Raw genomic sequence first — 72,089 nt, 5'->3', positions numbered from 1 at the left:
GTCTCCCAGACCCCTTCGCGAAGTTCACCAACCCCTTGGAGCGTGACTTCATCAGGGCCCGCTACAAGTGGGACAAGGAGAAAAAGGTTTTTTACACGGACCAGATCACGAGGAAATTGATTAGACTACTGGAGAAGCAACACCAGCTTGCAGCCGAAAGCCCTACTTCTCTGATGAGGCCCAAGTGGGACACCCCTCTCAGCCGAGCCTTGAACGAACTTAAGGGACTCCCTTTGGGCCAGCGGCCGCAATATGGTCGTGTGCACGGCGCTGGAGACGGTGCCACGTGGAAGGTGTTTTACAACGAGGGCTCGGAGGCCAAGAAGCAGAAAAAGAAGTTTAGTCAGGCGGACATCGACGCGAAGGTGAAGCTTGCGGTCGAGAAAAAAGCAGCTGAGGATGCGAAAAAAGCAGCCGAGGACAAATATGAGTTGCTACAGCAGGCAGTCAATGCACCTGTAACTGCCTGCAGAAATGATTTCGCTACTAACTTGGTTCCAGTTATCATCAACTGGATGAAGGAAAATCCAGACAAGACGGTACATGATTTCCCGTTGCCCAGTTTCGTCGGGAGCAACTCCATGAACAACAACACCATCGCACCATCACTTGCCCACGCAACCGGGCCTCCTCTCGCAGCCGCTCCCGCTCATAGCAGCCCGTCCTTAGTCTCTGGCGTGCTCGGTGGGCCTTCGTCTTTGGCTGAGCTCGACGCCATCACGGTAATTACATGTCGCACCAACACATATATATATATATATATTATTCCATTTTTGTTGCCTTTCGGATGTTTTACGCCACAGACATATGTGTTTGCAGGCGAAAGAAACCCCGTGCACCATACTCTACTTGATCAAAGGCCAGAAGGTGGATGTGGGAAAGGGGATGATAATGGACCCCTTGCAACCCACGTTCCACAACCAGCCGATCCCCGCTGGGCACTTCAGGGTTAGCTTGTCCAGTGTGAAATCGGGGCACGAGGATTTGCCTCCTCCAGTACAGCATGTGGGAGCGGACGACAAGACCCCGCCGCGGATTGGAAGCTGCAAGGGTTGGGTGCTGCTATGGCCGAAGAATCTTATTCGTCTGGAGCCGGCCGAGAGCACACCAATAACCACACATCAACAAGCATGTGCAGAGACCACCACCCCACCTACGCAATTACCAGCTCCTGTAGTGCCGGGTGAGAGCAGCGAACGACATGATGAAGGGGGTGCAATAGTACTGGCTGATGTAATTTGTCCTGTAGAATAGAGAATGGATGATGAGACGGAGGTCGACCCTATGGATTTCCTCAATACAAACGCGTATGACTGTGACATAGAATTGATGAGTCAACCATATGACGAATCGCGCTATCGGCTTGTCGGCGTTCTGGGAACGGGGGTCCCCAGACTTGCCTGCCTGCGGCCTGCGGCGTGGCTCAAATGGGGGCCCAGCGCGGCCCATCTTCACCAACACAAACCCAAGACCCTCGCGAGGGGCCAAGCCTCGCGGGGCGGACGACGCGGAGCTTCCTCAGGCGCGGCCTCATCAGGATGGCTCACGAGGAGGCGGAGGGATCAAGGCGGGGTACCTCACGAGGTGCCCCGGACGCAAGCCATGACGATCGGGGGCGCCAGGCGGGTGCCAGCCCGCGCAGTGTCCTCCCTTCCTCTTTGGTGCAAAGGGGGCAAGCGCGGTCGCGGAGTACCGAGGCATCAGGCAAAGGTTGCCGTTTCGGTGCAACGAGACCAAGACCAGGAGGACTACGAGACGGAGGTCACCGTGGAGCCCAAGACGGCGTCATCACCAGAGCTTTGCGCAGGCGAAGACTACCTTTGTCAGGATATCTAATACTAGATGTCCCCCTTCAAATTAGCCCGCCATTGTTGGCTCCCTTCCCGCTCGATATTTGGGAAGAGGACCAGGGCCTCTATAAATAGGACCAGCCACCCACAGAGCAAAGGGAGCCGGGGGGTTGGAAGGATAGAGAAGATCAGAAAGAGAGAGAGAAAGGTGACTGAGCTCCTCCCAGCAGTTCATCGCCCCAGCCAAGAACACACCCTCGGGAGGCTGTTCTACCTTGTATTGTTCATCATCATCAGCCCAAGAGGCAATCCACCACACCACACACTGGAGTACGGTATTACACCACAACGGTGGCCCGAACCAGTATAAGCCCTGCGTCTCTCGTGTTGTTCTTTCCTTAGTTTAGATCCTAGCAAGGCGGAGGAGTGCAGGTAGGTAGGAGGTGAAATCTCCATGCGCACCCCAGTGTTCGAACCTCAAGGGTCTGCCGGAACCCAAAATCCGACATTTGGCTCGCCAGGTAGGGGTGCGCCGGGATTCGTCTTCCACCACCCCGTTCTCCTCCGACCATCACGCCCATGTCCGACGCTCGTCGGGCCCGCGTCGAGCGCCGGGCCGCGCTCGCTACCTGCGTCGCCCAGACGGCCCCTGTCGGCGGGCGTCCTCGCCGTTCCCCGTCACCTGCCGTCAATACCGCCACCGGCCCGGTGGGGGACGAGCAGCAAGCATCATCCCAACATCCGTCCGTGCGGCAAGACGGCCGCACCGCGACTCCCTCGCTCACCCCAGATGGTTCTTCGTCCCACGCGCTCCGCGCGCCCATGGAGGCTCGGGCTGCACTCATCGCAGCGAACAAGCTCCTGCGCTACCGTCCCGTCGACGATGTCTACAAAGAATGGCTCGACCGCGTCTCCGAGCTCGTCCGCGCCGCAGGGGGCTCTCCTGCGCCGTCCGTTCCGCTGCACCGCACCCCGCCCTGCGCGGGCAATGAAGCTCCGGCGGTGCCCCGGCCGCCTCCTTCTCAGGAAGGCGCCATGGCTCCAAGGCGCGTGGCCCCTGGGCGGAACCTGCTCCGTCAAGCGCCAGCGCGGCAAGAGCAGAGCTGTCAAGAAGTCCCTCGCCCGCAAGAAGCTGCCCGGGCGCTCCCTGCTCCAGCATGTCGCGACCATGCTCCTGCTCCCGCGCGTCAAGACCCCGCGCTGCTCCCAGCTGCAGCGCATGGGGACATGCAAGACCAAGCTCCCCATCATCCAAGGCCTCCCGTGGCCACGGCAGGCTGCCGCGCCTTCACCGCCGAGCTACGCAGTGTCGCGTGGCCCAGCAAGTTCAAGCCAGACTTGCCTCCTCGCTACGACGGCACGGCTGACCCTGCGGAGTTCCTCCAACTCTACAAGCTGGGCACCGAAGGTGCCAACGGAGACGAGAAGGTCATGGCGAACTGGTTCCCCATGGCACTCAAGGACGGGGCCCGCACCTGGCTCCAGGCACAATCTCCTCCTGGGACGAGATGCACACCCGCTTCATCGCCAACTTCCAAGGCACTCGCGATCGGCCACCCGCCGTGAGCGACATGCGCTGCATCAAGCAACAGCCCGGGGAGACCCTGCAGAAGTACATCCAGCGCTTCAACAACGCGTGCCTCAAGATTCCCAAGGTGACTGAGGAGGCCATCATCTCGGCCTTCTCCGACAGCGTGCGCGACGTCAAGATGAAGGAGGAGCTGGCGATGCATGAAGACCTGTGCACTTCCTTGGAACTGTTCAACCTGGCAACCTAGTGCGCCAGGGCCGAGGAAGGGCGTCTCTCCCTCCTCGAGCTGCCTGCCGTAGACCTAGAAGAGAAGAAGCCCAAGGCCAAGGATGTGAAGCGCAAGGGGGCTGCCGTGCTCGCGGCAGAACCAGACACCAAGCGGGGCAGAGATCATCCCGAACCTTCCAAGGGCAGCCGGTACTGTGTGTACCACAACCTCCACACCCACAACACCAACGAATGTCAAGAGCTCCGAGCCGTGCGAGAAGGAAGGATCGGCCGTCGCCCTGACCGCAGTGACCGGGGCTATGGCCGAGGAGGAGGAAGGAACGCAGGACGCTGGGAAGACCATGGCCCGCGCCAAGGGTGGCGCGATCAACCTCGCGAGGAACGCTGGCAAGACCCACCTCGCGAGGGAGGCTGGAGGGATCAGCCTCGCGAGGATCGCCCGCAAGGCAACGCAGGCCTCCCACCGCTGCCGCTGTAGCCAAGGAGAAACGAGGACCGCCACCAAGACGAGGGGGCTGGGGGCTTCCAGGAGCCACGCGCGATCGCCTGCATCCTGGGCGGGGCACAAGCCCCAGCCTCTCAGCGCATCTTCAAGCAGTTCGCCCGCGAAGTGAACACAGTCCTCCCCAGGCTCGAAGCCACGCGCCCTCTCAGGTGGTCGGCATGTGCCATCACGTTCAGCTCAGCAGATCAGCTCAAGTGTGCGGCTACAACCGGAGTTCTCCCGATGGTTTGTTCCCCAATCATCAGCAACGTGGTGGTCACCAAGACCCTCATTGATGGCGGTGCGGGGCTCAACGTCCTGTCCGTGGAAACATTCAACAACCTCCAAGTGCCCTACAGCCAGCTTCAGCTAACCAAGCCTTTCTCCGGTGTCACCGATGGCTCCACGGTCCCGATTGGGCAGGTCCGCCTCCCTGTCACCTTCGGGGCACGCGACAACTACCGCACCGAGCTCATCGACTTCGACGTCGCTCACATTCGCCTGCCGTACAACGCCATCCTTGGGTACCCAGCGCTGGCCAAGTTCATGGCCGTAACTCACCATGGCTACAACGTCCTCAAGATGCCAGGAAGCGGCGGAGTCATCACGGTGTCGTGTGAAGAGAAGGACGTGGTGTGTTCCCTGGAACGAGCCTTTCAGGCCGCGTCACTCGAAGACCCGGATCGTGGAAGCAGGAGGCCTCTCGAGACCGCCCCTAAGAAGAAGAAATCGTCTGGCCCGACCACTCAGGAGGCAGGCCCCTCTGGGCCCGCGCCTGCCCAGGGGGAACCTCCTTCCATCGCATAGGAAAGCGCGCCCAGCGCCCTCCTCAGGCAGGGCTCGGGGGCTCTCCCCTGGAGGGCCACCGACCTAGCTAGGGTCATGAGGGAGGCGCTTGGGCACCACCTGGAGGCGTGTTTCGAAGCACGTTTCCCTCAAGAAGGAGCAAGGCAAGGAGACCCTGACCCTCAGGAGTTCGTCAGCGAGGCCATTCAGGAGCTACAGGAGTCAAGAGTCATGAAAGGCGTCCGCCGCCTACCAGTAGTGGCTCCCCATCCAGGCGAGGATGGTGGGCTGCGCGTCTGCATCGACATACCAGGGCTCAACCGAGTCGCTTCTCTGGAGCGCCTCTGGCCCTCGTGAGTGGGGCGCTGCGGAGGCCCACCCCACAGCTACGTTCGCATGCCTTACGGCTTGCCGAACGCGGCTGACATGTACCAGCGCCTCATGAGGGGCATCACGGAGGCACGAGAGGCCAGGCGTTCCACAGCCCTAGCAGGGATGGAGATGGCCCGTGAGGAGCCGCCAGCGCCTCCGGAGCCTCCCGAGGCCCCTGGGCCTGGGGGCTCGTGAGGATCGGCTCCCGCAGCCCACCGAGCTTGCTACATCAACGCTCCTTCGTCCTCAACATCATCAGGTGACATCTTTCGAGTTTTATTTCCAGCTGGGAGCGCCCCCCCAGGGTTGCATTATTCCCAGGCCGCGTGGGTCCGTCCCTGCGGCGTGTATCCCTTTTTTATTCCATGTTGTTAGCTTACCTTGTTGGGGGCGCCCCTCGGGCTGCATGATCCCCAAGCCGCTCGGGCCAGGCCCAGCGGCATGTATCCCGTTTGCGTTTATTTCCGATTATGCGTTAGACCCACCATGCTTGATTATTTGATGCCGGTCCATGGCACCTCTTCTCCTCCATGCCGACCACTTGCACGTTAAAGGGGGGTACCTGAGCATCGCGACTCAGGGCTCTTACTGGCTCTCCAGCCCTCACCCTCTGGCCTTGTCCATGGCATCGTGACCTGGCATACCAGCGACGGCTGAGACCAGCTCGAGGGCCGGGACCCGAGGACGTAGAGTGCCGACATCTAACCAAATTTGCAGGGACACATCACAAGATAAGGCCCAGTGCCAGGCGCAACCCGCCTAGAGGTAGGGCCCCGTGAGTCCCGCGCTAGCTCACGGGTGCCCAGATACACCTCGCCAGGCCCTACCGTGCCAGCCACGTGTCAGGGCAAGGCTGTACACGCCCCGGGGGCTCCTCCCGGAGGGGGGCCCCTCCCACGTACCAGTGGAAGCACCATGCTCCGCGCTGGCTGACAACACTGCCGAGGAGCGGCTATGCCCGTACACATATGGTAGCGCTATGCTCCGCGCTGGTGATAAACAACTGAGGGTGGCCCCCAGGCCGCACCAACCTCAGGGAGCCCAGAGCTCAGTGTCTAGCCTCATCGTAACGCCTTCCCTCGGGAGTTCTGCGCGAGGGGGCTGGGCATGGGGGCTGCGCCTGGGTCACACCCAGACGCACGCCACCCAGCCAGGTCCCCCCGGGCCTGGTTCGTCGCGCGTCTCTCCCCGAGCGGAGCCAAGGTACGAAGGCCGTTTGAGCGTCAAGGGGGACTCCTGAGCATCGCGACTCAGGAGCCTAACTGGTCACGTAGCCCCTCACTCTGTGGCCCTGTCCTGGTTTCCGGTCGGGACCAACGCTGAGTGAGGTACGCGCGCGGCCGGGCTCTGCATACGTAGAACGGTAGATCCACCCGCATCACACCTCCCTACTTGTTGTTCGTGCACCAAGGGGGACTCCTGAGCATCGCGACTCAGGAGCCTAACTTGTCACGTGGCCCCTCACTCCTTGGCCCCGTCCTGGTTTCCGGTCGGGACCAACGCTGGGTGAGGCATGCGCGGGGCCGGGCTCTGTCGGCGTAGAACATAAGCAAGTAGGAAGGAAAGGCGCAAATTTCAAGGAATTCAAAAGCAAATATTACAGTCCACACTGTTATCTCAATGCCAAACGCAAGTTTAAACGCCTCCTCGAGGCATGATACATGTGCAGGAATTAAAGGCAGGACAGGAGCCGCGACGGAGTCACTTGTCGGCGATGGAGCAGCGCGGATTGGGTACGCCTCACAGAGCGGTGGGGTCGGCAGCGCCTTGCTTCGGCTTGGTGCTGAAGGCCCGGAACTTCCACAACAGGGCCTCTGCGCGACCCTTCACGGCCTCGGCAGCCGCAGTGGCACGCTCGCCGCTCACTGGCTCCAGCAGGCTGTCAAGGTCGACACCGGGATCGCGAAGGTAGATGTGGGTGAGGACCCGCGTCATTGTTGCAGAAGACAGGACACGCACCTCGGCCTCGGCCGCGGGGCCAAGGCCAAGGGCGACATCTTTAAGAGCGTGAACCAGGAAGGGAAGCAGCTTGGCGGGGACGTCCTCGGCACCAGCCAGTGGGCTCTCCAGGCCGCTGTCGTAAAGCATGCTCAGTGAGGAGCGAGCCCTCGCCTCCATCTCCGCGAAGGCCACGCGGTCCTCGGCAAGAACCAGGGCCTCGTCGTCCAGCTTGGCCTTCCTCGCCCCCAACTCCTGCTCCAGCGCGCCTAGGCGGCCGCGGCGTTTCTTGAGCTTGACCTCCCTCTCCTTGAGAGCCGCCTCGCGAGACTTCACGCCTTCTTCCTGCTCTTGGCGAAGGCGGACCTCGTTCGCGAGCTGGTCCCGCAAACCTTGCAGTTCGCCCTCCAGCGCCTTGCAACGGCCACGGATGTCGACCACCTCCCCCAGGGCTGCATCATGAGCAGCCTTCGCCTCAAGGACGGTCTGCTTCTCCTCGTCGCATGCCGTCAAGGCCTGGACTAGCGCCGCCCGAATCGAAGCGTCAGAGCGAACCCATCCTGAAGCCAGCTCCAAGCGCCCGGCCACCAAGCGGGGGTCGGCGCCAAGAAGATCCTGACGCAGTCGGTCCAGCTCAGCAACAGCATGATCCAGAACGGCAGAAGGAGTCGGAGAGACAGCAGCCGGTGGAGTAGGGGGAGAAGACGGCAGTGCGGCCACAGCATCCTGAGGCGGAGTCTGCCGCGCCCCGACAGCTGAAGTGGCGGCGGCAGGCAAGAGCACCTCGGGAGCCACTTGGGCCGTGGGGGCTGAGCTCGCCCCAGCTGGCTCAGCCAGGCCTCGCGAGGACGACCGGGCAGGAGAAGCCTGTGCGTCGCTGTCACCCTCCTTCGCGGGCAGAAGCGCTGCCATGGATGGAACCTCAGGAGCCCCCTTCAGCTTCTTTGCGGCGGACGCCAGCCTACCCAAGAGATGCGGACATAAAGCCTCAGAAGCAGAGCAAGAGATAAAGACAAGAATCAAATGCTTACGGGTCGTCGCTAGTGAGCTCAAGCGGCCTCCGGCCAAATTTGAAGCCTGAATGCCGGCTGGAAGGGTCAACCTCGGGAAGCTTGGAGGCGGAAGGCGCATCTGCGGTCCGCCCCGGGGCTGGGGCAGACCCGCGGGAGATCAGCCCGGTCCTGTCCTTCTTCGTGATCGGGGGCGAGCTCCCGCCGTCCTGCTCGTCGTTGTCCTCATCGTCATCCTCGTCGTCATCGCTCGGAGAGATGCGGAGAACGCGGGACCTGCGCCGAGGGAGGGGAGCCCCCGACTCTCCGTCAGTCGCCTCGGAGTCAGGCCCCTTTCCCCGCTCCCCTCCTTCCTCCTCTTCGCTGGAGTCGTCGGAGGGCACATTCACCGATTCCTCAGGAGTTTCCACGGGCACGGGCCCATCCCCGTTGAAGACGGGCATGGACTCCACTACCTGCTCCCAGTCGTCGCGGAGGAACAAGGGCGTAGGAGCGCCCGCCAACCTCGCCACATCGCCCCCGACCAGAGATTGGAGGACCGCAGCCAGATCTCCGTCGGCTAAGGCCGCGGGGCTCGGACGGGGCCTCCACATCGGAAGTGAGTACTGCCAAAGCGGGGCCAGCTGGTGCTCCAGGAATTCCCTCAGCAGCAACGCGCCAGTCAGCTTCGCCGCTGCCATGTTGGCCGGCCTCAGATCCGCGTCCATCTTCTCCAACATCAGCTTCGCGCGGGGGTCCGTGAGCTCCGCTCGACCCCAATCGCTGGAGCTCGTGGGCTGCTCCGTGGGCAAGATCAGCCGAGGGTGGATGCGCCCAGCATCCACCAAGACCCACTTGCTCTTGAAGTCCTCAATCCTTTTCCCGGGGTTTGAAATGGCAATGGCGCCACCGTACGCGATGAAGCTCGCGCACGCGGAAGCAGTACCACGAGAGGTCCGGAGGTAGAAGTAGTGGCGCAGCAAGTCCACTGAGGGCTGCACCCTTACGTGAGCCTCGCAGTAATAGGCGAAGATTGCCAGGAGAAGGACGGAGTTGGGGTGGAGATGCAGGGCTTGTAGCTTATAGTGGCGGAGGACAGAGAAGAAGAACTCGGAGAAGGGAGGCACCAGGCCAGCAGCAATGGCACTTACGAAGAGCGGATAGAAGGTGCTCCCTTGACCCTCAGGGATGGCGGAGCCGGCTTTAAACACCTTCGCCCCGTTGATGCCCCGCGCCGTCGCCATCCGGCGCAACCGGGCAAGGCTCGCCTCCGACACGTTCGACGGGTCCAGGGCAGACGAGTACCAAGCTACGGCCGGGGGCTGACGAGGCGCCATGGGTTCCTAGGTCACACGGTCGGAGTGGATCTGGAAATTTTGGAGGAAGGAGAGGCACAGGAAAGGGGGTCTGAGCAGCAACCGGGGTAAGCAAGAAGCAAAGCCTAGGTGGAGGCCGCTCCTTTATCAACTCGCGCGGTTGCTAGGGCGCCCACGTCCAATCAACCGCCACGCGGCGCCCAAGGCCGCAGGCTGTTAGGGCCCGCGGCGCTTCGCTCTTGCCCTTCCGCCTCCCTGCACGGCCAAGTCCGGGTGCGCCTTGGGCCCGGGGGCTACTGTCGGCGTTCTGGGAACGGGGGTCCCCAGACTTGCCTGCCTGCGGCCTGCGGCGTGGCTCAAAGGGGGGCCCAGCGCGGCCCATCTTCACCAACACAAACCCAAGACCCTCGTGAGGGGCCAAGCCTCGCGGGGCGGACGACACGGAGCTTCCTCAGGTGCGGCCTCGTCAGGCTGGCTCACGAGGAGGCGGAGGGATCAAGGCGGGGTACCTCACGAGGTGCCCGTGACGCAAGCCATGACGATCGGGGGCGCCAGGCGGGTGCCAGCCCGCGCAGTGTCCTCCCTTCCTCTTTGGTGCAAAGGGGGCAAGCACAGTCGCGGAGTACCGAGGCATCAGGCAAAGGTTGACATTTCGGTGCAACGAGACCAAGACCAGGAGGACTACGAGACGGAGGTCACCGTGGAGCCCAAGACGGCGTCATCACCAGAGCTTTGCGCAGGCGAAGACTACCTTTGTCAGGATAGCTGATACTAGCTGTCCCCCTTCAAATTAGCCCGCCATTGTTGGCTCCCTTCCCGCTCGATATTTGGGAAGAGGACCAGGGCCTCTATAAATAGGACCAGCCACCCACAGAGCAAAGGGAGCCCGGGGGTTGGAAGGATAGAGAAGATCAGAAAGAGAGAGAGAAAGGTGACTGAGCTCTTCCCAGGAGTTCATCGCCCCAGCCAAGAACACACCCTCGGGAGGCTGTTCTACCTTGTATTGTTCATCATCATCAGCCCAAGAGGCAATCCACCACACCACACACTGGAGTAGGGTATTACACCACAACGGTGGCCCGAACCAGTATAAACCCTGCGTCTCTCGTGTTGTTCTTTCCTTAGTTTAGATCCTAGCAAGGCGGAGGAGTGCAGGTAGGTAGGAGGCGAAATCTCCGCGCGCACCCCAGTGTTCGAACCTCAAGGGTCTGCCGGAACCCGAAACCGACACAGCTTGCTAATGAGGATATGGATGATATGCCCAGGCAGGAAGGTCGTAGCAGGGATTGCAAAAAGTCTCTCTTCATGAAATCCTCACAGGACAAGCCTGAAGATGCCGCCTCAACACAGGCTCAACTAGCCGGGCGCGAGGGTCGTACAGTACTTAGCCTAGGGACACTGGGGTAGGGGTTAAGGAAGGGTCTAGAAGGTGTGCCCAAGAAAAAGGAGGGAAAGAGATCGGGGAAGATAGCTGCCTCCAAACAAGCCAGAGCACATAGCAGCCAGAGGATGCATTCTGAAGAGAGTGTACCCATGAAAGGTGTGGCCATGTTCCATCTCACGGGTGAGCTGATGCTACCACCGAAACCGCTGGAGGCACTATCAGGGGATCTCAGGAGACTGCACGACCATGTGCTGTCGACTAAGAAAAGCCTACTAGCCTCAAAGGATCCAGGATATCCGACATACGCGGCTCGTGTTCCTGAGGGGAAGTGCTACGTCGAGACACGGCCCACGGAGGTGTTCTTCCTGCGGTTTGACCATATCTTTGAGATGTTTCTGACAAGGCGGCTCAATTTTACAATCGTCCGCCTTTTTGCGCTAAATATGAGCTTCGTCATGAAGAGTGAAGAAGTCTAGCAAATCTGTGTGGCGGATCCATACTACATGCACGAGTCTTTCTTGAGTCTCGGCGACTTTGAGCATGAAACTGCTAGGGATTACCTCCAAAACTTCATGGTACAGAATAAGGACCGGGAATTTGTCCTCGTGCCTTATCATCCAAAGTAAGTCAATTCCGGACAACCCTTTCGTACATTTCAATCATTCCTTCTCTCTCATATGGGGAATAATTTGAGGTGTCTTTTCCCCGCAGCAATGGGCGCACCATCCTTATCGTTCTTTACCCGCAAGTCTCCCAGGCCATGTATTTTGACCCTTCCAGAGACTACGAGAAAAAAAGACTACACCCACATAATGAATATTCTAGATGATGCTCTCCAAGGCTTCAGCATTAGAGGTGGCCACATGCAGATCAGGAAACAAAGGAACAAGAAGATGGGTTTCGCGCATAAAACTAACTTCTCCTGCATCCATGTCCCAAAACCAAGCAAGAAGGATGGATTCTACATCATCCATCTCATGATTCAGTTCAACACGGATCACCAAAAGCTTCGCATGAAAGCAGAAATGATGATCATATCCACAGGTGGCTAGAATCTCATGGAGAAGCGGATTATAAACTTAGAGATGACTTCTTTCGCATCCAAAGTGACATTGCGACGATCATCATGAAAGAAGTCGTCGATGAGAAGGGGATGTTGCACCACGGCCCTATATCGCGAGCTGACGTCCGAACTCGCATAGGCATGCAACGTCTAGACCTCACACCATTCAAGAAGCTAGGGTCCATCCTCGATGATATGGAAGGATGGAACTTCTAGTGATTTATGATGCCGATGATGATGATATGTGTCGGTTGAACTTGTATACTTTTTGTAGCGATGAAACTTTGTGATGTCCACGGTCCCTCCCGAACTTGTGTAACGCTACTTTGTTAGTTTGCGTATGATGACCTGCGTACCTCTAGTTAATTGATTTGCATACTGTATGTTGCATCTAGTTGCTAACCCTTTCTTTTTCGGTGTTGCTCTAGTATATTTTGTTGCATATATATGATTGTACATCCTCTTCATGAACATGCATCTCTAACAGGTACCTAGTTTCTTGATGGCGAGATGGAAGTGCTATGTCGTGTACAAAGGGAAGGTTCCGGGGGTGTACAACGAGTGGCATGAGTGTCAGGTGCAAGTGAATGGGTTCTCGGGCGCCAGCCATAAAGGCTTCAAAAACATACAAGAACGAGAAGCTAGTTACTTGAGGTTCACGCTAGCGCGAGAGAGGACTCGTAACCGCCACCTCATGTGCTGCATAGTTCCGCTCTCACTCATAGTGATAGCTCTTCTCGCGTATACCTTTGTTTAGATGGATGACGTTGTAGTTGCAAGTATTCGAGACTTGCATGTATCGCTATTTTCAAGATGATGACAATATACCACTTTGTGTGGGATGATGATTATGATGAGACTATTTGTATGTATATGCTATGATTACATTTGTGGTCTCGCAGGCATTTGTATGTGTATCATGATGACATTTGTATGTGCTAAAGATTCTTCTATAAAGCCTGTTCAAATACAAAACAAATATGCCCAAAAAAACAAAAAACTACTAAAATTAGTAGTAGCGAGTGGAGAAAAGTTAGCAGCAGCGTGGTAGTAGCAGTAGCGCGCACATGAGAAGCGCGCTATAGCTATTAGCAGTAGCGAGCTTCCATTAAGCGTGCTGCTGCTACACTTGTGTAGCAGTAGCGCTGGTGAGCACGCGCTACTGCTACGTGTTAGCTGTAGCGCCTTATTAGTAGCGCCGGTCCCCGCGCTACTGATACACCTAAAACCCGCGCTGCTGCTAGCCTTTTCCCTAGTAGTGCTAGCAAGTCGTTCCTCGAGAAAATCACTAAGTGGCATAGTAGTATCAGGCATAGAAGTAGTTTCATCATAAGTATCATGTATAGCAGAAGTAGCATCATCAATAACATGTGACATATCAGAACGAGTAGCAGAAGTAGGTTTAGGTGTCACAAGCTTACTCATAACAGAAGGTGAATCAAGTGCAGAGCTAGATGGCAGTTCCTTACCTCCCCTCGTAGTTGAGGGATAAATTGTTGTCTTAGCGTCTTTCAAATTCTTCATAGTGTCCAGCAGATATAAATCCCAAGTGACTCAAAGAATAGAGCTATGCTCCCCGGCAACGGCGCCAGAAATTAGTCTTGATAACCCACAAGTATAGGGGATCGCAATAGCTTTCGAGGGTAGAGTATTCAACCCAAATTTATTGATTCGACACAAGGGGAGCCAAAGAATATTCTCAAGTATTAGCAGCTGAGTTGTCAATTCAACCACACCTGGAAACTTAGTATCTACAGCAAAGTGTTTAGTAGAAAAGTAATATGATAGTGATGGTAATGGTAACAAAAGAGTAATGAAAGCAAAGTAATATTTTTGGTATTATGTAGTGATTGTAACAATAGCAACGGGAAAGTAAATAAGCGTAAACCAGTATATGGAAAGCTCGTAGGCATCGGATCAATGATGGATAATTATGTCGGATGCGGTTCATCATGTAACAGTCATAACATAGGGTGACACAGAACTAGCTCCAATTCGTCAATGTAATGTAGGCATGTATTCCGAATATAGTCATACGTGCTTATGGAAAAGAACTTGCATGACATCTTTTGTCCTACCCCTCCCGTGGCAGTGGGGTCCTAATGGAAACTAAGGGATATTAAGGCCTCCTTTTAATAGAGAACCGGAACAAAGCATTAGCACATAGTGAATACATGAACTCCTCAAACTATGGTCATCACCGGTAAGTATCCCGATTATTGTCACTTCGGGGTTAACGGATCATAACACATAATAGGTGACTATAGACTTGCAAGATAGGAGCAAGAACTCTCATATATTGATGAAAACATAATAGGTTCAGATCTGAAATCATGGCACTCGGGCCCTAGTGACAAGCATTAAGCATAGCAAAGTCATAGCAACATCAATCTCAGAACATAGTGGATACTAGGGATCAAACCCTAACAAAACTAACTCGATTACATGATAAATCTCATCCAACCGATCACCGTCCAGCAAGCCTACAATGGAATTACTCACGCACGGCGGTGAGCATCATGAAATTGGTGATGGAGGATGGTTGATGATGACGACGGCGACGAATCCCCCTCTCCGGAGCCCCAAACGGACTCCAGATCAGCCCTCCCGAGAGGTTTTAGGGCTTGGCGGTGGCTCCGTATCGTAAAACGCGATGATTTCTTCTCTCTTATTTTTTTCTCCCCGAAAGCAGATATATAGAGTTGGAGTTGGAGTCAGGAGATCTCCAGGGGGCCCACAAGGTAGGGGGTGCACCCCCCACCCTCGTGGACAGGGTGTGGGCCCCCTGGTCTTCATCTTTGGCAAGGATTTTTTATTATTTATTGTAAGATATTTCGTGGAGTTTCAGGTCATTCCGAGAACTTTTGTTTTCTGCACATAAAACAACATCATGGCAATTCTCCTAAAAACAGCATCAGTTCGGGTTAGTTCCATTCAAATCATACAAGTTAGAGTCCAAAACAAGGGCAAACGTGTTTGGAAAAGTAGATATGAAGGAGACGTATCAGATGGCGGTGAAGTTGTTGGTGAAGATTGCGGTGATGATGATGGCCATGGCACCGTTCCGGCGCCACCGGAAGAGAAGGGGAGAGGGGCCCCCCTCCTTCTTCTCCTTCCTTGACCTCCTCCCTAGATGGGAGAAGGGTTTCCCCTCTGGTCTTTGGTCTCCATGGCATGGGAGGGGCGAGAGCCCCTCCGAGATTGGATCTGTCTCCCTGTCTCTCTCTTTGTTTCTGCACTCCCAGATTCTACCCTTTCACCGTTTCTTATATTCCCGGAGATCCGTAACTCCGATTGGGCTGACATTTTAACATGATCTCTATCCGGATATTAGCTTTCTTGCAGCGAAAGAAGGGCACCAACCACCTTACGGGGTGGCCACGAGGGTCAGGGGCGCGCCCCCTGCCTTGTGCCTCCCTCGGGCACCGTCTTGCGTGGATTTTTCTTCCCAAAAATCATATATATTCCAAAAAAAATCTCCGTCCATTTTTATCCCGTTTGGACTCTATTTGATATGGATATTCTGCGAAACAAAAAACATGCAACAAACATGAACTGGCACTGGGCACTGGATCAATATGTTAGTCCCAAAAATAGTATAAAAAGTTGCCAAAAGTATATGAAAGTTGTAGAATATTGGCATGGAACAATCAAAAATTATAGATACGACGGAGACATATTAGCATCCCCAAGCTTAATTCCTGCTCGTCCCCGAGTAGGTAAATGATAAAAAAGATAATTTTTGATGTGGAATGCTACCTAGCATAATCTTGATCACATATTTAATCATGGCATGAATATTAAGATACGAGTGATTCAAAGCAATAGTCTATCATTTGACATAAAAACAATAATACTTCAAGCCTACTAATAAAGCAATCATGCCTTTTCAAAATAACATGGCCAAAGAAAGTTATCCCTACAAAATCATATAGTCTGGCTATGCTCCATCTTCACCACACAAAATATTCATATCATGCACAACCTCGATGACAATCCAAGCAATTGTTTCATACTTTTGACGTTCTCAAACCTTTTCAACTTTCACGCAATACATGAGCATGAGCCATGGACATAGCACTATAGGTGGAATAGAATGGTGGTTGTGGAGAAGACAAAAGGGAGAAGATAGTCTCACATCAACTAGGCATATCAACAGACTATGAAGATGCCCATCAATAGATATCAATGTGAGTGAGTAGGGATTGCCATGCAACGGATGCACTAAGAGCTATAAGTGTATGAAAGCTCAGACTGAAAACTAAGTGGGTGTGCATCCAACTTGCTTGCTCATGAAGACCTCGGGCGTTTGAGGAAGCCCATCATCGAAATATACAAGCCAAGTTCTATAATGAAAATTCCCACTAGTATATGAAAGTGATAACTCAAGAGACTCTCTATATGAAGAACATGGTGCTACTCTGAAGCACAAGTGTGGTAAAAGGATAGTAACATTGCCCCTTCTCTCTTTTTCTCTCATCATTTTTTTAATTTTTTGGGCCTTCTCTTTTTTTGGCCTTTCGCTTTTTTCTTCTTTTTTTATTTTTTTCGTCCGGAGTCTCATCCCGACTTATGGGGGAACCATAGTCTCCATCATCCTTTCCTCACTGGGGCAATGCTCTAATAATGATGGTCATCACACTTTTATTTACTTACAACTCGATATTACAACTCGATACTAGAACAAAGATATGACTCTATATGAATGCCTCCGGCGGTGTACCGGGATGTGCGGTGATCTAGCGTAGCAATGACATAAAAAAACGGACAAGCCATGAAAACATCATGCTATCTATCTTATGATCATGCAAAGCAATATGACAATGAATGCTCAAGTCATGTATATATGACGATGATGGAAGTTGCATGGCAGTATATCTCGGAATGGCTATGGAAATGCCATGATAGGTAGGTATGGTGGCTGTTTTGAGGAAGGTATATGGTGGGTTTAAGGTACCGGCGAAAGTTGCGCGATACTAGAGAGGCTAGCAATGGTGGAAGGGTGAGAGTGCGTATAATCCATGGACTCAACATTAGTCATAAAGAACTCACATACTGATTCCAAAAATCTATTAGTCATCGAAACAAAGTACTACGCGCATGCTCCTAGGGGGATAGATTGGTAGGAAAAGACCATCGCTCGTCCCCGACCGCCACTCATAAGGAAGACAATCAATAAATAAATCATGCTCCGACTTCATCACATAACGGTTCACCATACGTGCATGCTACGGGAATCACAAACTTCAACACAAGTATTTCTACAATCCACAACTACCCACTAGCATGACTCTAATATCACCATCTTTATATCGCAAAACTATTGCAAGGAATCAAACATATCATATTCAGTGATCTACAAGTTTTATGTAGGATTTTATGACTAACCATGTGAATGACCAATTCCTGTCATATCTCTAAATAGATATAAGTGAATAAAGAGAGTTTAATTCTTTCTACAAAAGATATGCTCGTGCTCTAACAAATATAAGTGAAGCAAAGGAGCATTCTACAAATGACGGTTTTCTATGTAAAGAGAAACAGGCAATCCAAACTTCAAATGATATAAGTGAAGCACATGAAGCATTCTATAAAGCCATACTCAAAAGATATAAGTGAAGTGCATAGAGCATTCCATAAATAAACCAAGGACTATCTCATACCAGCATGGTGCATAAAAGAAAAATGAAAACTAAATGCAAAAGACGCTCCAAGATCGCACATATCGCATGAACGAAACGAATCTGAAAACATACTGATACTTGTTGAAGAAAGAGGGGATGCCTTCTGGGGCATCCCCAAGCTTAGACGCTTGAGTCTCCTTGAATATTTACTTGGGGTGCCTCGGGCATCCCCAAGCTTGAGCTCTTGCCTCTCTTCCTTCTTCTCACATCGAGACCTTCTCGATCATCGAACACTTCAGCCACACAAAACTTCAACAGAAAACTCGGTAAGATCACTTAGTATAATAAAGCAAATCACTACTCTAAGTACTGTTGCAAACCAATTCATATTTTGTTTTGGCATTGTAGCTACTATAATATAACTTTTGCATGGCTTAATCGACGGATATAAATCGATAGTTTCATCAAAACAAGCAAACTATGCATCAAAAACAGAATCTGTCTAAAACAGAACGGTCTGTAATAATCTGAACATTCACCATACCTATGATACTTTAAAAATTATGCCAAAATTAGGAAAAATAAAAAATTTGTATAGAAAGACAGTGCGAAAAGAATCAGAACCATTTGACGTTCCAGTAAAAAAAATGTAAAATCGCGCACTACAGCCAAAGTTTATGTCCTGCACCGTACAAACCAACAAGGAAAGTAAACATCCTAAAGGCAAACCTTGGCACATTATTTTTATTTTTAAACCTTATAAAAACACACAACAGAAATAAATGACTCTCTAAAACTTCCGGGTCGTCTCCCTGGCAGCGCTTTCTTTAAAGCCATTAAGCTAGGCATATAGTGCTCAAGTAGTGAATCCACCCAAATCCCAAGGTATATCAAAGCCAATTTTAATTAACAATGATTTGTTATTTAGTAGTGAGCACAAAGTAACATATATCATGTAACAACGAAGTCTAACTCTCTTACTATGCATCGGCATGTCATAAAAGAACAATTCATGCACACATAGTAAAGGCCAATGCATAGTATAATCAGTTTCTTGCAATTTTATCGTGTTGGGAACATAGAGAGGTGGAGATATAGTTCCTCTCTCATAATAATTGCAAGTAGGAGAAGAAAGCACATGCATATTATATCTATCAAAATCATCATGTGTAGTAGTAAAAGGCAACCCATCAATATAATCCTTAATAAGAACAAACTTCTCCGATATAGTGTAGTTTGGAGAATTCAAAAAGATAATAGGACTATCATGTGTGGGTGCAATAGCAACAATTTCATGTTTAACATAAGGAACTATAGCAAGTTCATCTCCATAAGCATAATTTATATTGGCATCTTGGCCACAAGCATAGCAAGTATCATCAAAAAGGGATATTTCAAAAGAATCAATGAGATCATAGCAATTATCATCGCATTCATCCTTCGGTAAGCATGAAGGGAAATTAAACAATGTATGAGTTGAAGAGTTACTCTCATTAGAAGGTGGACACAGGTGATCAATCCGCTCTTCCTTCTTTTGTTCTTCGCTCTCCTCCTCATCTTTTTCATCCAATGAGCTCACAGTTTCATCAATTTCTTCTTACATAGACTCCTGCAAAATATTAGTCTCTTCTTGGACAGCGGAGTAGTCCTCAATATATGGTTCAACATAGGCATTAGAAGCATAATTATCATAGCAAAATTTAAGTACGGCAAAATTTTCAGATTTGTAAAGAGTAGCATCATACTTTTCAATCAAAGAAGCAATTTCATAAGCACCCTTAAAAGCAACAAATTCTTCAATTTGTTGAACATCATAGTAATTATAAACACCCTTAGCATACGAAGATACGATTCCATTATCACTAAACTCACATTGATAGGGAAGGTGTTTCTTAAGGTTTTCAGAACAACAAGTAAAATCATATATTTCACATAAATTCCAAGAATAGCATTGCAAACGATGAATTTGACCCAGTAAAAGTTTCCCTTTTTCAAATATACGGTGTCGCACATAACAAGCATGCTCATCTAAGGATTTTCCCTCAACTAAGCTAGTTGGGGTTTTAGCACGAGCACATAGGGATCGAAGATGATCCAAGTAATAAGCTTCAGGAGTGTGATAGATTTTGAGTGGTTCTTCAACCATTGGTTCAGTAGGTACAACTAATTTTTTTGGTATTTTGCGTTTCCTACCCATGACTAAAGATAGAAAACAACTAGGAACAACAAATAAAATTACTTAGTGATAAAGCAAACAAGCACACATGAGAATATTCACCCCACGCTATTGCTCCCCGGCAACGACGCCAGAAAATGGTCTTGATAACCCACAAGTATAGGGGATCAATTATAGCCTGTTTCGATAAGTAAGAGTGTCGAACCCAACGAGGAGCTAAAGGTAGAACGAATATTCACTCAAGTTCTATCGACCACCGATACAACTCTACGCACGCTTGACGTTCGCTTTACCTAGAACAAGTATGAAACTAGAAGTACTTTGTATGTGTTTTTGGATAGGCTTGCAAGATAATAAAGAGCAAGTAAATAAAAAGTAGGGGCTGTTTAGGTAAAGACACAACTAAGTTAGTTTTAGTAAAGAGATTTTTGTTAAGATAAAGTTATTTGTCCCTAGGCAATCGATAACTAGACCAGTAATCATTATTGGAATTTTATATGAGGGAGAGGCATAAGCTAGCATACTTTCTCTACTTGGATCATCTGCACTTATGATTGGAACTCTAGCAAGCATCCGCAACTACTAAAGATCATTAAGGTAAAACCCAACCATAGCATTAAAGCATCAAGTCCTCTTTATCCCATATGCAACAACCCCCTTACTTGCGTTTGTATTTCAGTCACTCACGCAACCCACTATAAGCGAATCATGAACGTATTGCAACACCCTACAGCGGGGATCCCTCATGCTTGCACGACATGGAGAGCACCATAGGACAGCACCAATAATAAAACATGCAACTCAAACCAATCTTGATCATCAAATAGCCCATAGGACAAAATAGATCTACTCAAACATCATAGGATAGCCATACATCCTTGGGAAATAATATATAGCGTTGAGCACCATGTTTAAGTAGAGATTACAGCGGGTAAGAGAGAGGTTACACCGCTGCATAGAGGGGGGAAGAGTTGGTGATGATGGCGGTGAAGTTGTTGGTGAAGATTACGGTGATGATGATGGCCACGGCAGCGTTCCGGCGCCACCGAAAGAGAAGGGGAGAGGGGCCCCCTCCTTCTTCTCCTTCCTTCACCTCCTCCCTAGATGGGATAAGGGTTTCCCCTCTGGTCCTTGGTCTCCATGGCATGGAAGGGGCGAGAGCCCCTCCGAGATTGGATCTGTCTCTGTGTCTCTCTCTGTTTCCGCGTTCCCAGATTCTACCCTTTCACCGTTTCTTATATTCCCGGAGATCCATAACTCCAATTGGGCTGAGATTTTAACACGATCTCTATCCGGATATTAGCTTTCTTGTGGCGAAAGAAGGGCACCAACCGCCTTACGGGGTGGCCACGAGGGTCAGGGGTGCGGCCCCTGCCTCGTGCCTCCCTCGGGCACCGTCTCGCGTGGATTTTTCTTCCCGAAAATCATATATATTCCAAAAAAATCTCTGTCAGTTTTTATCCTGTTTGGACTCCGTTTGATATGGATATTCTGCGAAACAAAAAACATGCAACAAACAGGAACTGGCACTGGGCACTGGATCAATATGTTAGTCCAAAAATAGTATAAAAAGTTGCCAAAAGTATATGAAAGTTGTAGAATATTGTCATGGAACAATCAAAAATTATAGATACGATGGAGACGTATCATAGAGAAACTTCAATTCCATGGGTGGTAGTTCCCTAGACAGCTCTCCTCGGGTCATGCAGTCCGAGATATAAGATCCGGGATACATGTGGCTAATGAGAGGGGATAGATGGTCACTATAGTAACAATGCAAAAAACAAACCTTTTATGAATCGAAAACGAAGGCTTCTCTTTCGCTAAAATAACAATAATAACACGAGCCCACTGTGAGTCGGCCTCCGGGAGGAGCCAAGGATGCGTTCTAGGGCATGTATGTGCAGATGGTTGTGCGGTCTGTGCGAGTGGCACGAGGTGCTGCGCATCGGCGCCGTGTTTGGCCACAACCTCATCGACGCCATCCAACTTCCTCCAGTTCAACTGCGAGAAGCCCGCAACAAGGCCGGTGCTTAGCTCATGAGTTAACTACAAGTCCTTGCACAACGCGGTGGCCGGCTTCCTTTGGCGCACCGAACTCACCCGTTTTTTTACGGTGGAACTCACCTAGTTTGTCCGGGCCGAATGCTCCAAGGGTGACCATGCTGGCATCGTTAGTGGCTGGGACGGTGCCCCGATGAGGTGGCCACCATTGTAACACATGAATTGTTGGGGAACGTAGTAATTTCAAAAAAATCCTACGCACACGCAAGATCATGGTGATGCATAGCAACGAGAGGGGAGAGTATGTCTACGTACCCTCGTAGACCGAAAGCGGAAGCGTTTATCAACGCAGTTGATGTAGTCGTACACCTTCACGATCCGTCCCGATCAAGTACCGAACGTACGACACCTCCGCATTCAGCACACGTTCAGCTCGATGACGTCCTCGCCTTCTTGATCCAGCAAGAGGGGCGAAGTAGTAGATGAGTTCTGGCAGCACGACGGCGTGGTGACGGTGTTGGTGAAGAACAATCTTCGCAGGGCTTCGCCTAAGCACTACGAAAACTATGATGGAGGATAAACTAGAGGGGACGGGGTTGCCGGCACATGGCTTGGTGTTTCTCAATATGTCTTGGGTGCAAGCACTACCCCTCTATTTATATGTTGAGCCTTGGGGTCGAAACTTGGATTAAAATCCTCCACAAAGTCGGTTTCACCCGAAAGGCAAGAGTCCTTCTCGGACTCCAGGGCCAGACGCCAGGGTTCCCGGCGTCTGGACCCAGACGCTAGGGACCCTGGCGTCTGGCCCCTGGACTCCGCAAAACTTCCTTTTGGGATTTCCAAAAACCTTGTGGGCTTTCCCCATTGGCCCAAATAAAGTGTTCTCGTACCCAAACATTTCGGGAAACATCCAGAACCCCTTCTGGTTAATTCCGGAACCCTTCCGGAGACCAAACACTATTATCCCATATATCAAACTTTATCTCCGGACCATTCCGGAGTTCCTCGTCATGTCTGTGATCTTATCCGGAACTCCAAACAACATTCGGTTACCAACATACATAACTCATAAATACTATATCGTCAACGAACGTTAAGCGTGCGGACCCTACGGGTTCGAGAACTATGTAGACATGACCGAGACACTTCTTTGGTCAATAACCAATAGCAGAACCTGGATGCCCATATTGGCTCCTACATATTCTACAAAGATCTTTATCGGTCGAACCACATAACAACATACGTTGTTCCCTTTATCATCGGTATGTTACTTGCCCGAGATTCGATCGTCGGTATCTCAATACCTAGTTCAATATCGTTACCGGCAAGTCTCTTTACTTGTTCCATAATACATCATCCCGCAACTAACTCATTAGTTACAATGCTTGCAAGGCTTATAGTGATGTGTATTACCGAGTGGGCCCAGAGATACCTCTCCGACGATCGGAGTGACAAATCCTAATTTCGAAATACGCCAACTCAACAAGTACCTTTGGGGACACCTGTAGAGCACCTTTATAATCACCCAGTTACATTGTGACGTTTGGTATCACACAAAGTGTTCCTCCGATAAACGGGAGTTGCATAATCTCATAGTCATAGGAACATGTATAAGTCATGAAGAAAGCAATAGCAACATACTAAACGATCAAGTGCTAAGCTAACAGAATGGGTCAAGTCAATCACATCATTCTCCTAATGATGCGATCCCGTTAAATCAAATGACAACTCATGTCTATGGTTAGGAAACTTAACCATCTTTGATTAACGAGCTAGTCAAGTAGAGGCATACTAGTGACACTATGTTTGTCTACGTATTCACACATGTATTATGTTTCTGGTTAATACAATTCCAGCATGAATAATAAACATTTATCATGAAATAAGGAAATAAATAATAACTTTATTATTGCCTCTAGGGCATATTTCCTTCAGTCTCCCACTTGCACTAGAGTCAATAATCTAGTTCACATCGCCATGTGATTTAGCACCAATAGTTCACATCACCATGTGATTAACACCCATAGTTCACATCGTCATGTGACCAACACCCAAAGGGTTTACTAGAGTCAATAATCTAGTTCACATCGCTATGTGATTAACACCCAAAGAGTACTAAGGTGTGATCATGTTTTGCTTGTGAGAGAAGTTTAGTCTATGAGTCTGCCACATTCAGATCCATATGTATTTTGCAAATTTCTATGTCAACAATGCTCGGCACAGAGCTACTCTAGCTAATTGCTCCCACTTTCAAAATGTATCCAGATTGAGACTTATAGTCATCTGGATTAGTGTCAAAATTTGCATCGACGTAACCCTTTACGACGAACCATTTGTCACCTCCATAATCGAGAAACATATCCTTATTCCACTAAGGATAATTTTGACCGTTGTCCAGTGATCTACTCCTAGATCACTATTGTACTCCCTTGCTAAACTCAGTGTAGGGTATACAATAGATCTGGTACACATCAAGGCATACTTTATAGAAACTATGGCTGAGGCATAGGGAATGACTTTCATTCTCTTTCTATCTTCTGCCGTGGTCGGGCTTTGAGTCTTACTCAATTTCACACCTTGTAACATAGGTAAGAACTCTTTCTTTGACTGTTCCAATTTGAACTACTTCAAAATCTTGTCAAGGTATGTACTCATTGAAAAAACTTATCAAGCGTCTTGATCTATCTCTATAGATCTTGATGCTCAATATGTAAGTAGCTTCACCGAGGTCTTTATTTGAAAAACTCCTTTCAAATACTCCTTTATGCTTTCCAAAAAATTCTACATTATTTCCGATCAACAATATGTCATTCACATATATTTATCAGAAATGATGTAGTGCTCCCACTCACTTTCTTGTAAATACAGACTTCACCATAAGTCTGTATTAAACTATATGCTTTGATCAACTCATCAAAGCATATATTCCAACTCTGAGATGCTTGCACGAGTCCATAGATGGATCGCTGGAGCTTGCGCATTTTGTTAGCACCTTTAGGATCGACAAAACCTTATGGTTGCATCATATACAACTCTTCTTTAAGAAATCCATTAAGGAATGTAGTTTTGACATCCATTTGCTAGATTTCATAAAATGTGGCAATTTGCTAACATGATTCGGACAGACTTAAGCATCGCTATGAGTGAGAAAATCTCATCGTAGTCAACACCTTGAACTTTGTCAAATCCTTTTTCGACAAGTCTAGCTTTGTAGATAGTAACACTACTATTAGCGTCCGTCTTCCTCTTGAAGATCCATTTATTTTCTATGGCTTGCCGATCATCGGGCAAGTCAACCAAAGTCCACACTTTGTTCTCATACATGGACCCCATCTCAGATATCATGGCCTCAAGCCATTTCACGGAATCTGGGCTCATCATCGCTTCCTCATAGTTCATAGGTTCGTCATGGTCAATTAATATGACCTCCAGAATAGGATTACCGTACCACTCTGGTGCAGATCTCACTCTGGTTGACCTACGAGGTTCGGTAGTAACTTGATCTGAAGTTACATGATCATCATCATTAGCTTCCTCACTAATTGGTATAGGAGTCACAGAAATAGATTTCTGTGATGAACTACTTTTCAATAAGGGAACAAGTACAGTTACCTCATCAAGTTCTACTTTCCTCCCACTCACTTCTTTCAAGAGAAACTCCTTCTCTAGAAAGGACCCATTCTCAGCAACAAATATCTTGCCTTCGGATATGTGATAGAAGGTGTACCCAACAGTTACTTTTGGGTATCCTATGAAGACACACTTCTCCAACTTGGGTTTGAGCTTATCAAGATGGAACTTTTTCACATAAGCATCGCAACCCCAAACTCTAAGAAACGACAGCTTAGGTTTCTTGCTAAACCACAATTCATATGGTGTCATCTCAACGGATTTAGATGGTGCCCTTTTTAATGTGAATGCAGTTGTCTCTAATGCATAACCCCAAAATGATAGTGGTAAATCGGTAAGAGACATCATAGATTGCACTGTATCAAATAAAGTACGGTTATGATGTTCGGACACACCATTACGCTGTGGTGTTCCAGGTGGCATGAGTTTGTGAAACTATTCCACATTGTTTTAATTGAAGACCAAACTCATAACTCAAATATTCGCCTCTGCGATCTGATCGTAGAAACTTTATTTTCTTGTTACAATGATTTTCCACTTCACTCTGAAATTCTTTGAACTTTTCAAATGTTTCAGATTTATGTTTCACAAGTATATATACCCATATCTGCTCAAATCATCTTTGAAGGTCAGAAAATAATGATACCCCCGCGAGCCTCAACACTCATAGGACCTCATACATCAGTATGTATTATATCCAATAAGTCAGTTGCTCGCTCCATTGTTCTGGAGAACGGAGTTTTAGTCATCTTTGCCCATGAGGCATGGTTCGCAAGCATCAACTGATTCATAATCAAGTGATTCCAAAAGCCCATCAGCATGGATTTTCTTCATGCGCTTTACACCAATATGACCTAAACGGTAGTGCCACAAATAAGTTGTACTATCATTATTAACGTTGAATCTTTTGGCTTCAATATTATGAATATGTGTATCACTACGATCGAGATTCAACAAACCATTTTCATTGGGTGTATAGCCATAGAAGGTTTTATTCATGTAAACAGAATAACAATTATTCTCTAACTTAAATGAATAACCGTATTGCAATAAACATGATCAAATCATATTCATGCTCAACGCAAACACCAAATAACACTTATTTAGGTTCAACACTAATCCCGAAAGTATAGGGAGTGTGCGATGATGATCATATCATTCTTGGAACTACTTCCAACACACATCGTTACTTCACCCTTAACTAGTCTCTGTTCATTCTGCAACTCCCGTTTCAAGTTACTACTCTTAGCAACTGAACTAGTATCAAATACCGAGGGGTTGCTATAAACACTAGTAAAGTACACATCAATAAAATGTATATCCAATATACCTTTGTTCACTTTGCCATCCTTCTTATCTACCAAATACTTGGGGCAGTTTCGCTTCCAGTGACTAGTCCCTTTGCAGTAATAAAGCACTTAGTCTCAGGCTTATGTCCAGACTTGGGCTTCTTGACTTGAGCAGCAACTTGCTTGCCATTCTTCTTGAAGTTCCCCTTCTCCCCTTTGAGCTTTTCTTGAAACTAGTGGTCTTGTTAACCATCAACACTGGATGCTTTTCGTGATTTCTACCAACATCACGAAGAGCTTGGGAATCGTTTCCGTTATCCCTTGCATATTGTAGTTCATCACAAAGTTCTAGCAACTTGGTGATAGTGACTAGAGAACTCTGTCAATCACTATCTTATCAGTAAGATTAACTCCCACTTGATTCAAGTGATTGTAGTACTCAGACAATCTGAGCACATGCTTACTGGTTGAGCTATTCTCCTCCATCTTGTAGGCAAAGCAATGTCAGAGGTCTCATACCTCTTGACACGGGCATGAATATGAAATACCAATTTCAACTCTTGGAACATCTTATATGCTCTGTGGTGTTCAAAACATTTTTGAAGTCCCGGTTCTAAGCCGTAAAGTATGGTGCACTAAACTATCAACTAGTTATCATACCGAGCTTTTGTAAAAATGTTCAAAATGTCTCCATCTGCTCCTGCAATAGTTCTGTCACCTAGCGGTGCATCAAGGACATAATACTTCTGTGCAGCAATGAGGATAATCCTCAGATCACGGAGCTAGTCCGCATCTTTGCTACTAACATCTTTCAACTTATTTTTCTCTAGGAACATATCAAAAATAAAACAGGGGAGCTAAACGAGAGCTATTGATCTACAACATAGATATGCTAATACTACTAGGACTAAGTTCATGATAAATTTAAGTTCAATTAATCATATTACTTGAAGAACTCCCACTTAGATAGACATCCCTCTAATCATATAAGTGATCACGTGATCCATATCAACTAAACCATGTCCGATCATCACGTGAGATGGAGTAATTTTCAATGGTGAACATCACTATGTTGATCATATCTACTATATGATTCACGCTCGACCTTTCGGTCTCAGTGTTCCGAGGACATATCTGCATATGCTAGGCTCGTCAAGTTTAACCCGAGTATTCTGCGTGTGCAAAACTGGCTTGCACCCGGTGTAGATGAACGTAGAGCTTATAACACCCGATCATCACGTGGTGTCTCGGCACGATGAACTTTGGCAACGGTGCATACTCAGGGAGAACACTTTTACCTTGAAATTTAGTGAGAGATCATCTTATAATGCTACCGTCAAACAAAGAAGAATAAGATGGATAAAGGATAAACATCACATGCAATCAATATAAGTGATATGATATGTCCATCATCATCTTGTGCTTGTGATCTCCATCTCCGAAGCACCGTTATGATCACCATCGTCATCGGCGCGACACCTTGATCTCCATCATAGCATAGTTGTCATCTCGCCAATTATTGCTTCAACGACTATCGCTACCGCTTAGTGATAAAGTAAAGCAATTACAGGGCGATTGCATTGCATACAATAAAGCGACAACAATATGGCTCCTGCCAGTTGCTGATAACTCGGTTACAAAACAAGATCATCTCATACAACAAAATATAGCATCACGTCTTGACCATATCACATCACAACATGCCCTGCAAAAACAAGCTAGACGTCCTCTACTTTGTTGTTGCAAGTTTTACATGGTTGCTACAGGCTGAGCAAGAACCATTCTTACCTACACATCAAAACCACAACAATAGTTTGTCAAGTTAGTGTTGTTTTAACCTTCGCAAGGACCGGGCGTAGCCACACTTGGTTCAACTAAAGTTGGAGAAACTGACACCCGCCAACCACCTGTGTGCAAAGCACGTCGGTAGAACCAGTCTCACGTAAGCGTACGCGTAATGTCGGTATGGGCCGCTTCACCCAACAATACCGCCGAACCAAAGTATGATATACTAGTAAGCAGTATGACTTGTATTGCCCACAACTCACTTGTGTTCTACTCGTGCATATAACATCTACGCATAAAACCTGGCTCGGATGCCACTGTTGGGGAACGTAGTAATTTCAAAAAAAAATCCTACGCACATGCAAGATCATGGTGATGCATAGCAACGAGAGGGTAGAGTATGTCTACGTACCCTCGTAGACCGAAAGCGAAAGCATTTATCAACGCGGTTGATGTAGTCGTACACCTTCACGATCCGTCCCGATCATGTACCGAACGTACGTCACCTCCGCGTTCAGCACACGTTCAGCTCGATGACGTCCTCGCCTTCTTGATCCAGCAAGAGGGGTGAAGTAGTAGATGAGTTCCAGCAGCATGACGGCGTGGTGACTGTGTTGGTGAAGAACAATCTTTGCAGGGCTTCGCCTAAGCACTACGAACACTATGATGGAGGATAAACTAGAGGGGACGGGGTTGCCAGCACACGGCTTGGTGTTTCTTGATATGTCTTGGGTGCTAGCCCTACCCTCTATTTATATGTTGAGCCTTGGGGGTCGAAACTTGGAGTAAAAGCCTCCACAAAGTCGGTTTCACCCGAAAGGCAAGAGTCCTTCTCGGACTCCAAGGCCAGATGCCAGGGTTCACGGCATCTAGACCCAAACGCCAGGGACCCTGGCGTCTGGCCCCTAGACTCTGCAAAACTTCCTTTTGCGCTTTCCAAAAACCTTGTGTGCTTTCCCCATTGGCCCAAATAAAGTGTTCTCGTACCCAAACATTTCGGGAAACATCCGGAACCCCTTCGGTGAATACCGGAACCCTTCCGGAGACCAAACACTATTATCCCATATATCAAATTTTATCTCCGGACCATTCCGGAGTTCCTCGTCATGTCCGTCATCTTATCCGGAACTCCGAACAACATCCAGTTACCAACATACATAACTCATAAATACTATATCTGTTGGAAATATGCCCTAGAGGCAATAATAAATTAGTTATTATTATATTTCCTAGTTCATGATAATCGTTTATTATCCATGCTAGAATTGTATTGATAGGAAACTCAGATACATGTGTGGATACATAGACAACACCATGTCCCTAGTAAGCCTCTAGTTGACTACCTCGTTGATCAATAGATGGTTACGGTTTCCTGACCATGGACATTGGATGTCATTGATAACGGGATCACATCATTGGGAGAATGATGTGATGGACAAGACCCAATCCTAAGCCTAGCACAAAGATCGTGTAGTTCGTATGCTAAAGCTTTTCTAATGTCAAGTATCATTTCCTTAGACCATGAGATTGTGCAACTCCCGGATACCGTAGGAATACTTTGGGTGTGCCAAACGTCACAACGTAACTGGGTGGCTATAAAGGTACACTACGGGTATCTCCGAAAGTGTCTGTTGGGTTGGCACGAATCGAGACTGGGATTTGTCACTCCGTGTGACGGAGAGGTATCTCTGGGCCCACTCGGTAGGACATCATCATAATGTGCACAATGTGATCAAGGAGTTGATCACGGGATGATGTGTTACGGAACGAGTAAAGAGACTTGCCGGTAACGAGATTGAACAAGGTATCGGGATACCGACGATCGAATCTTGGGCAAGTACAATACCGCTAGACAAAGGGAATTGAATACGGGATTGATCAAATCCTCGACATCGTGGTTCATCCAATGAGATCATCGTGGAACATGTGGGAACCAACATGGGTATCCAGATCCCGCTGTTGGTTATTGACCGGAGAACGTCTCGGTCATGTCTGCATGGTTCCCGAACCCATAGGGTCTACACACTTAAGGTTCGATGACGCTAGGGTTATAGGGAATAGATATACGTGGTTACCGAATGTTGTTCGGAGTCCCGGATGAGATCCCGGACATCACGAGGAGTTTCGGAATGGTCCGGAGGTAAAGATTTATATATGGGAAGTCCTGTTTTGGTCACCGGAAAAGTTTCGGGTTTTATCGGTAACGTATCGGGACCACCGGGAGGGTCTCGGGGGTCCACCAAGTGGGGCCACCAGCCCTAGAAGGTTGCGTGGGCCAAGTGTGGGAGGGGACCAGCCCCAGGTGGGCTGGTGTGCCCCCCCCCTCCACCAAGGCCCAAGGTGCAGGGAGAGTGGGAGGGGGCAAACCCTAGGTCCAGATGGGCCTTAAGGCCCACCCTAGGTGCGCCCCCTCTCTCCCCCCTTGGCCGCACCCTAGATGGGTTTTGGGGGCTGCCGCCCCCCTAGGGAGGGAACCCTAGATGGGGGCGCAGCCCCTCCCCTTCCCCTATATATACTTGAGGTTAGGAGGGCTGCAAGACACACGATTTGATCTCTCCCTGGCGCAGCCCTACCTCTCTCCTCCTCGTCTCTTGCGGTGCTTGGCGAAGCCCTGCTGGAGTACCACGCTCCTCCACCACCACCACGCCGTTGTGCTGCTGCTGGATGGAGTCTTCCTCAACCTCTCCCTCTCTCCTTGCTGTATCAAGGCATGGGAGACGTCACCGGGCTGTACGTGTGTTGAACGCGGAGGTGCCGTCCGTTCGGCACTAGGATCTCCGGTGATTTGGATCACGACGAGTACGACTCCTTCAACCCCGTTCTCTTGAACACTTCCGCATAGCGATCTACAAGGGTATGTAGATGCACTCTCCTTCCCCTCGTTGCTGGTTTCTCCATAGATAGATCTTGGTGACACGTAGGAAAATTTTGATTTTCTGCTTCGTTCCCCAACAGTGGCATCATGAGCTAGGTCTATGCATAGTTTCTATGCACGAGTAGAACACAAAGTAGTTGTGGGCGTTGATTTTGTTCAATATGCTTACCGTTACTAGTCGAATCTTGATTAAGCAGCATTGTGGGATGAAGCGGCCCGGACCGACCTTACACGTACTCTTACGTGAGACTGGTTCTACCGACTGACATGCACTAGTTGCATAAGGTGGCTAGCGGGTGTCTGTCTCTCCCACTTTAGTCGGATCGGATTCGATGAAAAGGGTCCTTATGAAGGGTAAATAGCAATTGGCATATCACGTTGTGGTTTTTGCGTAGGTAAGAAACGTTCTTGCTAGAAACCCATAGCAGCCACGTAAAACATGCAAACAACAATTAGAGGACGTCTAACTTGTTTTTGCAGGGTATGCTATGTGATGTGATATGGCCAAAAGGATGTGATGTATGATATATGTGATGTATGAGATTGATCATGTTCTTGTAATAGGAATCACGACTTGCATGTCGATGAGTATGACAACCGGCAGGAGCCATAGGAGTTGTCTTTATTAATTGTATGACCTGCGTGTCATTGAACAACGCCATGTAATTACTTTACTTTATTGCTAACCGGTAGCCATAGTAGTAGAACTAATAGTTGGCGAGCAACTTCATGGAGACACGATGATGGAGATCATGGTGTCATGCCGGTGACAAGATGATCATGGAGCCCCAAGATGGAGATCAAAGGAGCTATATGATATTGGCCATATCATGTCACTATTATTTGATTGCATGTGATGTTTATCATGTTTATACATCTTATTTGCTTAGAACGGCAGTAGTAAATAAGATGATCCCTCATTAAAATTTCAAGAAAGTGTTCCCCCTAACTGTGCACCGTTGCGAAAGTTCGTCGTTTCGAAGCACCACGTGATGATCGGGTGTGATAGATTCTTACGTTCACATACAACGGGTGTAAGCCAGATTGACACACGCGAAACACTTAGGTTGACTTGACGAGCCTAGCATGTACAGACATGGCCTCGGAACACAAGAGACCAAAAGGTCGAGCATGAGTTGTATGGTAGATATGATCAACAAGAAGATGTTCACCGATGTTGACTAGTCCGTCTCACGTGATGATCGGACACGGCCTAGTTGACTCGGATCATGTAATCACTTAGATGACTAGAGGGATGTCTATCTGAGTGGGAGTTCATAAGATGAACTTAATTATCCTAAACATAGTCAAAAGGTCTTCGCAAATTATGTCGTGGCTCGCGCTTTAGTTCTACTGTTTAGATATGTTCCTAGAGAAAATATAGTTGAAAGTTGACAGTAGCAATTATGCGGACAGTAGAAAGCTTATGTCCTTAATGCATCGCTCAGTGTGCTGAACCCCAAACATCGTTTGTAGATGTTACGAACATCGGACATACACGTTTAGACAACTACATGATAGTTCAGTTAAACGGTTTAGAGTTGAGGCACCAAAGACGTTTTTCAAAACGTCGCGGAACATATGAGATGTTTCGAGGGCTGAAATTGGGATTTCAGGCTCGTGCCCACGTCAGGAAGTATGAGACCTCCGACGATTTTTCTTAGCCTGCAAACTAAGGGAGAAAAGCTCAATCGTTGAGCTTGTGCTCAGATTGTCTGAGTGCCACAATCACTCGAATCGAGTGGGAGTTGATCTTCCAGAGATAGTGATGTTTCTCCAAAGTCATTGCCACCAAGCTGCTAGAGCTTCGTGATGAACTATAACATATCAGGGATAGATATGATGATCCTTGAAATACTCGCGATGTTTGACACTGCGAAAGTAGAAATCAAGAAGGATCATCAATTGTTGATGAAACCACTAGTTTCAAGAAGGGCAAGGGCAAGAAAGGGATACTTCATGGAACAACAAATCAGTTGCTGTTCTAGTGAAGAAACCCAAAGTTGAACCCAAGCCCAAGACTAAGTGCTTCTGTAATAAAGGGAACAGCCACTGGAGCAGAATTACCCTAGATACTTGGTAGATGAGAAGGCTGGCAAAGTCGATAGAAGTATATTGGATATACATTGTGTTAATGTGTACTTTACTAGTACTCCTAGTAGCACCAGGGTATTAGATACCGGTTCGGTTGCTAAGTGTTAGTAACTCGAAATAAAAGCTACGGAATAAACGGAGACTAGCTAAAGGTGAGATGACGATATGTGTTGGAAGTATTTCCAAGGTTGATCAAATATCGTACGCTCCCTCTACCATCGAGATTGGTGTTTGCGTTGAGCATAGACATGATTGGATTATGTCTATCGCAATACAGTTATTCATTTAAGGAGAATAATGGTTACTCTGTTTATTTGAATAATACCTTCAATGGTCTTACACCTAAAATGAATGGTTTATTGAATCTCGATCGTAGTGATACACATGTTCATGCCAAAAGATAGTAATGATAGTACCACCTACTTGTGGCACTGCCACGTAAGTCATATCGGTATAAAACGCATGAAGAAGCTCCATGTTGATGGATCTTTGAGCTCACTCGTTTATGAGAAGTTTGAGACATGCGAACCATGTCTATTGGTGTATATGCATGAAGAAACTCCATGCAAATGGACCGTTTGGACTCACTTGATTTTGAATCACTTGACACATGCAAATCATACCACATGGGCAAGATGACTAAAAGCCCGTTTTCAGTAAAATGAAACTAGAAAGCAACTTGTTGGAAGTAATACATTTTGATGTGTGCAGTCCAATGAGTGCTGAGGCATGTAGTGGATATCGTTATGTTCTTACTTCACAGATGATTTGAGTAGATGTTGAGTATATTTACTTGATGAATCACGAGTCTGAATTATTGAAAGGTTCAAGTAATTTCAGGGTGAAGTTGAAAGATCGTTGTGACAAGAGGATAAAATATCTATGATATGATCATAGAGATGAATATCTGAATTACGAGTTTGGCACAGAATTAAGACATTGTGGAAATTGTTTCACAACTAATACAGCCTGGAACACCATAGTGTGATGGTGTGTCCGAACATCATAACTGCACCCTATTGGATATGATGCATACCATGATGTCTCTTATCGAATTACCATGATGGTTCATGGGTTAGGCATTAGAGACAACCGCATTCACTTTAAATAGGGCACCACGTAATTCCGATGAGATGACACCGTATGAACTATGGTTTAGAGAAACCTAAGCTGTCATTTCTTAAAAGTTTGGGGCTGCGACGCTTATGTGAAAAAGTTTCAGGCTGATAAGCTCAAACCCAAAGCGGATAAATGTATCTTCATAGGACACCCAAAAACAGTTGGGTATACCTCCTGTCTCAGATCCGAAAGCAATAAGGGATTGTTCCTAGAATCGGGTCCTTTCTCGAGGAAAAGTTTCTCTCGAAAGAATTGAGTGGGAGGATGGTGGAGACTTGATAAGGTTGTTGAACCGTCTCTTCAACTAGTGTGTGGCAGGGCACAGGACGTTGTTCCTGTGGCACCTACACCAATTGAAGTGGAAGCTTATGATAGTGATCATGAAACTTCAGATCAAGTCACTACCAAACCTCGTGGGATGACAAGGATGCGTACTACTTCAGAGTGGTACGTAATCCTGTCTTGGAAGTCATGTTGCTAGACAACAATGAACCTACGAGCCATGGAGAAGCGATGGTGGGCCCAGATTCCGATGAATGGCTCGAGGCCATAAAATCTGAGAGAGGATCCATGTATGAAAACAAAGTGTAGACTTTGGCAGAACGGCTCGATGGTCGTGAGGCTGTTGAGTACAGATGGATTTTAAAAGGAAGACGGACAATGATGGTAAATGTCACCATTAAGAAAGCTCGACTTGTCGTTAAGATGTTTCCCGACAAGTTCAAGGAGTTGACTACGATGAGACTTTCTCACTCGTAGCGATGCTAAGAGTCTGTTGGAATTATATTAGCGATTACTGCATTATTTATGAAATCCTGCAGATAGGATGTCAAAACATTGTTTCCTCGACGATTTTCTTGAGGAAAGGTTGTATGTGATACAACCGGAAGATTTTGTCAATCCTGAAAGATGCTAATAAGTATGCAAAGCTCCAGTAATCCTTCTAAGGACTGGAGTAAGCATCTCGGAGTTGGAATGTATGCTTTGATGAGATGATCAAAGATTTTGGGTGTATACAAAGTTTATGAGAAACTTGTATTTCCAAAGAAGTGAGTGGGAGCACTATAGAATTTCTGATGAATATATGTTGTTGACATATTGTTGATCAGAAATGACGTAGAATTTCTGGAAAGCATATAGGGTTATTTGGAAAGTGTTTTTCAATGGAAAGCCTGGATTAAGCTACTTGAACATTGAGCATCAAGATCTATAAGGATAGATCAAAACGCTTAATGGTACTTTCAAATGAGCACATACCTTGACATGATCTTGAAGGTGTTCAAGATGGATCAGTCAAAGAAGGAGTTCTTGCCTGAGTTGTAAGGTATGAAGTTAAGACTTAAAGCTCGATCACGGCAGAATAGAGAGAAAGGACGAAGGTCGTCCCCTATGCTTAGACATAGGCTCCATAGTATGCTATGCTGTGTACCGCACCTGATGTGTGCCTTGCCGCATGTCTGCAAGAGGGTACAAAGGTGATCCAGGAGTGGATCACCAGATAGCAGTCAAAATTGTCCTTGGAGTAATAAGGACATGTTTCTCGATTATGGAGGTGATAAAGAGTTCGGCGTAAAGGGTTACATCGATACAAGCTTTAACACCTATCCGAATGACTCTGAGTGGAAAACCGGATACGTATAGTGGAGCAACCATTTGGAATAGCTCCAAGTGGAGCGTGGAAGCAGCATTTATAATATGACCTAGAGATTTGCGAAGTACATACGGATCTGAATGTTGCAGACCCATTGACTAAAACCTCTCTCACAAGCAAAACATGGTCAAACCCAGAACTCATTGAGTCTTAATCACATGATGATGTGAACTAGTTTAGTGACACTAGTAAACTCTTTGGATGTTGGTCACATGGCGATGTGACCTGTGAGTGTTAATCACATGGCGATGTGAACTAGATTATTGACTCTAGTGCAAGTGGGAGACTGTTGGAAAGATGCCCTGGAGGCAATAATAAATTAGTTATTATTATATTTCCTAGTTCATGATAATCGTTTATTATCCATGCTAGAATTGTATTGATAGGAAACTCAAATACATGTGTGGATACATAGACAACACCATGTCCCTAGTAAGCCTCTAGTTGACTAGCTCGTTGATCAATAGATGGTTGCGGTTTCCTGACCATGGACATTGGATGTCGTTGATAATAGGATCACATCATTGGGAGAATGATGTGATGGACAAGACCCAATCCTAAGCCTAGCACAAAGATCGTGTAGTTCGTATGCTAAAGCTTTTCTAATGTCAAGTATCATTTCCTTAGACCATGAGATTGTGCAACTCCCGGATACCGTAGGAATACTTTGGGTGTGCCAAACGTCACAACGTAACTGGGTGGCTATAAAGGTACACTACAGGTATCTCTGAAAGTGTCTGTTGGGTTGGCACGAATCGAGACTGGGATTTGTCGCTCCGTGTGACGGAGAGGTATCTCTGGGCCCACTCGGTAGGACATCATCATAATGTGCACAATGTGATCAAGGAGTTGATCACGGGATGATGTGTTACGGAACGAGTAAAGAGACTTGCCGGTAACGAGATTGAACAAGGTATCGGGATACCGACGATCGAATCTCGGGCAAGTACAATACCGCTGGACAAAGGGAATTGAATACGGGATTGATCGAATCCTCGACATCGTGGTTCATCCGATGAGATCGTCGTGGAACATGTGGGAACCAACATGGTTATCCAGATCCCGCTGTTGGTTATTGACCAGAGAACGTCTCGGTCATGTCTGCATGGTTCCCGAACCCGTAGGGTCTACACACTTAAGGTTCGATGACGCTAGGGTTATAGGGAATAGATATACGTGGTTACCGAATGTTGTTCGGAGTCCCGGATGAGATCCCGGATGTCACGAGGAGTTCCGGAATGGTCCGGAGGTAAAGATTTATATATGGGCAGTCCTGTTTTGGTCACCGGAAAAGTTTCGGGTTTTATTGGTGACGTACCGGGACCACCGGGAGGGTCCCGGGGGTCCACCAAGTGGGGCCACCAGCCCTAGAAGGTTGCGTGGGCCAAGTGTGGGAGGGGACCAGCCCCAGGTGGGCTGGTGTGCCCCCCCTCCACCAAGGCCCAAGGCGCAGGGAGAGTGGGAGGGGGCAAACCCTAGGTCCAGATGGGCCTTAAGGCCCACCCTAGGTGCGCCCCCCCTCTCTCCCCCCTTGGCCGCACCCTAGATGGGTTTTGAGGGCTGCCGCCCCCCTAGGGAGGGAACCCTAGATGGGGGCGCAGCCCCTCCCCTTCCCCTATATATACTTGAGGTTAGGAGGGCTGCAAGACACACGATTTGATCTCTCCCTGGCGCAGCCCTACCTCTCTCCTCCTCGTCTCTTGCGGTGCTTGGCGAAGCCCTGCTGGAGTACCACGCTCCTCCACCACCCCCACGCCGTTGTGCTGCTGCTGGATGGAGTCTTCCTCAACCTCTCCCTCTCTCCTTGCTGGATCAAGGCATGGGAGACGTCACCGGGCTGTACGTGTGTTGAACGCGGAGGTGCCGTCCGTTCGGCACTAGGATCTCCGGTGATTTGTATCATGACGAGTACGACTCCTTCAACCCCGTTCTCTTAAACGCTTCCGCATAGCGATCTACAAGGGTATGTAGATGCACTCTCCTTCCCCTCGTTGCTGGTTTATCCATAGATAGATCTTGGTGACACATAGGAAAATTTTGATTTTCTGCTACATTCCCCAACAATATCGTCAACGAACGTTAAGCGTGCGGACCCTACGAGTTCGAGAACTATGTAGACATGACCGATACACTTCTCTGGTCAATAACCAATAGCTGAACATGGATGCCCATATTGGCTCCTACATATTCTACGAAGATCTTTATCGGTCGAACCGCATAACAACATACGTTGTTCCCTTTGTCATCGGTATGTTACTTGCCCGAGATTCGATCGTCAGTATCTCAATACCTAGTTCAATCTCGTTACCGGCAAGGCTCTTTATTTGTTCTGTAATACATCATCCCGCAACTAACTCATTAGTTACAATGCTTGCAAGGCTTATAGTGATGTGTATTACGGAGTGGGCCCAGAGATACCTCTCCGACGATCGGAGTGACAAATCCTAATCTCGAAATACGCCAACTCAACAAGTACCTTCGGAGACACCTGTAGAGCACCTTTATAATCACCCAGTTACGTTGCAATGTTTGGTAGCACACAAAGTGTTCCTCCGGTAAATGGGGGTTGCATAATCTCATAGTCATAGGAACATGTATAAGTCATGAAGAAAGCAATAGCAACATACTAAACGATCAAGTGCTAAGCTAACGGAATGGGTCAAGTCAATCACATCATTCTCCTAATGATGTGATCCCATTAATGAAATGACAACTCATGTCTATGGTTAGGAAACTTAACCATCTTTGATTAACGAGATAGTCAAGTAGAGTCATACTAGTGACACTATGTTTGTCTATGTATTCACACATGTATTATGTTTCTGGTTAATACAATTCCAGCATGAATAATAAACATTTATCATGAAATAAGGAAATAAATAATAACTTTATTATTGCCTCTAGGTCATATTTCCTTCATGAATGTAATATCCTGGCTAATTAGTGAGCTCTAGGTACGTCTTCAACTAGGGTTTCTTGCGCGGTCGCCGTCGTCATCTAAGAAATTTTGGTCCCCTCGCCTCTGGCTGCCATCTTGGCGCTGAGAAGTTGGGGGACCTTAGGATCTTCAAGACCTCTATGTTCTTCGTCATCGTCTAGTGATCATAATAGTTTTGTGATAATAAATTTTGTCTCTTTCTTTTGGCGGTGCCATGAGGTTAGAGAGTTTTTTGTCCTCTCAGATCTGATGAGTTTATGTTGTTGTGTCAAGCATTTTTTGTTGGTCTAATTCTTTGTGGAGGTGAAATCTTTCATCGACAACATGGTGAAGATATAGTGATTCGATAGCCTGCACTTCCAGGGGATCATCCCTGGCCCAAGTACATTCATCGATCAAGGCTTTTCATCTTTTTGGATGGGTGACTCAAGGCGCTTTCAAAAACCATTATTGGTAATGTTTGTGCGGGTGAAAGAGTGACAACTTCATTGCTCCAGTCAAATTGCACCCTCTTAACCGAAGTCTTTGGAGTATTTCTTCGAGCCGAGATTGACGCTATGAAGAAGGTATTTTCAAAAGATTTCATTGTAATTCTTAGTCATAAGAGTTACTTTGTATAAGAGTTATTTTGTATTTTCTTGGATTTTAGGTCCAAATCTATGTACCTGTAATTGTTACGAGTATGAATAAAGTTATAGGTGTTTCTAAAAAAGGCTAATTAGAGAGTTTTTACTGAAAAAAGATACAAACACGTTTTTACGGGATATACCCCTTTTTTGAATTGAAAGGTAGATAGAGCTCTACCTTATATATATATATATATATATATATATATATATATATATTTCAAAACAGGTACAAGCCTGGGGACCGAAAGGTCTGATATACCCCCATTTTCAAACCATTTGAAGAGTTCTCTGAGCGATGTGTCGACCAAGACACTCAACACTCCGCGACTGCATAAATATAGGCACGCTAGTGCAATTTGAAACTGTATATAGCTGTGACTAACGGAGGAGACAGAATAATATTGGCAAAACAAGAAGATCACAATAGTACAAACACCACGTAGAGCTTAGTTTATAAGAACATCAATGTTATCCAACACCATCCTTCTACACAATCCATAAATGCACCAAGATTAATATCAAAAGTATGGGATCAATTCACAATGATGGATGGAGCACGGATGATTTGCATCCATTGCAAAAAGGACTACGCAGCTGACCGAAAACAACATGGGACTTCTCGTCTGTTGAGACATCTTAAGCATGACCATGGAATTGACCTCAAAGCCTCATCTTCAGAAAGTGGGAACTGACCCTCCCATTTTCATCCAACTGTTGGGCGCTGGTGTAGCTGTATGCATAGGACTGCACCTGAAGAATGGAATTTTTATCAGAATTCGGGTTATGTATTTTCTTAGAAAATATGGTAAGAAAGGAGCGTTGGGTGTTTCTTATAATGCAGCATTTTCAGTGTTCCTGCACATCCTTTTGCTTCTGTGAAGTACCAAAGGCATGTCACCGAACTGAGGAGAATCAAAGTCTACATGAGTAGATACCTTCAGACTGCGCAGTAGATTCTGTTTCATCATAACGCAAACAAACTCCAGAAGTGCCTTCTGCTCACCATCTTCTCAGCAATCCCGTGGGAGGAAAAACTCCAATATGTAAACATCATCACTGGTGTATGAACTCTGCAATCCAGTTTAGAGACCTGACTGACATCTTTCAAGAAGCAGAGAATGTTTGAGAGAAATACGTCTCCAGAAACCCACTATCCCTTCTGTAGGTGATGCTCCACACAAGCATCCCTAAATCCCCACATATGAGCATCGGCAATGTGGAATGCCACATCACAGGTTGAAATGCATACTCCGTGAATGTAACAACCATGAAAATGTAAGAATGTATTCTTGAGGCTACCACCATGGGACATACCATTTCTGTTATTGCAACATGGAACCCAGGTTTGAGCCAAGGGCAGCTTGTGTCTTTCAGAGATAATTGTGAGAATTTCCAATATATTAACCAGAGCAGATTGATGGCCGTGATATCTTGAAAGGTGAAAGGACAACAACATTTATTAATTAGAACAACAATACATTAGCTTGATGTTTTTTAAGGTAATAAAATATTCCTTCTGAAAAACTTTGGAACACCAGTGCACTTCCTAGACTATTTTCTTGATGTAAAACCTAAAATAGCCCACACTAACACTTCCATAGCTTAAATGGTTTGATCCAAGCTTATTCACATTGAACCTCAAAACCAGTTTATCAAATATGCAATTTACAACAGGGACATAAACTACATTGTAGATTGCTAAGCAATTGAATTGTTACTCTAACCGATTGTCAAAAAAATGGCTACTCTGACCGAACATTTGTGTGAAGAACCTAGCCTCATGTCCTGTACACAGCAGATCAGCCTCACTCCCAATTCATCTTATTTGTGATAATTATAAGTTCAAGACCAGCAACATGTGACTTTGATGTGGATCAAAGACAGGAAACTGAGGCAAAAGGCAACAGTGATTTCGGAGAGAAAGTCTCTATTAATCTTTCTCAAAAATGGACATCTCTGTTATCTTTCACGGAGATGGGCCGAATTTATGATGAGCATTTACACACCGCAGCACCACAAACTTGTGTAAAAAAGATATAGTAACTAATTTAGCTGATACTCTGTTCTATAATCGATCATGTAAATTTCTCATTCAATCATGCTTACACGCCTACTCTGAGGCCTGAAGAACAGCATCAAGCTAGTGTCAGCATGTTGCTAGACAAGATTGCAATCAAATCAATTAGCTGCCATCGTCACATCCCAAACATGTGTACACAAACAAAACATCACGTTCAGCAGCAGAAGAGAACTACAGTACGAGCTTTCTTTGCTAGCCACGACGATCAAAGCCGAATCTCCCCTTCCTCTAAATCTTCTTGCAAGCTTTGATGCTGCTGTTGCTGCTGCTTCAAGTCGTCGTCGTCGTCGGCCTTGTCCTTGCGGAAGAGTCCCATCTGTCGCAACAAGTTGTTCGGCCTCACTGTGTCGTACTGATCAATGTCGAGCGTCTTCACGTCCTCGTCTAGGCTCTCATTGAACATTGTTGTCCTCTCCATCTCGAGCACTTCCTGACGGGCCTTCTCCCTCACCCAAAACGTCTCCTCCTTTCGCCACCTTTCCAGAATCTTGCTGGCACGGGCGATGAGGTCACGTGTTGGAGGCCTAGTGTTGGCAGCGAGCTCTGCCGGAGCTGGACTGTCGACGCTCTGGTGAGAAGAACCAGAAACCAAACCGCCGTTGTCGCTGATGGTTGCATCTTCGCCAAGATTCTTCGGAGGTGAGGCCTCGCCGCAGATGTCTCGCTCTGGGCGTGTGCTGGTGGATGAGCGCAGGATGGTGACTTTGTCTGGCATCGTGGTGGCGTGGCAGCTAGACCGGGCAAGGTTGATGCGTCAGTACAACTCTGAAGATGGATTGGTGGCAGTTGGCGGCGGCGGCCTCTAAGTGTGTGCCGGACGGTGGGTGTCCCATACCCAACAGGTGGCTTGGTTGGGGCCTCAGGTCTTAGATGTTAGGTTTGGTTGCGAGGTCTATTTGACATTAGGCCCAGACTATCAGCATCCCTTCATCAACTGGATAGGAGTAGCGACAGATATTGCCTAGATAGTTGCTTTAGTCTTACTGATGTATTACTTTGTAAGGTCTTTTGTGAATAATAATAAAATAGTTGCATGCATCACCCAGATGCAGAGGCCCGGGGTCTTCCTCCTTTCCAAAAAAATGTATACAAGAATTACAATGTGCGTGAAAAAAGTAGAAATCAATTTGTTTACAAAAAAATCTTAATCTTGTATTGGAAAGTTGTTAAATGTGTACAAAAAATGTTCTTGGTGTATAAAAAAAATTTAGACACCAAAAACATAATTTCTAAAATGTAATTGTCTATTTTTAAAATGATAAAGATGTATATGAATACTGTATATTGTGTGTGAGAAAGGCAGTCATATATTGAAAAAAAGAAGAAAAACGTTGTAAACCTAATGAAACAATTGAACAACGTGAAAACAGAAGAAAACCAAGAACAAAGGAAACCCCGATGAAACCAATGGAAAACAGTCAAAATAATGCTTGAGTACTGGGCCGGCCAAATTCACCGCCTTTCCGGCAAGCCCTATTAAACATCAGCACGGGCGATATATAGACATAGCGGCTGGATAACCATGTAGTAGTATTCCCCCAACCCGCGCAACACAGTTATTCGTATTCTCTAAGTCTGTTTTGCACTTGTTTTGCATAGGTTCTATAACCTTCCCTGGCCAATTTTATATCTCGATTTATTCGACTTTCTTCTAGTTTTTTTAAATTCAGGAACATTATTTTAATTTCCTGAAAACTTTTAAAATGCACGAATATTTTCCGAATTTATGAAAAAAAATTAAAATTTGTAAACATTTTTTAAATAATGTCAAATCACACTTTTTCCAAATTCATCATTCCTTTTCGAAATTGAGAACATTTTTGGATTCTCTTTTGTTTTAATTCTATTTTTTCCAGGTTTTTTATTTCCTTTTTCTTGTTCCAATTTTTAAATTCAGAAGAATTTTTTTGTATTCATGAACATTTTTTTCCAAATTTGCAATAATTTTCCCTTTTTTTTTCCAAATTCATGATTTTTTAAAAACCTTAGAATTTCCTTTTAGAATAATACTCCTATCGTGTGTCATTTTCTAAAAGTAATGGATATCTACAATGGTGTGGTCATTACATTTGATGTTTACACAGAAACTCTGCTACTCTTTATTCATCAGATGTTATAGGTATTTCATTGGGATAGGTTAAAATGATGAAGGTGTTACATTCGGATCATGTGGCTGTCCAAACCAAAGATGGCGCCCCTGAATCCTGATCCAATGAAAGCGCATGCCTAGCAAGATTATGAGGCTCAAAATTTGAGCTCCTAGACTCATTTGTAAAAGTACAAGAGAGGTAAACAGATTTTTCCAAGACCTAATTTCTTTAACTACTCCACTGAAGTTTCCTCCTGAAGCTTCACTGCATGTTTCATGCTCACTCTTCTCTGCTCCAGTAATTATTTTGAAGATTGCTGATGGCATGGCCAAGGTACATGAAATGATTCAGAAAATATGTGCCTAAAAAAATGCTCAGATTGACTGTCATGAAGGTCGAACCAACACCCGAACATGGGTAGTATTTGTGAACAACGGGTTTCTCTAAGTGAAATAAGGGACCGGTATGGTAGTGTATGCAGTTTTGATGATGATGATGGTGATAATGCAAAGGATTCATATATACTTTATCTTTGCACACAGCAGGACACAAGTTTGCATAAGGACAAAGCTCCAGTTGCTCTATACAGTTTACTCTGAACAAATTATCTACTTTCATCAGTGTTTTGAGATGCACTTCAGCTTGTTCAATTATTCTACTTTGTTAATTAGACCTACACCAAGACACTGATATGTACTCAGAAGCTATGTGTGCGGCAGCTCTTTGGGCTTCTTGATAGGTTACTGATAGCCGGCATGAGCAGCGCCATAGCCAGGGCTGAACCGCTTAGACAAACACCACGCCCGATCGCAATCCGGATGGAGTATGTGCTAACGCACTTTCAAATATAATATAACTGCGACTAACTCACGAAAATATTTAGTACAAGGCAAGAAGAAAGTTTAGCACAACAGCACAACCACACAAGCTACATGTAGAACTTAGTTTATTACAACATCGATCCAGCGCTCCTTTCTTCACCCTACTTTTCAGAAGAAACGACATCAACCCGGATCTTGAGAGAAATTCCAAATGCAGAGTCATATCCTATGCATACAGCTACACGAGTGCTCAACAGTTGGATTGTCAGAAAATGGTTGCGTTGCCCACAATCTAATAAAATCCATGAAAATGGGTTTACTTCCCACTTTCTGAGGATGAGGCCTTGAGATAAATTCCATTGTCATGCTTAAGAGAAGTCTCATGTATTTTTTGGGTCGGCTGCATAGCTCTTTTTGCAATAGTTGCAAATTGCCTGTGCTCCATCCTTCTTCGTGAAGTGATTCCATGCTTTAGATCTTGATTTTGATCTTGGTGCTTTTATCGGTCGGACAAACTGATACTTGCTACAGCATTTTCAGTGCTCCCTCGCATCCTTTTGCTTCTGTGAAGCACCAAGCTGATTCACAACGCCTACTTTCTGGATTTTGGGCATCTGTTTTCTTCAGAAACCCATTACCAGTCACAGGCATGTCATCACTATGCTCCACGATTTCATCAGACCATAAATAGACTCCAGAAGTGCCTTCTGGTCGCCATCTTCTCGACAGTTCAGTGGCAGGAAAAGATTCCAATATGTAAACATCATCACTAGTATACTGCAACACAGGCAGCTAATGCAAACATACGAGCATAGTGTGCCAGGGGATACTGCATCACTGACATCTTTTGAAAAACTGGGCTTGTTTGAGATAACTGCATCTCCAACAACTCCCTGTCCCTTCTGTAGGTGATGCTTCACAAATGCATCCCTAAATCCCCATATGCGAGCATCCGCAACATGGAATGCCACATCACAGGATGAAATCCTTGAGCTTGTATTCTTGACGCTACCAATTCCTTCATTGCAACGTGGAACCCAGGTTTGAGCCAAGGGCAGCTTGTGACAAATAAATTAATGTGAAAACTCCAAGTATACTCCCCAGAGCATGTGCAAACTCTCCCCTAACAGACATCTCTGTTTCTCGGAAATGGACATCTCTGTTAATCTTTCTCAAAAATGGAAATCTCCGTTAATCTTTCCCGGAGATGATCCAACTTTTATAATGAGCATTTACACACCGCAGCACCACAAATATGTGTAAAGAAAAAACTAGTTTAGCTGATACTCTGTATAATCGATCATGTACTTCCAAATATGGTCTACATAAGAGGTGTGCCTACATGACCAAACAGAGACACAACTTTCTCAATCAATCATGCTTACACGCCTACTCTGAGGCCTCAAGAACAGCATTAAGTCTCAGCTATCATCATCAGAATTACTACGTTCAGCAGCAGAAGAGAACTACAAGCTTTGTTTGCTAGCCACGACGATCACAGCCGAATCTCCCCTTCCTCTAAATCTTCTTGGAAGCTTTGACGCTGCGGCTGCTGCTGCTGCTTCAGGTTGTCGTCGTCGTCAGCCTTGTCCTTCGGGAAGAGTCCCATCTGTCGCAACAAGTTGTTCGACCTCGCCGTGTTGTACTGATCGATGCCGAGCACCTTCACGTCCTCGTCTAGGCTCTCGTTGAACATTGCCGTCCTCTCCATCTCGAGCACTTGCTGACGGGCCTTCTCCCTCGCCCGGGACGTCGCCTCCTTTCGCCGCCTTTCCAGAATCTCGCTGGCACGGGCGATGAGGTCGCGTGTTGGAGGCCTAGTGTTGGCAGCGAGCTCTGCCGGAGCTGGACTGTCGATGCTCTGGTGAGAAGAACCAGAAACCAAACCGTTGCTGCCGCTGATGGTTGCATCTTCGCCAAGATTCTTCAGAGGTGAGGCCTCGCTGCAGATGTCTACAAGCTGCACTGGTGTCGGCCTGATCGGCAAAGGGGAGACGCCGCCGACGATGTCAACGTCTTCGTCCTCCTCCTCGGCCATCATGTTCTTGTGCTGATGCGTGGACGGATTCGCCCTCTCTCGAACGAACTTGTCCAGCTGCTTCTGCATCTCCACAAGGGCCTCGTCTTGGACGGCGTTCATCTCGATCTCGATGTAATCGTCGCAGATGCCGCGGCGGCTCTGCTTCTTCAACAGCTCCAGGATATGAGCAGGGAGCACATGAGATTCAGAGAGCTTGGCTAGCTTGGTGAGGTCCGCGTAGAGTTGGCTCCGCTCCTTGGACGTCATCTTCCTCACGGGAACGGCATGGGACGCCTTCCTCTTCTTGGCTGGCGGCTCCTCGGCTGGACGACTGTCCTTGACGCGCACGCGGGGAGCTGACGGGGCCGAGGCTGGAAGCACGGCGGCCGCCTCGGCAAGGAGGCAACGGGCCGTGACAAGCTCTGCTTGGAACCGCTGGCGAAGGGTCTCCAGCGGGCGCTTCCGGCCGGACATGACGCAGAAGGGCTCCCGGTTCCGGTGGGCAACCTCCATGGGAACAGCGGACGGCGGTCGCTGTGGTAAGGGCCGGAAGAGGCGATTGGAAGCGCGCGGTGGAGGAGAGGAGACGATGGGGAAGATTGGATGGGCGCTGTAGATGGGATCAAAGGCCTTTTAACTAGTGAAGTGATCCGTGATGTGATCGAAGCCGTGTTCATTTGTGATCCGGGAAGAAATCGGAATGCAGTCCGAGTCAGTTCAGTACAAGCTTTGGATTTGGTTGCTTGCATCTCAAGCTTAGCTTGATTCATCACGACCATGGCTTCATTTTCTCCCGACACCTTTCAGGATGCGGAACCGCGCGAGTACTCTGAGATACTCTCTCATCGCCGAAAATTATATTACTTACGGACGTTTTCATTAGGACCTAATTGTTCCTTCTGTACACGAAAAATGTACAATGTATATGAAAAAGGTATTTATAAAATGGTAAACATGTACAAAAATAATTGTTCATACGTATACAAGAATGTATAATGTGCATGACAAAAGTAGAAATCAAATGTTTTCAAAAAATCTTAATCATGTATTGGAAAGTTGCTAAATGTGTACAAAAAATGTTCTTGGTGTATACAAAACTTTTAGACACGAAAAAAATTATTTTTAAAATGTTAATTGTCTATTTTTAAAATTATAAAGATGTATAAAAAAATCTTGATGTATATGAAGAATGTACATTGTGTGTGAGAAAGGTAGTAATGTATTGAAAAAAAAAAGAAGAAAAACGATGTAAACCTAATGAAACAAATGAACAATGTGAAGACAGAAGAAAACCAAGAACAAAAGATAATAATAAAAAGAAAAAAAACTGGTAAAAAGCCCTCCCGAAGAAGCCAATGCAAAACAGTCAAAATAATGCTTGAGTACTGGGCCGGCCAAATACACCGCCTTTTAGGCGCCCTATTAAAATCAGCACCGGTTATATATAGACATAGTGGCTGGATAACCGGAAGTGCTATTCTGAGCTCGATCACAGATGCGCCCGTTATCTGAATCGCCCGTTGGCATCTAGATCCACACCAGTCCACTGTATGTGTCAGGGTATTCCAGTTAGTATATGTGCACAAATTTCGGGCCATGGCCCACCAACTATCGCAATCAATGGGACGGTTGCCGTCTAACACGGGAAGGCTCAGACGCGGGACACCGTTCTGGGCCACAACTCAGACGTAATGACGGGCGTCGTTTGCCCCTTTATTTTTCTCCACCCCCTCCACACAGCAAGATGTTTTCATTATTACCTTTAAAAAAAGCAAGATTCTTTCACAGCGCCGCCATCCCAGATCTGAATGACCAGATCATTCAACAGAACAAACCATACTGCAAAAATAAGCAAGATCACCCCAAGGATTCAACATACAAATTGCAAGAATCAGTAAGATCAAGCAGCTAACTACGACAACAGCCATCATTCGCACCATGGACATTTAATTACTGAAATAATGCTAGATTTTTTAACTGCAGTTCAGCCTGCCAACGAGTGCAACACAAAATCTAAAATAATCCACAACACAACATAACAGGTTTACAACTAACAAAAAACAGCCCGTCGGGCCTAGCACTACACTCCAGCATCCCACATTTGCTAACCTCATCTCCATTGCCTTAGTGCAGGTGTTTCTCCTATGGCCCTCAACCCCACAATTCTTACACCTCGCAGACTTCCGAGGTTGCTCCCTGGACATCACCCATGTCCAAACATGTTGTTCTTTTATGCAATTCATCGTCCGATTCTTGTCTGCAATCATGACATAAGCAAGTTAATCAGTTCATCCTCAAAGAATCATAAGGTTATCATCTTACATCATCAAACAAGCCATATTACCAATGAGTATTGTCTTCGGCGCCACGCCTCTCATCATCTGTAGAAAATCTGAAAAGACACACTCAAAACTTTCCTCAGTCTCGTCGCATACCAGTACACCAGCCAGTATAAGACTCTGAAAATTGTTGTTAACCCCAACAAAAAGTCTTAAGGGCATGTCGTAAAGGTTAGTCCGGTACATTGTATCAAACATCACTATATCACCAAAGAAACTGTACTTCAGCCTGCTGCTGCCATTCGCTCACATCAAGTTCTTTATCCGACCCTCTTTGTCTGCCTGCACATGGTATGTAAAGTGTGGATCCTTTGCCCCCAATTCAGCAAACACTTCCATTGTCTTCCTCACATCGTCATTCGCCTGCTCCTAGCTAATCTTTCCACATAGATTTTTCAGAGACCTCTTCGTAAACGGCACATTCTTCATTGACCCGAAAAAACTCCCAACAATGTTGTACATTTTTTGCAAGGTTGACATTGTTCTGCCTCACCTGCTTGATCAAGTCACAACTCACGACTGTACACATCAATGTGTTTGTGGGATGGCCAATGAATCTTCTGCCAAAATTTGGCTAGAGAGAGTGGATGTGCTTCTCCTGTGCTGAACGATGTACCACTCATTGTCCTCTGATCTGAGTAATCTGATCAGCGCATGACACTCACACCGGCAGGTGTTGGGGAACGTAGTAATTTCAAAAAATTTCCTGCGCACACGCAAGATCATGTGATGCATAGCAACGAGGGGGAGAGTGTTTTCTACGTACCCAACGCAGACCGACTGCGGAAGCGATGACACGACGTAGAGGAAGTAGTCGTACGTCTTCACGATCCAACCGATCAAGCACCGAAACTACGGCACCTCCGAGTTCGAGCACACGTTCAGCTCGATGACGATCCCCGGACTCCGATCCAGCAAAGTGTCGGGGAAGAGTTCCGTCAGCACGACGGCGTGGTGACGATCTTGATGTACTACAGCAGCAGGGCTTCGCCTAAACTCCGCTACAGTATTATCGAGGTATATGGTGGCAGGGGGCACCGCACACGGCTAAGGAATAGATCACGTGGATCAACTTGTGTCTAGAGGTGCCCCCTGCCTCCGTATATAAAGGAGCCAAGGGGGAGGGGTGCGGCCAGCCCTATGGAGGCGCAGGAGGAGTCCTACTCCTACCGGGAGTAGGACTCCCCCCCCCCAATCCTATTCCAAATAGGATTCCCAAGTGGGAAAGAGAGAGATAGGTGGCCGGCCACCTCTCCTAGTCCTAGTTGGACTAGGGGAGGGGGGGGGGGGCGCGCAGCCCACCATGGGCAGCTCCTTTCACTTTTCCACTAAAGCCCAATAAGGCCCTTATGGCTCCCGGGGGGTTCCGGTAACCTCCCGGTAATCCGGTAAAATCCCGATTTCACCCGGAACACTTCCGATATCCAAACATAGGCTTCCAATATATCAATCTTTACGTCTCGACCATTTCGAGACTCCTCGTCATGTCCGTGATCACATCCAGGACTCCAAACAACCTTCGGTACATCAAAATGCATAAACTCATAATATAACTGTCATCGTAACCTTAAGCGTGCGGACCCTACGGGTTCGAGAACAATGTAGACATGACCGAGACACGTCTCCGGTCAATAACCAATAGCGGGACCTGGATGCCCATATTGGCTCCTACATATTCTACGAAGATCTTTATCGGTCAGACCGCATAACAACATACGTTGTTCCCTTTGTCATCGGTATGTTACTTGCCCGAGATTCGATCGTCGGTATCCAATACCTAGTTCAATCTCGTTACCGGCAAGTCTCTTTACTCGTTCTGTAATACATCATCTCGCAACTAACTCTTTAGTTGCAATGCTTGCAAGGCTTATGTGATGTGCATTACCGAGAGGGCCCAGAGATACCTCTCCGACAATCGGAGTGACAAATCCTAATCTCGAAATACGCCAACCCAACATCTACCTTTGGAGACACCTGTAATGCTCCTTTATAATCAACCAGTTACGTTGTGACGTTTGGTAGCACCCAAAGTGTTCCTCCGGTAAACGGGAGTTGCATAATCTCATAGTCATAGGAACATGTATAAGTCATGAAGAAAGCAATAGCAACATACTAAACGATCGGGTGCTAAGCTAATGGAATGGGTCATGTCAATCAGATCATTCAACTAATGATGTGACCTCGTTAATCAAATAACAACTCTTTGTCTATGGTTAGGAAACATAACCATCTTTGATTAACGAGCTAGTCAAGTAGAGGCATACTAGTGACACTCTGTTTGTCTATGTATTCACACATGTATTATGTTTCCGGTTAATACAATTCTAGCATGAATAATAAACATTTATCATGAAATAAGGAAATAAATAATAACTTTATTATTGCCTCTAGGGCATATTTCCTTCAGTCTCCCACTTGCACTAGAGTCAATAATCTAGATCACATCACCATGTGATTAACATCGATAGTTCACATCATCATGTGATTAACACCCATAGTTCACATCGCCATGTGACCAACACCCAAAGGGTTTACTAGATTCAGTAATCTAGTTCACATCGCTATGTGATTAACACCCAAGGAGTACTAAGGTGTGATCATGTTTTGCTTGTGAGATAATTTTAGTCACCGGGTCTGTTATATTCAGATCCGTAAGTATTTTGCAAATTTCTATGTCAACAATGCTCTGCATGGAGCTACTCTAGCTAATTGCTCCCACTTTCAATATGTATCTAGACCGAGACTTAGAGTCATCTAGATTAGTGTCAAAACTTGCATCGGCGTAACCCTTTACGACGAACCTTTTTGTCACGTCCATAATCGAGAAACATATCCTTATTTCACTAAGGATAATTCTGACCGCTGTTCAGTGATCTACTCCTAGATCACTATTGTACTCCCTTGCCAAATCAATGCAGGGTATACAATAGATCTGGTACACAGCATGACATACTTTATAGAACCTATGGCCAAGGCATAGGGAATGACTTTCATTCTCTTTCTATCTTCTGCCGTGGTCGGGCTTTGAGTCTTACTCAACTTCACACCTTGTAATACAGGCAAGAACTCTTTCTTTGACTGCTTCATTTTGAACTACTTCAAAATCTTGTCAAGGTATGTACTCATTGAAAAAACTTATCAAGTGTCTTGATCTATCTCTATAGATTTTGATACTCAATATGTAAGCAGCTTCACCGAGGTCTTTCCTTGAAAAAAAACTCCTTTCAAACACTCCTTTATGCTTTACAGAATAATTCTACATTATTTCCGATCAACAATATGTCATTCACATATACTTATCAGAAATGCTATAGTGCTCCCACTCACTTTCTTGTAAATACAGGCTTCACCGCAAGTCTGTATAAAACTATATGCTTTGATCAACTTATCAAAGCGTATATTCCAACTCCGAGATGCTTGCACCAGTCCATAGATGGATCGCTGGAGCTTGCATATTTTGTTAGCACCTTTAGGATTGACAAAACCTTCTGGTTGTATCATATACAACTCTTCTTTAATAACTCTATTAAGGAATGCAGTTTTGTTTATCCATTTGCCAGATTTCATAAAATGCGGCAATTGCTAACATGATTCGGACAGACTTAAGCATAGATACGAGTGAGAAACTCTCATCGTATTCAACACCTTGAACTTGTCGAAAACCTTTTTTGCGACAATTCTAGCTTTGTAGATAGTAACACTACTATCAGCGTCCGTCTTCCTCTTGAAGATCCATTTATTCTCAATTGCTTGCCGATCATCGGGCAAGTCAACCAAAGTCCATACTTTGTTCTCATACATGGATCATATCTCAGATTTCATGGCCTCAAACCATTTATCGGAATCTGGGCTCATCATCGCTTCCTCATAGTTCGTAGGTTCGTCATGGTCAAGTAACATGACCTCCAAAATAGGATTACCGTACCACTTTGGTGCGGATCTCACTCTGGTTTACCTACGAGATTTAGTAGTAACTTGATCTGAAGTTACATGATCATCATCATTAGCTTCCTCACTAATTGGTGTAGTAGTCACAGGAACAGATTTCTGTGATGAACTACTTTCCAATAAGGGAGAAGGTACAATTACCTTATCAAGTTTTCTACTTTCCTTCCACTCACTTCTTTCGAGAGAATCTCCTTCTCTAGAAAGTATCCATTCTCAGCAACGAATGTCTTGCCTTTGGATCTGTGATAGAAGGTGTACCCAACTGTTTCCTTTGGGTATCCTATGAAGACGCACTTCTCCGATTTGGGTTTTTAGCTTATCAGGTTGAAACTTTTTCACATAAGCATTGCAACCTCAAACTTTAAAGAAACGACAACTTTGGTTTCTTGCCAAACCACAGTTCATAAGGCGTCGTCTCAACGGATTTAGATGGTGCCCTATTTAACGTGAATGTAGCTGTCTTTAATGCATAACCCCAAAATGATAGTGGTAGATCGGTAAGAGACATCATAGATTGCACTATATCCAATAAAGTACGGTTATGACGTTCGGACACACCATTATGCTGTGGTGTTTCAGGTGGCGTGAGTAGTGAAACTATTTCACATTGTTTTAACTGAAGACCAAACTCGTAACTCAAATATTTTACCTCTGCGATCATATCGTAGAAACTTTTATTTTCTTGTCACGATGATTTTCCACTTCACTCTGAAATTCTTTGAACTGTTCAAATGTTTCAGACTTATGTTTCATCAAGTAGATATCCCCATATCTGCTCAAATCATCTTGTGAAGGTCAGAAAATAATGATACCTGTTGTAAGCCTTAATATTCATCGGACCATATACATCAGTATGTATGATTTCCAACAAATCTGTTGCTTGCTCCATTGTTCCGGAGAACGGCGTTTTAGTCATCTTACCCATAAGGCATGGTTCGCAAGCATCAAGTGATTCATAATCAAGTGATTCCAAAATCCCATCAGCATGGAGTTTCTTCATGCGCTTTACACCAATATGACCTAAACGGCAGTGCCACAAATAAGTTGCACTATCATTATTAACTTCACATCTTTTGGTTTCAATATTATGAATATGTGTATCACTAAGATCGAGATCCAATGAACTATTTTCATTGGGTGTGTAACCATATAAAGTTTTATTCATGTAAACAGAACAACAATTTATTCTTTTACTTTAAATGAATAACCGTATTACAATAAACATGATCAAATCATATTCATGCTCAACGCAAACACCAAATAACACTTATTTAGGTTCAACACTAATCCCGAAATTATAGGGAGTGTGCGATGATGATCATATCAATCTTGGAACCACTTCCAACACACATCGTCACTTCACCCTTAACTAGTCTCTGTTTATTCTGCAACTCCCGTTTCGAGTTACTAATCTTAGCAACTGAACTAGTATCAAATACTTAGGGTTTGCTATAAACACTAGTAAAGTACACATCAATAACATGTATATCAAATATACTTATGTTCACTTTGCCATCCTTCTTATCCGCCAATCACTTGGGGTGGTTCCGCTTCCAATGACCAGTCCCTTTGCAGTAGAAGCACTTAGTCTCAGGCTTAGGACCAGACTTGGGCTTCTTCACTTGAGCAGCAACTTGCTTGCCGTTATTCTTGAAGTTCCCCTTCTTCCCTTTGCCCTTTTCTTGAAACTAGTGGTCTTATCAACCATCAACACTTGATGTTTTTCTTGATTTCTACCTTCATTGATTTCATCATCACGAAGAGCTTGGGAGTTGTTTCCGTTATCCCTTGCATATTATAGTTCATCACGAAGTTCTACTAACTTGGTGATGGTGACTAGAGAATTCTGTCAATCACTATCTTATCTGGAAGATTAACTCCCACTTGATTCAAGCGATTGTAGTACCCAGACAATCTGAGCACATGCTCACTAGTTGAGCGATTCTCCTCCATCTTTTAGCTATAGAACTTGTTGGAGACTTCATATCTCTCAACTCGGGTATTTGCTTGAAATATTAACTTCAACTCCTGGAACATCTCATATGGTCCATGACGTTCAAAACGTCTTTGAAGTCCCGATTCTAAGCCGTTAAGCATGGTGCACTTAAACTATCAAGTAGTCATCATATTGAGCTAACCAAACGTTCATAACGTCTGTATCTGCTCCTGCAATAGGTCCGTCACCTAGCGGTGCATCAAGGACATAATTCTTCTGTGCAGCAATGAGGATAAACCTCAGATCACGGATCCAATCCGCATCATTGCTACTAACATCTTTCAACACAATTTTCTCTAGGAACATATCAAAATAAACATATGAAAACAACAACGCGAGCTATTGGTCTACAACATAGATATGCTAATACTACCAGGACTAAGTTCATGATAAATTAAAGTTCAATTAATCATATTACTTAAGAACTCCCACTTAGATAGACATCCCTCTAATCTTCTAAGTGATTACGTGATCCAAATCAACTAAACCATGTCCGATCATCACGTGAGATGGATTAGTCTTCAATGGTGAACATCATTATGTTGATCATATCTACTATATGATTAACGCTTGACCTTTCGGTCTCCGTGTTCCGAGGCCATATCTGCATATGCTAGGCTCGTCAAGTATAACCCGAGTATTCTGCGTGTGCAAAAACTGGCTTGCACCCGTTGTAGATGGACGTAGAGCTTATCACACCCGATCATCACGTGGTGTCTGGGCACGACGAACTTTGGTAACGGTGCATACTCAGGGAGAACACTTCTTGATAATTTAGTGAGAGATCATCTTATAATGCTACCGTCAAACTAAGAAAAATAAGATGTATAAAAGATAAACATCACATGCAATCAAAATATGTGACATGACATGGCCATCATCATCTTGTGCCTTTGATCTCCATCTCCAAAGCATCGTCATGATTTCCATCGTCACCGGCATGACACCATGATCTCCATCATCTTGATCTATATCAATATGTCGTCACATGGTCGTCTCGCCAACTATTGCTCTTGCAACTATTGCTATCGCATAGCGATAAAGTAAAGCAATTATTTGGCGCTTGCATCTTATGCAATAAAGAGACAACCATAAGGCTTTTGCCATTTGCCGATAACTTCAACAAAACATGATCATCTCATACAACAACTTATATCTCATCACGTTTTGACCATATCACATCACAACATGCCCTGCAAAAACAAGTTAGACGTCCTCTATTTTGTTGTTGCAAGTTTTACGTGGCTGCTACGGGCTTAAGCAAGAACCAATCTTACCTACGCATCAAAACCACAACGATAGTTTGTCAAATAGACTCCGTTTTAACCTTCGCAAGGACCGGGCGTAGTCACACTCGGTTCAACTAAAGTTGGAGAGACAGTCGCCCGCAAGCCATCTATGTGCAAAGCACGTCGAGGGAACCGGTCTCGCGTAAGCGTATGCGTAAGGTTGGTCCGGGTCGTCTCGTCCAACAATGACGCCAAACCAAAGTATGACATGCTGGTAGGCAGTATGACTTATATCGCCCACAACTCACTTGTGTTCTACTCGTGCATATAACATCAACATAAATAACCTAGGCTCGGATGCCACTGTTGGGGAACGCAGTAATTTCAAAAAATTTCCTACGCACACGCAAGATCATGTGATGCATATCAACGAGGGGAGAGTGTTGTCTACGTACCCAACGCAGACCGACTGCGGAAGCGATGACACGACGTAGAGGAAGTAGTCGTACGTCTTCACGATCCAACCGATCAAGCACCGAAACTACGGCACCTCCGAGTTCGAGCACACGTTCAGCTCGATGACGATCCCCGGACTCTGATCCAGCAAAGTGTCGGGGAAGAGTTCCGTCAGCACGACGGCGTGGTGACGATCTTGATGTACTACAGCAGCAGGGCTTCGCCTAAACTCCGCTACAGTATTATCGAGGTATATGGTGGCAGGGGGCACCGCACACGGCTAAGGAATAGATCACGTGGATCAACTTGTGTCTAGAGGTGCCCCCTGCCTCCGTATATAAAGGAGCCAAGGGGGAGGGGTGCGGCCAGCCCTATGGAGGCGCAGGAGGAGTCCTACTCCTACCGGGAGTAGGACTCCCCCCCCCCAATCCTATTCCAAATAGGATTCCCAAGTGGGAAAGAGAGAGATAGGTGGCCGGCCACCTCTCCTAGTCCTAGTTGGACTAGGGGAGGGGGGGAGGCGCGCAGCCCACCATGGGCAGCCCCTTTCACTTTTCCACTAAAGCCCAATAAGGCCCTTATGGCTCCCGGGGGGTTCCGGTAACCTCCCGGTAATCCGGTAAAATCCCGATTTCACCCGGAACACTTCCGATATCCAAACATAGGCTTCCAATATATCAATCTTTACGTCTCGACCATTTCGAGACTCCTCGTCATGTCCGTGATCACATCCAGGACTCCGAACAACCTTCGGTACATCAAAATGCATAAACTCATAATATAACTGTCATCGTAACCTTAAGCGTGCGGACCCTACGGGTTCGAGAACAATGTAGACATGACCGAGACACGTCTCCGGTCAATAACCAATAGCGGGACCTGGATGCCCATATTGGCTCCTACATATTCTACGAAGATCTTTATCGGTCAGACCGCATAACAACATACGTTGTTCCCTCTGTCATCGGTATGTTACTTGCCCGAGATTCGATCGTCGGTATCCAATACCTAGTTCAATCTCGTTACCGGCAAGTCTCTTTACTCGTTCTGTAATACATCATCTCGCAACTAACTCTTTAGTTGCAATGCTTGCAAGGCTTATGTGATGTGCATTACCGAGAGGGCCCAGAGATACCTCTCCGACAATCAGAGTGACAAATCCTAATCTCGAAATACGCCAACCCAACATCTACCTTTGGAGACACCTGTAATGCTCCTTTATAATCACCCAGTTACGTTGTGACGTTTGGTAGCACCCAAAGTGTTCCTCCGGTAAACGGGAGTTGCATAATCTCATAGTCATAGGAACATGTATAAGTCATGAAGAAAGCAATAGCAACATACTAAACGATCGGGTGCTAAGCTAATGGAATGGGTCATGTCAATCAGATCATTCAACTAATGATGTGACCTCGTTAATCAAATAACAACTCTTTGTCTATGGTTAGGAAACATAACCATCTTTGATTAACGAGCTAATCAAGTAGAGGCATACTAGTGACACTCTGTTTGTCTATGTATTCACACATGTATTATGTTTCCGGTTAATACAATTCTAGCATGAATAATAAACATTTATCATGAAATAAGGAAATAAATAATAACTTTATTATTGCCTCTAGGGCATATTTCCTTCAGCAGGACCTAGTGTTCTCCACGCCAGCCTTCCCCTGCAAGAAAATTTCACAGCGTGTGCATAAATTCCCCACAAGAAAAAGGAATAGAAAAGAATTTATGCTGGCTGCCGACGGCACATACCGAGCACCCGCACACGATCTCCTGCATGCCCTTCATCCTCTCGACATTCACTCTACTCTTCTTGTACCTTATTCCAAATCCTCTCTCCCAGGAATAAAGGTTGCAGAAATCATAAGCTTCTCCTAGCGAATCAAAGCTTGCGCCCAGAATCGGCACAATGACGTTCTTAGAAGGGTTCTCTGCATACCCCCTTACAATTTTCTCAAATGCAGTCACACACGACGAGCATGGTTTCCTGCAACGAGCGGCCGTGCCTATCCTCACCCTGCAATTGCAGTGCCCATGCCTTAGGAATTGTGCCACACTTCCAAACCCAACATCCCCATGAAACAGGGATTAAATCCAAGAGATGCAGACATTTCCCAACCCAACAGCCTCATAAATGCAGCTATTAAAATTTAAATCTAACAACTAACCACATTTTCCGAACCAAACAGCCACATCGAACAGCAATTACACCTAGCCCATCTCAGGAAACACGAAAAGAACTAAAACCGTCCCACAATAATGATCTTTCATATGCATTTTCCGCCGCTCACAAGCACCAACAATAGAATGTTTCTATTTTCAATGTCTTGTACCTGGAACCCCATGAAAACCACACCCAAAATGGGCTGACTGTACCAGTTGATTCATGCCCATAATGCACATTATAACCATTGAGAGGCCTAACAATTTTTCTAATCCTACATCATTTTGATGCGACCCCCATCTAATCCACTGTCACACTCTGCTTGCAATTGTAAACTTCGCAACTATATCAATTTTCAAAGTGCAGTAAATGGAAAACCGCAAAAGGGATTCGAGCTGACTGACATCTTAGCCCATCCAGGTAGCAGCGGTGTCATCTTACCAATGGACATTTCCGATACCTGCAGTGACGACTCGCATCTATCCTTCCCGCCCCTTCCCTCCTCGCAGATCTGTGCGTCCACACTCGTGGCCAGCGCTGGCGAACTACCAGCCCCCTTGCATGTTGCTATCGCCTGGACGGCGCCCGGGAGCGAAACCATGACAACCGGATCCATTGGAGCCGCGCTCTCATCCACCTCCTCAACAAACAGAAACTTGCACACAACCATGGCCACAAAAAAAGAGATGAGTCAACAAATTAGAGACTAGAACACCCTGGATTCGCCATCTACCACAGAGGAGATAGATATGCCTGCAAAATACGAATGCACTATTCACTACACGTGTCCATGATCATGGTTAACTTTTCTCTCAAAAATTAAACGCTGCATTCATACCAGTTTAGACTACGGATTTACATCTGACAATCCATTGCTAATTATATCACACTATAATTCCACAGGCCATGTACCCGGAATTCTAGCTACATATATTAAAACTTGCAGGAGACTGGTCTATCTTCAGCCATCAAATTACTAATAAACTTCATTACAGGTAGCACTTGCTCATTTCCGAAGATCAACAGAGAATTGCATCAGGTTCAACATTATACTTCTCTATTTTTTGTGTCGATAATTAAATGCCGAAACATTCCCAACTGTCTTGCAAAATACCAATGCCCTATTCACTACAGGTGTCCAGGATCATGGTTAACTTCTCTCTCAAAAATTTAATGCTTCATCCACACAAGTTTACTAGGGGATCTACATCTGATAATCCATTATACACCATCATGCCCACCAGAACTCAGCCTAAGAAAATTACCAGATGCCCAAACCTATTCATGCAAACCTGCTCCATGCCAGCGAAAAATTGAAAACTACACACAGAGATTAATGAGGATGCACCTCTTAGCCCAACCAAGTGCCTGCAGGTTCATCTTCTCGGTGGACAATTCCGATGCCTCAAGGCATCCTTCCGGGGGCAGTAGCACCGATCCTCACCCTGCACTCGAGATTACTCGTGTCAGGACCTATGCATTCCCAAAAATCTTATGGAATCAGCTGCACGTAGTTTTTATCTAGCGTTTTCGAGTTTTGCAGACTCTCCATATGCTCTAGGCCTATTTTCATGACCACATAGAACCATACAACTCGGTGCCGTCAATCATCCATTTGAAACCACTTTGCATTGTTTCTCATTTATGCTATATTTTTACATCGACCTTCTACACTCATTTCATTCGTCTTATATGCAGCAGGACAAAACATAGGACAAACTAAATAGCATCTACAGCATTTCCATTTCCAACTGCAGATTCCACATTTTGCACCATTTTAAATGAATGTTTAATTAACTGCCTGTCGACTACTGTCATGGATCTACAGAGTTTTGTTATGTACATAGTATACTTAATGTGCTCTCAAAATCTATAAAAATGGCTCCACTGCTCAGTTCTAGAGTTTAGTACGGCCTCCCTAGCTATATTATAATTGCAGTGCTGTGTCTACTAATCTTAAATCGACAAGGTGCATTGGCTATCTACTGCCGCAAACAATTCAGTCAACAACACTGCACGGCCATACACAGCTTGAAAATAGGTTACTGAAATTCCTCATAGCACTGATCGATTTAAATCCAGTTCCCCTCACCTCTTATTCCGACCAAGATCCTAGGGATCCATCTTCCCCGTCGATTACCGCCGCTCCACACCCGGTAGATCTGCTCTTCGCCGCTCACACCCGTGGCCTCCTGCGGTGCCACCCGCACAAACGTTCGCCTAGTACCATCCGCCGGCGAATCTTCCGACCTCCTCAATCAGAGTGGATCTGTGGCGGAGAAAGCATAGAAAACCTCAGCCGCCTGAGCTCCACTCTTCAAATCGCATGCTACGGTGGATAAAAAATGCATCTGACTGACATACCTCATGATTGGCTGCACGAGGAACTCCATTTTGCGCGTCGGCCACCTGTTCTCCGTCACTATATCTCTCCTTCGTCAGTTAACAAAAATGGCGGCCGAGTTGAGGAAGAAGATACTAGAACTGCATTCCGTTCGAGACTGCCGCCCTCTGAACGAAAGAGATTTATCGGAGCCACGGATCAGACGGACGTAGGTGAAACTGGGCCACGGCTCAGCCCGTCACCAGTTGACGGCCGTCCTGAACTGGCCCACTTCCCAGGTCTGCCACATACGTATTCCCACACAGTGCCCATTTACCAGCAATTCTTAGCCCACCGTATAAAGAATCAACCCAGATCCCCACACAGCAGCGAACGCACGGGATATCGAGCACATCTGTGCTCGTGACCAGTTACTCCACGTCCCTGGATAACCATGTATTCCCCTAACCCGCGCAACACAGTTATTCTATAAGTCTGTTTTGCACTTGTTTTGTAAAGGTTCTATAACCTTCCCTGGCCAATTTCGTTTCTCGATTTATTCAACTTTCTTCTAGTTTTTAAATTTTAGGAACATTATTTTGATTTCCTGAAAACTTTTAAAATGCACGAATATTGTCCAAATTTTTTAACATTTTCTAAAATTTGCAAATATTTAAAAAATCAAATCACAATTTTCCAAATTCATGATTCCTTTTTGGAGTTTGAGAACATTTTTCGTTTTTTTGTTTTCATTTTCTTTTTACCTGGTTTTTTTATTTCCTTTTTCTTGTTCCATTTTTTGAATTCACAAGAGTTTATTTTTTCATAGGAGATGTTTTAGTGTGTGAGGTCTGTGCTAATTTTCAGCTCATTCGGACATCTGAGTAGCTCTCAGCAAAAACAAAGGGTCCGAACAGTACAAGAACAGTAAACTGTTTCGCATACCAAAATTTGTATTTTTTTATAAGAGCTACTCAGATGCTCAAATAAGGTCAAATTTGGCACAAACCTCACCGAAGCATTTTTCACCTCAAGAGGAGGCGGATCTGCGGCGGCGTCGGTGGGAGGCAGAAACCCTGACTTTTTTGTGAAGGAGGAGGAAGCGGCTACGTAGTTGACGTATTTGGCCCGGCATGTCGTCAGTGGCTGGGCCGATGCCTGGATCTGGATGAGGTGGCCACTATGAATGTAATCTCCCGGCTAGTTATATAGCTTTCCCTCAAAAAAGAAAAGGCTACTTATATAGCTTTTACCCGAAAAAAAGATACAAATACGTTTTTACGGGATATACCCCCATTTTCAAACTATTTGAAGGGTTCTCTGAGCGATGAGTCAACCAAAAGACACTCAACACCCCACGACCAATAGATATGGGTGCCTCCTAATGCAATTTGAAACTGAATATATCTGCGACTAACCGAGGAGACAGAGTAATATTGACAAAACAAGAAGAACACAATAATACAAACACCACGTAGAGCTTAGTTTATAAGAAATATATATCGAGCGCTCCTTTCTTACCATATTTTCTAACAAAATACATAACCCGGATTCTGATAGGTATTCCAGTCTTTAGATGCAGTCCTATGCATACAGCTACACCAGCGCCCAACAGTTGGATGAAAATGGGAGGGTTAGTTCCCACTTCCTGATGATGAGGCTTTGAGGTCAATTCCATGGTCATGCTTATAGATGTCTCCACAGGCGAGAAGTCCCATGTTGTTTTGGGTCAGCTGCATAGTCCTTTTTGCAGTGGATACAAATCGCTCGCGCTCTATCCATCTTCGTGAAGTGATTCCATACTTTTGATCTTGGTTTTGCTTGTGGTGTATTTATAGGTTGTGGATATGGATGGTGTTGGACAGTGATGCTTGTTGCAGCATTTTCAGTGTTCCCGCGCATCCTTTTGCTTCTGTCAAGCACCAAAGGTGATTCACAAATCACAATGCCTACTTTCTGGATTCTGGGCATATGTTTCCTTCAGGTTTCCATTCCCAATTACAGGCATGTCACTGAACTGAGGAGAACCAAAGTCTCCATGATAAGGTGCCTTCAAATTGTGCCTGTTCTGTTTCATCATAGAATAAATAGACTCGAGAAGTGCCTTCTGCTCACTGTCTTCTCAGCAATCCAGTGGCAGCAAAAACAGGGGGTAATCCAGTTTAGAGAGCTGACTGACATCTTTCGAGAAACAAGGCATGTTCGAGAGAAATGCATCTCCAGCAACCCCATGTCCCTTCTGTAGATGATCGATGCCCCACATATGCATTCCTAAATCCCCACATATGAGCATCGGCAATGTGGAATGCCACATGACATGTTGAAATGCATACTCCGTGACTGCGAAAACCATCAAAATGTGAGCGCCCATTCTTGAGTCTGTTTTGGGCTTGTTTTGTAAAGGTTCTATAACCTTCCCTGGCCAATTACGTTTCTCGATTTATTCGACTTTCTTCTAGTTTTTAAAATTTAGGAACATTATTTTGATTTCCTGAAAACTTTTAAAATGCACGAATATTGTCCGATTTTCATTTTCTAAAATTTTTGAACATTTAGAAAATCAAATCACAATTTTCTAAATTCATGATTCCTTTTTCGAGTTTGAGAACATTTTCCGATTCTTTTGTTTACATTCTCCTTTTTCCTGGTTTTTTATTTCCTTTTTCTTGTTCCATTTTTTGAATTCACAAGATTTTTTTTCCATAGGAGATGTTTTAGTGTGTGAGGTCCGTGCTAATTTTCAGCTCATTCGGACATCTGAGTAGTTCTCAGCAAAAACAAAGGGTCCGAACAGTACAAGAACAGTAAACTGTTTCGCATACCAAAATTTGTATTTTTTGCTAAGGGCTACTCAGATGCTCAAATAAGGTGAAATTTGGCACAAACCTCACCGAAGCATTTTTCACCTCAAGAGGAGGCGGATCTGCGGCGGCGCCGGCGGGAGGCAGAAACCCTGACTTTTTTATGAAGGAGGAGGAAGCGGCTACATAGTTGACGTATTTGGCCCAGCATGTCGTCAGTGGCTGGGCCGATGCCTGGATCTGGATGAGGTGGCCACTATGAATTAATCTCCCGGCTAGTTATATAGCTTTCCCTCAAAAAAGAAAAGGCTAGTTATATAGCTTTTACCTGAAAAAAGATACAAATACGTTTTTACGGGATATACCCCCATTTTCAAACCATTTGAAGGGTTCTTTGAGCGATGAGTCGACCAAAAGACACTCAACACCCCACGACCAATAAATATGGGTGCCCTCTAATGCAATTTGAAACTGTATATAGCTGCGACTAACCGAGGAGACAGAGTAATATTGGCAAAACAAGAAGAACACAATAATACAAACACCACGTAGAGCTTAGTTTATAAGAAACATATATCGAGCGCTCCTTTCTTACCATATTTTCTAAGAAAATACATAACCCGGATTCTGATAGGTATTCCGGTCTTTAGATGCAATCCTATGCATACAGCTACACCAGCGCCCAACAGTTGGATGGAAATGGGAGGGTTAGTTCCCACTTCCTGATGATGAGGCTTTGAGGTCAATTCCATGGTCATGCTTACAAATGTCTCGATAGGCGAGAAGTCCCATGTTGTTTTGGGTCAGTTGCATAGTCCTTTCTGCAGTGGATACAAATCGCCCGCGCTCTATCCATCTTCGTAAAGTGATTCCATACTTTTGATCTTGGTTTTGCTTGTGGTGTATTTATCGGTTGTGGATAGGGATGGTGTTGGACACTGATGTTTGCTGCAGCATTTTCAGTGTTCCCCCGCATCTTTTTGCTTCTTTCAAGCACCAAAGGTGATTCACAAATCACAATGCCTACTTTCTGAATTCTGTGCATCTGTTTCCTTCATGTTTCCATTCTCAATTACACGCATGTCACTGAACTGAGGAGAACCAAAGTCTCCATGATAAGGTACCTTCAAACTATGCCTGTTCTGTTTCATCATAGCATAAATAGACTCGAGAAGTGTCGTCTGCTCACTGCCTTCTCGGCAATCCAGTGGCAGGAAAAACAGGGGGTAATCCAGTTTAGAGAGCTGACTGACATCTTTCTAGAAACAAGGCCTGTTCAAGAAAAATGCATCTCCAGCAACCCCCTGTCCCTTCTGTAGGTGATGCCCTACACGGCCACACATGAAGTGTTTCACAAAAAACTATCACAATTGAGGTTCACGTCCCACAAAACTACCACTTTTAAAAAAGTGACTAATAACTACCAAAAAATTAGAAACTCGTGACTAAAAACTACCATTTTAAAAAATGGCCAGTTTAGAAGACTTAAATGTGTTTATGACATACGGGGCCCGTGTGTCAGGGCAGACGTGACGGGAAAGTCAACTCCATTTATATTTTACCATCAAGCTGACCATTACGACAGGTGGACCCCACACATCAGCATCACCTTCTTCCTCCTCTCTCTTTGACATTTCAACAAACACCTTACCAGCAGTAGAGCAGCACACCGGCGGTAGTCCGGGATGCCGAATCGCCGATGAAGTCTATCACCACCTTCGCAGCAGAGATCCAGCAGGATGCCGTGGACGCCGCCGGCAAGCCGGATGGCGGCGTGCCCCGGCCGTCTCGGGTCCGCCATCTTGCTCTTCTCACCGCCACCTTATGCGCATCGATCTTCTACACGCACTACGGCGTACCAGGCAGCATGGGTGGAGTTGGCCAAGCACCTACTCCGCCATGGCCACAACACCGTCCTCGCCGTCGTCGACCCACCGGACGGCGACGCCGCCTAGGCCGCTGCCGTGGCCCGACTCGCCGCGGCTAACCCTTCCATCGCCTTCCGCCTCCTCCCGGTCCCTCCCAGCCCGGACCCCGCCGCGCACCCGGTCAGGCGCGCCCATGACACGCTCCGCCTCGCCAACCCCGCGCTCCGGGCCTTCCTGCGCACGCTGCCGGCCCCCGCCGACGCGCTCCTGCTCGACATGTTCTGCGTCGACGCGCTCGACGTCGCCACCGAGCTCGCCCTCCCCGCCTACTTCTTCTTCGCCTCCGCCGCCAGCGACCTCGCCGTCTTCCTCAACTTGCCGTACCTCTACCCCCGGCCTGCCGTCCTTCAGGGACATGCGCGACGCGCTCGTGCGTTGCCCCGGCGTGACGCCGATCCACGCGGTGGACATGCTGGTCACGGTGAAGGACAAGGAGAGCGACCTCACCAAGGTCTGGCTGCACCAGTTCAAGCGCATCGCGGAGGGGAGGGGCGTGCTGGTCAACAGCTTCGACTGGCTGGAGCCCACGGCCCTGAAAGCGCTCGCCGACAGCGTCTGCGTGCCCGACCGACCGACGCCGAGGGTCTACTGCATCGGGCCATTGGTGAACGGCGGCGACGCGGGCGCAGGCGGCGAGAAGCGGCACGAGTGCCTCGCGTGGCTCGACGCGCAGCCGGAGAAGAGCGTTGTGTTCCTCTGTTTCGGCAGCAAGGGCGCCTTCTCGGCGGCGCAGCTGAAGGAGATCACTCGCGGGCTAGAGAGCTCCGGGCACCGGTTCCTGCGGGCGGTGAGGAGCCCGCCGGAGGAACAGAGGGAGTTCCCCGAGCCGGACCTCGAGCGGCTGCTCCCGGCTGACTTCTTGGAGAAGACGAGAGGCAGGGGCATGGTGGAGGAAGAAGGTGATGCTGACGTGTGGGGTCTACCTGCTAACGGTCAACTTAACTGTAAAAAATAAGCGAAGTTGACTTTCCCGTCATGTCAGCCATGACAAACGGGCCTGCATGTCATAAACATATTTAAATCTTCTAAACTGGTCATTTTTTAAAAGTGGTGGTTTTTAGTCACAGGATTCCAATTTTTTGGCAGTTATCAGTCACTTTTTTAAAAGTGATAGTTCTGTGGGACGCGAACCTTAATTTTGGTAATTTTTTTTTGTCAAACACTCCCCACACATGCATTCCTAAATCCCCACATATGAGCATCGCCAATGTGGAATGCCACATCACATGTTGAAATGCATACTCCGTTAATGCGACAACCATCAAAATGTAACCGCCCATTCTTGAGGCTACAACCATGGGACATACCATTTTTGTTATTGCAATATGGAATCCAGGTTTGAGCCAATGGCAGCTTGTGTCCTTCACAAATAATTGTGAGAATTTGCAATATATCAACCAGAGCAGATTGACGGCCGTGATTTAGTATCTTGAAAGGTGAAAGGACAACAACAGTTATTAATTAGAATAACAATACGCCAGCTTGATGTTTTTTAAGGTAATAAAATATTCCTTCTGAAAACTTTGGAACACTAGTACACTTCCTACACTATTTTCTTGATGTAAAACCAAAAATAGCCCACACTAACACTTCCATAGCATAAATGGTTTGATCCAAGCTTATTCACATTGAACCTCAAAACCAGTTTATCAAATATGCAATTTACAAGAGGGAGATAAACTACATTGTAGATTGCCAAGCAATTAAATTGTTATTCTGACCCGTTGTCAAAAAAAATTGTACTCTCACCGAACATTTGCGTGAAGAACCTAGCCTCAAGTCATGTACACATCAGATCAGTCTCACTCCCAATTCATCTTATTTGCGATAATTATAAGTTCAAGAGCAGCAACATATGACTTTGATGTGGATCAAACACAGGTAACTGAGGCAAAAGGCAACGGTGATTTCAGAGAGCACATCTCTGTTAAACTTTCTCGAAATGGACATCACTGTTAATCTTTCTTGGAGATGGGCCAACTTATGATGAGCATTTAGCCATCTATAATACCTAAATAGTTCATCCCCACTATGCTATTTCTCTAGACATGCAGCCTATCCACCTCAGCAAACTGCCACATTAGCGATTATTTTCCATTTTAACCAATTTTTATTGACATTTTTATATGCCGCTTCGTTGCTCCCTTTTCCAGACTTAAAGTGCATACCGAAGCCCAATGGTCTCCAAACGCAAACATAAGAAAGAAGCCCAACTGTCTGTCCCCACGCCCACGGCATACCCTTCGTTTCCACCTCCCGGCCGTAATTTCAAAACAAAAAACGCAGCAGTCGCACCCGCTGCCGCCCGTGATGGCGGAGGGGGCGGCGGCCTGCCCGGGCCGGCAGAGGCGCCGCGGCCGTACGAGCTGGTGTTCGCAGCGGCGGAGCTCCGCTCCATGGACTGCAACCTCTCGGCGCTCTGCGACAACGTCCAGGCAAAGGGATTCGGCTCCGGCGGCTTCTCCAATGTCGTTGTCAAGGCCATGGGCGTCACCTACCGTCTTCACCGTCTCCTCATCTCCCGCAGCACCTATTTCAGGTGGGCTTCCTTCTCGAATACAGATGCGGCGACCGAGTATTTAGGATTCCATATACTGTCAATGCATCAGCACGTCTATTGGGCTGCGCCGTGTGGATGTTTCAATAGGTCTCATCCCCTCCCTTCAGCAAGCAGCACACTGTACATGAGGAGATTGACCCCAAAGTCCTAAGTTGGCTATGGTTATCCCATCCTCAAATCCCCAAAAGTATGCAGTTTCCATTTTCCTTTGTCATGTGCATGTCAACAAAAAAGAGATTAGTGTTAGATTCTCATGTACCAGATTCAGTTGTTTGCCTTGAAGTTGTTTATATTTATCAGGAGGAAGAGGTCAGTCTTTCCCATCCAAACTTAATTGAGTACAATTTCGAATTTTAATCTTCCCAAGCCTGCACAGTGAATGATAATGGTTTTTGTGATACATGAGCCAGTACCATCGCTCATCTTGATCTGCTATTTGGATGACAACACTTTGGTGGAATTGTACTTCTCTCCATGTTGTTTGCAGGCAAGCCAATGTTACAGATCCAGCCAGGATAACTTGACTTCGGTGGACATGTACTTCTCTCCGTGTTGTTTGCAGGCAAGGCATTGTTACAGATCTAGCCAAATTAAATTAACATGTTTGTTCTCCTCATATTCCTTATCTAATGGCTGGTTGTACGTGGGATGTGGCTTGGGCAAAATATTATTTTCGTAATTGTTCAACCATTTGAATGTTTATGGCACATGTAATTGTTTGTACACAAGTATCAACTGCAGATAGTGTTGATGAAAGTCTGAGGTATGTTCTCCACATTAAAAAATATAGATAAGTTCAATTGAGCTATCTGGATTGATGTCTTTCTTATATTTACAATATGTATATCATTGTATCATGACCCGTGTAGCTGTATGCCCATGAAATATTTGGTAATAACAGTATTGAGCATCCCTAAGTGATTTTAGATATGCCTTTGCAGGTTGTGCTTTACGATATACCAAGTGAGAGATTCGACAAGAACTGGTATTTTCCAATCAGAGAGGTTTCTTCATCATTTTGTGGAAAGTACAACATTTAACATGTGTTTGTCTTAGTTATGTTTCCAACCAGTGTATCATCGAGTAATTTCTATTCCAAAAGTGTCGTAGTTTTCCCTTGAAAAAAGAACAATTCTACTTAATCGACAATAGTGGTCATAGGCTAGCATTCAAAGATGTGCTTCCCTTTTAGCTTTTGCCAAATATCTTCAGAATTGTACCGTCACTCACCTGAATAATCTTTTGATCTCCATAGATGCTATGTTTGTCACCATATTTAATCCCAGTCTACTACTCCCTCCTTCCCAAAATAAGTGACTCAACTTGTATTCATTGGCCCATGCTTTGCTGATTGATTCAGATCAAGTCCATTGTTTGCTTGAATTTGTACTGTGAGAAGTTTCGAAAGAAGACAAGTTCTTCTTAACCCATTTCAGTTGAAAGTCAACCCCCATAATTTAGAGGGAAAAGGAATAAGTCTTCATCAGTATCGACTATCGAGGCACCGTTCCATACGTCAATCCTCTGATGCACTATTGTAGTGCAATTTAGATATATCAAATCATGTTGACCCTCAAGAATTGTTAATACAATAAGATCGAAAATTGATATCTATACTCTGGCCGTGCATCCATTAAGACTCTGTCTATTACCAGTGAAGAACCTATTCTCTTTGCTATTAAATTGTAGACCTTGGAATTTTTAGTGCTGATTTGTGCTTCTATTTAGTTGCAATGCTACTTTTAATGACTACCAAGAGATCCCGCAGCAATGCGCGGGGTGTCATCTAGTTTACACAATGCAGCACCACAAAGTAATTTAGCTGATACTCTGTATAATCGATCGTGTACTTCCAAATATGGTCTAGATAAGAGGTCATGACTAAACAGAGACACAACTTTCTCAATCAATCATGCTTACACGCCTACTCTGAGGCCTCAAGAACAGCATTAAGTCTCAGCTATCATCATCAGAATTACTACGTTCAGCAGCAGAAGAGAACTACAAGCTTTGTTTGCTAGCCACGACGATCACAGCCGAATCTCCCCTTCCTCTAAATCTTCTTGGAAGCTTTGACGCTGCGGCTGCTGCTGCTGCTTCAGGTCGTCGTCGTCGTCAGCCTTGTCCTTCGGGAAGAGTCCCATCTGTCGCAACAAGTTGTTCGACCTCGCCGTGTTGTACTGATCGATGCCGAGCACCTTCACGTCCTCGTCTAGGCTCTCGTTGAACATTGCCGTCCTCTCCATCTCGAGCACTTGCTGACGGGCCTTCTCCCTCGCCCGGGACGTCGCCTCCTTTCGCCGCCTTTCCAGAATCTCGCTGGCACGGGCGATGAGGTCGCGTGTTGGAGGCCTAGTGTTGGCAGCGAGCTCTGCCGGAGCTGGACTGTCGATGCTCTGGTGAGAAGAACCAGAAACCAAACCGTTGCTGCCGCTGATGGTTGCATCTTCGCCAAGATTCTTCAGAGGTGAGGCCTCGCTGCAGATGTCTACAAGCTGCACTGGTGTCGGCCTGATCGGCAAAGGGGAGACGCCGCCGACGATGTCAACGTCTTCGTCCTCCTCCTCGGCCATCATGTTCTTGTGCTGATGCGTGGACGGATTCGCCCTCTCTCGAACGAACTTGTCCAGCTGCTTCTGCATCTCCACAAGGGCCTCGTCTTGGACGGCGTTCATCTCGATCTCGATGTAATCGTCGCAGATGCCGCGGCGGCTCTGCTTCTTCAACAGCTCCAGGATATGAGCAGGGAGCACATGAGATTCAGAGAGCTTGGCTAGCTTGGTGAGGTCCGCGTAGAGTTGGCTCCGCTCCTTGGACGTCATCTTCCTCACGGGAACGGCATGGGACGCCTTCCTCTTCTTGGCTGGCGGCTCCTCGGCTGGACGACTGTCCTTGACGCGCACGCGGGGAGCTGACGGGGCCGAGGCTGGAAGCACGGCGGCCGCCTCGGCGAGGAGGCGACGGGCCGCGACGAGCTCTGCTTGGAACCGCTGGCGAAGGGTCTCCAGCGGGCGCTTCCGGCCGGACATGACGCAGAAGGGCTCCCGGTTCCGGTGGGCAACCTCCATGGGAACAGCGGACGGCGGTCGCTGTGGTAAGGGCCGGAAGAGGCGATTGGAAGCGCGCGGTGGAGGAGAGGAGACGATGGGGAAGATTGGATGGGCGCTGTAGATGGGATCGAAGGCCTTTTAACTAGTGAAGTGATCCGTGATGTGATCGAAGCCGTGTTCATTTGTGATCCGGGAAGAAATCGGAATGCAGTCCGAGTCAGTTCAGTACAAGCTTTGGATTTGGTTGCTTGCATCTCAAGCTTAGCTTGATTCATCACGACCATGGCTTCATTTTCTCCCGACACCTTTCAGGATGCGGAACCGCGCGAGTACTCTGAGATACTCTCTCGTCGCCGAAAATTATATTACTTACGGACGTTTTCATTAGGACCTAATTGTTCCTTCTGTACACGAAAAATGTACAATGTATATGAAAAAGGTATTTATAAAATGGTAAACATGTACAAAAATAATTGTTCATACGTATACAAGAATGTATAATGTGCATGACAAAAGTAGAAATCAAATGTTTTCAAAAAATCTTAATCATGTATTGGAAAGTTGCTAAATGTGTACAAAAAAT

The 72,089-nt window shown here is 46.3% G+C and overlaps 3 protein-coding genes and 1 pseudogene across 3 annotated transcripts; 1 reads left to right on the top strand and 3 right to left on the bottom strand.

Annotated features, from left to right (window-relative positions):
* Positions 1–46,181: 46,181 nt before the first annotated feature.
* On the bottom strand, positions 46,182–47,219 carry LOC147972082 (uncharacterized). Its single transcript, XM_087522933.1, has one exon. The coding sequence runs from the start codon at positions 47,217–47,219 to the stop codon at positions 46,182–46,184; it is 1,038 nt and encodes a 345-aa protein (XP_087379059.1).
* A 2,354-nt stretch (positions 47,220–49,573) lies between these two features.
* On the bottom strand, positions 49,574–60,224 carry LOC147972081 (uncharacterized). The gene is made up of 6 exons (XM_087522932.1): positions 60,193–60,224; position 59,560; positions 59,249–59,499; positions 58,433–58,697; positions 58,317–58,344; positions 49,574–49,719 (listed from the first exon to the last, which is right to left on the bottom strand). Exons 1-6 carry the CDS (start codon positions 60,222–60,224, stop codon positions 49,574–49,576), a joined length of 723 nt encoding a protein of 240 aa, XP_087379058.1.
* A 5,483-nt stretch (positions 60,225–65,707) lies between these two features.
* LOC147972080 (anthocyanidin 5,3-O-glucosyltransferase-like) lies at positions 65,708–66,851 on the top strand (annotated as a pseudogene).
* A 3,635-nt stretch (positions 66,852–70,486) lies between these two features.
* Positions 70,487–71,524, bottom strand: LOC147972079 (uncharacterized). Its single transcript, XM_087522931.1, has one exon. It carries the CDS (start codon positions 71,522–71,524, stop codon positions 70,487–70,489), a length of 1,038 nt encoding a protein of 345 aa, XP_087379057.1.
* Positions 71,525–72,089: the final 565 nt, after the last annotated feature.

The sequence above is a fragment of the Triticum urartu genome, chromosome 5A (genome assembly GCF_056163025.1).
Source record: "Triticum urartu cultivar PI428250 chromosome 5A, HENAU_Tu73, whole genome shotgun sequence".
NCBI classification, from domain to species: Eukaryota; Viridiplantae; Streptophyta; class Magnoliopsida; order Poales; family Poaceae; genus Triticum; species Triticum urartu.
Note: the sequence above shows the minus strand (reverse complement) of the source record. Positions and strands in the feature narration are given on the sequence as shown.

What these genes read in the sequence shown, in the direction of transcription:
- LOC147972081 (XM_087522932.1), bottom strand. Translation starts at nt 60,224, where the DNA reads ATGAACCTGCAGGCACTTGGTTGGGCTAAGAG. An exon ending in AGATCGTGTGCGGGTGCTCG is followed by an intron (nt 58,345 to 58,432) that starts GTATGTGCCGTC and finishes ATTTTCTTGCAG; the next exon opens with GGGAAGGCTGGCGTGGAGAA. An exon ending in TGGCGTGGAGAACACTAGGT is followed by an intron (nt 49,720 to 58,316) that starts CCTGCTGAAGGA and finishes CGTTCCCCAACA; the next exon opens with CCTGCCGGTGTGAGTGTCAT.
- LOC147972079 (XM_087522931.1), bottom strand. Translation starts at nt 71,524, where the DNA reads ATGGAGGTTGCCCACCGGAACCGGGAGCCCTTCTGCGTCATGTCCGGC.
- LOC147972082 (XM_087522933.1), bottom strand. Translation starts at nt 47,219, where the DNA reads ATGGAGGTTGCCCACCGGAACCGGGAGCCCTTCTGCGTCATGTCCGGC.